At 41.4% G+C, this 70,256-nt stretch overlaps 6 protein-coding genes across 7 annotated transcripts in view; all 6 read right to left on the bottom strand.

The window, feature by feature from the left end:
• Positions 1–6,671: 6,671 nt before the first annotated feature.
• Positions 6,672–7,534, bottom strand: LOC146626502 (uncharacterized). Its single transcript, XM_085360625.1, has 2 exons — positions 7,495–7,534; positions 6,672–7,402 (listed from the first exon to the last, which is right to left on the bottom strand). Exons 1-2 carry the CDS (start codon positions 7,532–7,534, stop codon positions 6,672–6,674), a joined length of 771 nt encoding a protein of 256 aa, XP_085216751.1.
• An 8,172-nt stretch (positions 7,535–15,706) lies between these two features.
• LOC146626501 (uncharacterized) lies at positions 15,707–16,581 on the bottom strand. Its single transcript, XM_085360624.1, has 2 exons — positions 16,542–16,581; positions 15,707–16,449 (listed from the first exon to the last, which is right to left on the bottom strand). The coding sequence occupies exons 1-2, from the start codon at positions 16,579–16,581 to the stop codon at positions 15,707–15,709; spliced, it is 783 nt and encodes a 260-aa protein (XP_085216750.1).
• Positions 16,582–24,749: 8,168 nt separating this feature from the next.
• On the bottom strand, positions 24,750–25,603 carry LOC146626500 (uncharacterized). Its single transcript, XM_085360622.1, has 2 exons — positions 25,564–25,603; positions 24,750–25,471 (listed from the first exon to the last, which is right to left on the bottom strand). Exons 1-2 carry the CDS (start codon positions 25,601–25,603, stop codon positions 24,750–24,752), a joined length of 762 nt encoding a protein of 253 aa, XP_085216748.1.
• A 5,530-nt stretch (positions 25,604–31,133) lies between these two features.
• telo2 (TEL2, telomere maintenance 2, homolog (S. cerevisiae)) lies at positions 31,134–36,945 on the bottom strand. Its single transcript, XM_085360621.1, has 20 exons — positions 36,292–36,945; positions 35,936–36,213; positions 35,765–35,833; positions 35,196–35,343; positions 34,988–35,090; positions 34,844–34,912; positions 34,585–34,726; positions 34,102–34,238; positions 33,903–33,988; positions 33,595–33,696; positions 33,386–33,474; positions 33,200–33,291; positions 32,978–33,094; positions 32,821–32,892; positions 32,557–32,727; positions 32,386–32,477; positions 32,206–32,305; positions 32,065–32,129; positions 31,850–31,965; positions 31,134–31,499 (listed from the first exon to the last, which is right to left on the bottom strand). The coding sequence occupies exons 1-20, from the start codon at positions 36,630–36,632 to the stop codon at positions 31,378–31,380; spliced, it is 2,511 nt and encodes an 836-aa protein (XP_085216747.1). The 5' UTR covers positions 36,633–36,945; the 3' UTR covers positions 31,134–31,377.
• Positions 36,946–39,641: 2,696 nt separating this feature from the next.
• On the bottom strand, positions 39,642–64,691 carry rab11fip3 (RAB11 family interacting protein 3 (class II)). Its single transcript, XM_085361306.1, has 14 exons — positions 62,912–64,691; positions 56,847–56,940; positions 54,183–54,259; positions 50,739–50,911; positions 47,163–47,363; positions 45,172–45,309; positions 44,322–44,357; positions 44,086–44,179; positions 43,667–43,911; positions 43,185–43,266; positions 42,325–42,462; positions 42,010–42,165; positions 41,759–41,899; positions 39,642–41,683 (listed from the first exon to the last, which is right to left on the bottom strand). The coding sequence occupies exons 1-14, from the start codon at positions 64,505–64,507 to the stop codon at positions 41,570–41,572; spliced, it is 3,285 nt and encodes a 1,094-aa protein (XP_085217432.1). The 5' UTR covers positions 64,508–64,691; the 3' UTR covers positions 39,642–41,569.
• A 2,193-nt stretch (positions 64,692–66,884) lies between these two features.
• The window catches only part of decr2 (2,4-dienoyl CoA reductase 2, peroxisomal), a 4,209-nt gene continuing 837 nt past the window's right edge, over positions 66,885–70,256 (bottom strand). The window contains exons 3-10 of one of the 2 annotated variants that reach the window (XM_085360620.1): positions 70,206–70,256; positions 69,247–69,298; positions 69,027–69,162; positions 68,513–68,637; positions 68,231–68,324; positions 68,014–68,118; positions 67,114–67,375; positions 66,885–67,000 (exon numbers count right to left, since the gene is read on the bottom strand). The exon at positions 70,206–70,256 is cut by the window's right edge and continues 18 nt beyond it. In XM_085360620.1, the coding sequence (XP_085216746.1) occupies positions 67,155–67,375; positions 68,014–68,118; positions 68,231–68,324; positions 68,513–68,637; positions 69,027–69,162; positions 69,247–69,298; positions 70,206–70,256 (784 nt within the window). In that variant the 3' untranslated portion in view covers positions 66,885–67,000; positions 67,114–67,154. Of the gene's footprint in view, positions 67,376–68,013; positions 68,119–68,230; positions 68,325–68,512; positions 68,638–69,026; positions 69,163–69,246; positions 69,299–70,205 lie in introns of both variants that reach the window. The other variant, XM_085360619.1, reaches the window with a different exon arrangement.

Raw genomic sequence — 70,256 nt, 5'->3', positions numbered from 1 at the left:
TTCCAGTGCTTAATATTTAACATGTCTTTGTTATAAATTTTATTTGTACAAATCTGTGATGTTGATGTGCACAACGTGGGATTTAGACCTCGGAGGGTTAATCAACAAATCACGAAAAATTAGGTTTAAATTTCTGTTCATGACGGTGCAGATTTCTGACATTTTGTGTACTTGAAGCATTTAACAATTTGATTGTTTTCTAATAAAAACTGTGTGAAACTCAAGTTAGAACTGTGTTTGTAAATGAACCGCCCCATGTTGTGTAGCTTTCTGGATTTTATACTTATTGGGCTACATATTAATTTACTATACAGGCTATACAGTAGATAAAATCTAAACTCACATGTTTTATGTAACTAAAGTGTTTAATCATGTGGGCTACAGACAGTAATCAAGTTATGGACTATATTGATATGAAAAACATGCATACTTAGTGCATTTGAATCATTTTAACCATATGTAACCACCTGCATGTCATGGTCCTGGGACTTCTACCTGGTTTTTTGTGTGTCTTGTATTGTTGTTGTTTGATGTCAGCTTTAGGGTCCCTCGGTTGTTCTGTTAAGATGTTGCTTATTTGATTTCCCCTCGTGACTTTACCCCCTGTGTGCCCCCTCTGTGTATCTGCCAGCCCCCATGCCTCGTTTCTCCTCCTTGTGTTTTATTCCATGTTTTCCCAGCCCGTCTGTGTTCTCTTCCAATCTGGTCTGCGTCTCTGTGTGCTTCCTGTTTTACTTTGATAGTCTCCCGTCAGTGTTGTGTTACTCCTGCCGTGTCTCGTTATGATTATCAGTGTCGCCTGTGTTCCCCGTGTGCTCCCACTTCCCTCGTTAACCCTCTGTGTATTTGTGTCCACGTCTCCTACATTACCTACATAATAGAGCTATAATAAATGTTTGTTTGGGGTTTTTTTAAGTACAGAAATCAGCTGCTAAAATAATTGTTTTGACTTTTTGGGAATGCTTTACGGTCTGTTCTGTAGGAACGCTGAATTAATATATTGACTGTCTGGCCCCTTCTGGCTATTTAATAGTTGCTGAAGGAGATTTTGTTCATCCCCAGCTAATCTCATCCATATTTATATAAAATCTAGCATACTCCACACCACACAAAGTCAGAAGCCAGTTAAAATCTGTATGTGGTACCTGAGGCGGTGCTGCACTGACCAGTTGTTTCTGGCTATTTGCTGGTTCAGCCTGCCTATCACTGCAACTCTTGGCTCTTATTGGTCAGGCTGGTGTGTGTGTGTGTGTGTGTGTGTGTGTGTGTGTGTGTGTGTGTGTGTGTGTGTGTGTGTGTGTGTGTGTGTGTGTGTGTGCGTATTGTAAAGACTTGATTCCCACAGTCCAAGTCAGGGTTTTAAAATGCGTTGCTGTCTCCATCCAGCATCAAAGCTGCATTGAAATTTCCTTCAATGAAATTTTGGCTCAAAGAAAAACAGTGTTGTTACTGTCAATCTCCAGTTAAAATAAAAGTGTAATTAAACCAAACGAAAGTAATGTACTAATGCTGGTCAAGACATTACCTGTAGCTGAGTGACATTTCCTCCAATTTCTGTTGGTGTCTGCAGTTTCCACTGGGGCTTAGTGTCACCTCTACTGCTACCCGACTGCACCACCATCCTCCACATTGCTATGCGTCCATTGGTGGTGCCAGCTGCTAGGATTTCTGAGTGTTGCAGAATTTTTAAAAAAGCAACGAGTTTTTTATTTTTAACCTATGCATTTGCAAACATTCAGGAATATGGTGATGGGAAAGAAAAAGCTTCTTTTCATTTACAATTCTGTGCAAACTTTTGCCTTTGCCTGCACAGTATGAAACACAGTTGATCATCTCTCCCCTCTCATATCCCAGAGTCTCATCAAGAGACAAAACATAGTTATGTAGCACGTAGCATGTAGAGAAGTTTCTTGATGGAGCCCTCCACACTGAGAAGGACACTCGTCTTACAATACTCATCCACACTATGGACTTTACCTATATGCATAAGACATGGGATTAAAGATGAAATAAGTGGAATATCTGACAGCTCAAACCACAAAGTGTTCATATTTATTAAAGATCAGACTGGATTCTGGATCAATAGCATTATAGCTTGTTGTATTTTCCCCTTTCTGGAGACTCCCACAGGATTACTGCTTCACAGAGGCAAAATACACTTTTGATATAATTTTCAACAAGTCTGCTGGATTAATCAGACTTTCTAAAACCATGAATACTTTTCTCATACTGTTCTTCGTAACTGTTCAAAAATAAAGCAAAGTATCATCAATGCAATTTACAGAACAAACAAATAAAATAAACAGCCTTTATACATTGAGGGCTGTGACTGCAGAAGACTGCTGGCCTCAGACAAAATTATACAAGGCAATGAAAAAACAAATTGTGTCTTAAAGAAAGTATGGTCAAATGCATTGAAAATAACAAATGATTTAATTTTCCAAACTCCAACAGGAATCACAAACTCCTACCATCTGCAGTGCAGATAAAGAATCCAAGTCCCTCCTGTGGCCCCATCTTCAGAGGTGCCCCCTTCCAGCTAAACTTGTCCAGCGCACGCTCATCTCCTCTCACAGATGCTCGAGCTAGCATTGCCACATCACTATAATAAAATACAAAAAATAGTATTTGATTAAAAAAATGTCATACTCTTCCACTTGATATGGGACTTCGAAGGCTGCTTACTCTCCAGGTGTGGACGGTCTGAAGATGCAGCAAGTTAAAGGTTTCTTGTATTCATGTTTTACAAGGTGGTTTCCATGAAGTCTCCCTCTCGCATCCACCTTCCATACTGCCAAAGCTCCAGACTGTCAATAACAATAATAACAGTAATAGTTAACAGTTAATTTGCCTAGCACTTTCAAAACAGTTACAAAGTGTGTTAAAGAACACAATAAAATCTTAGTTAAAAACACAAAAGAAAAGTTCAAAGAGTTAAAACACGAAACGGTTTGTTTTCTTTTTGCATTGAGCCAGGCTGCACGGACAGCTAAGAGTGTCTGATGTGCAGAATGCAGGCAGTGACTTGGTTCATAAAAAGTGACCAAATCTGTAACAAGGCTTGTACCCATGTATCGTATACCCAAAAGGTTGTGAGGAGGAGAATGATGATTTATTTCTTTGAATTTGTTATAAGTCTGGCAGCTGAGATTTAAATGAGCTGGAGGTGAAAGATGGACTTCTGGCTGAGATCCCAGTAGAAGGAATTACAATTATTCAAACACAATGAGATAAAAGGATTTAATGGGTGTGATAAATGTGGTTGCACTCACCTGTTCACGGCACCTGATGTTAATGAGCAGAAAGGTAGGGTGAGCATGAGGCGAAACCTTCTGTTGACTGCAGCTTGAGCGCAGCTTGAATCATTTTGATGCATCTTTTGGTTTATGTATACTTCTGCACTAAGTTATGCAATAGGCCAATGTTGAAATTTGGCATAGTAAATGGTGCAGTTATTTGTGCAGTCTGTGCATTTGTTTAATGGTTTGAGCCCGTGTGCCGATTTGTACAGTGGACAGTTGTATGTGGAATAAAAGTAGCAAATAGTACAGAGGTGTATCTCATGTGTTTACTGTTGCACGTCATCTGTGTCCTCATGTTTAGCCTGCCGCGGCCGTTGGTTGGAGGAGCCGCAATAGTTTGGAAAGGAAGGAAGCAGTAAGGTCAGTTTCCATTCTGGGTTTTCAGCATTAATAAAGAAACCTGCAACAAGGTGAGTAATGTTTGAGGTCCAAAAGAAATCAACACAGAGAAATTTTTACAGTGCTTTTCTACTCTACCTGAACATTCAAAGCGCTCTATACAGGTTGCCTCATTCACACCTGTTCATAGAAGCCCTTTTTCTGTGCTTTCTACCTAACATTCACACACATTCATACTCTGATGAATGCATCAGAGAGTGACTTGGGGTTAATGTCTTGCCCAAGGACAGTTAGCATGCAGTCTGGAGCAGCCAGGGATCGACCCAAAAACCATCTGATTAGTAGATGACCTGCTCCACCTCCTGAGCCACAGCCACCCCTTTCAGAGGTAAAGAATGATTTAGAAAGTAAGTACAGTAATTTTTTGAGGTGATTTGATTAAAAAAAATCATTTTTGCTTCTAATTACATAATTAAGGTGTAATTACATCTTCCAACAAATTGATACATAAACGTATCATTTATCTACTAAAAATACATAGGAGCTGGCGTCATGTTGTGGAAGCTGCCATCTTGCCCCACCATCATACACTGGCTGAGATGGGCATCGCTGCGCTGCCTTTTCATGTTTTATGTAAGTGGATTTATACATTACTTTGAATTTAAAGATGTCAAATAGCTCTTTCACACTACATATGACTATTTCACATTTGTACATGTATATTTTGGTGATCTCTTTCTCAGTATGTTTTTCTTCTTATGGAAATAAGCTAATTTTAAACCAGTTAATGTTAGGCTCCAGTGTCCTAAAAAATCACACCTTTCCCCTGATAAACAAATTGATTGGATTCTCACATTGTGTGGGAATTGATTATCAATTACAACTTCAATGAGCCACTTCAAAGAAAGTTTCACCCGCGTGGGCAGCAACAGAAAGTCCAGATGTGGAAACAGAAGGTTTCCACATTAAAATATCGATATTTGAATCATTTTGGGGTAAATTGTAGTTTTTCATTAACAGGAACACAGTGGAAAGAAACTATCATTCAGATTGTCTACATTGGAAAGAACTACTCCCTCTTCCGCCTTTTATAGTCATGTGTGAAATACGGCTGTATAAATGTGTGGCAGCCTGTGGCGTGCGCACTCACAACAATGGCTGAGCGTAACTGGAGTCATGTGCGCACGTATTTTACATCCACAAACAGCCCAGACGTGGTTTGCGATACATGTGGCAAGAAAGTGAGGTGTTGTGGCAACACCACTAACCTTGTCAAACACCTCAAAGTAAATCATATCACAGAATATGACGAGCTTATGTTGAGGCAAACTGAAGAGGAGGAGAAGGACGGGTGCTGCTAGGGTGAGACAGACGTCTCTCAGGGAGTCCTTTAGTGCTGCAGGCAGGCAAGGTGTTCACATAGTGCACAACTTCAGGTTTTTGATTTCTATATGATGAATTCTGCATTATTAAGTGATAAGAACAAGTAATCTGATGTCCTGTAATGATTATGACGCTATAATTTGAGATACAATAAAAGAGTAAAGTTTTTGTACAAAGTATCGGAGCAGTATCGTCGATACCACCCTGAATTTTACGTGGTATGGGATCGGAAAGGAAATCAGTGGTATCACACATCACTAGTGATCAAATGTCAGGCCAAGCTGGAACTGATTCCTGTCTTCTGTAACTTCTACAACACTGTCCAATAGAGACACATGAATGAACTGCAGCGTCATTAAAAACACTGATGATCTTTATTTAAAAATGTAATACATTTACATCTGAATAAACTTTTAGGCATTACGCTGACGGAGGGATGGATGGACCATGAATGCTTTCTCATCCTTCTTGTCATGCACCATGGAAGTGTCTGAGGGGCTTTTCCACTTGGAATGGGGATACTGTGTCCACACTTCAGAGGTGGAGTTTCCAGCATCTCACCTGGGCCTCATCTGCAAACAATCAGCAGGAGGGCTTCTTAAACCAGCGCTGCCTGCTACTCCTCGCCAGTTTGTTCTGCCATCTCCAGTGGTAACTAGGCTTCCCCTCTGCTCCAGTTCTGGCGTGCTCCTTCCCTGTGTTTAACCTTGTTTTCCCTGTGTTTAGGTCTCCTCTGCCAACATACTCATCCTACCCTCAAACTCCCTTACCCGTCCAGCAACTTCTTCTCCCTCTGTTGCAGAATTCCCGTTGGATTGTTCCCATCAGGAGCCAGGTGTTCAGTCTCTCGATAGCTTTTCCTCTGGTTCCTGCTGTCTGCTGACACTCCTAGCTCGAGCCACGTTCTCCATTCCCTCTCTAAAGTCTCATAAATAGTTTAACCATGTGCATTGAATCTGCATTTGGGTCTAAGCTTTCTATGCAGGGAAGAAATCATCACAGTGACATCTATTTAATTTTCAATTCAATTTTATTTAAAGAGCGCCAAATGACAGCAACAGTCACCTGAAGGCGCTTTATATTGTAAGATATACTTACAAAGAAAACCCCAACAATCATATGACCCCCTATGAGCAAGCACTTTGGCGACAGTGGGAAGGAAAAACTCCCTTTTAACAGGAAGAAACCTCCAGCAGAACCAGGCTCAGGGAGGGGCGGCCATCTGCTGCGACCGGTTGGGGAGGGGCAAGGAAAATAGTATAAAGACATGGAACAGAGACAGAGGTTAATAACAAGTACCATTCAGTGCAGAGAGGTCTATTAAACATAGTGGGTGAAGAAGAAACACCCAGTGCATCATGGGAATCCCCCCGCAGCCTAATGCTGGGCATACACTGTGCGATTTTTGGCCCATTTTGAGCCGATTTTTCAGTCGTGCGATCGTTTTGGGGATCGTCCCGAGTTTGGCCTTGATCAAACTTCTCACCCCTGCGAGTCAATCCTACAGTTTGATCAGGAGCCGAATAACGCGACTGAAAAATCGCAGCACAGTGTATGCCCAGCTTATTGCAGCATAGAGGATTCAGGATCACCTGAGTAGGCCATCAGATTACTGAAAGGATACTGAAAAAACCCGTCGAAGTAGTCTTAGTCTTCATTGCTGCTGGTCGACTCAATTGAACACCTCTGAAGTTTGCACACAGGCAAGTATTGCTCTTCTTCCTCAAAATCCTCTCGGGAACGCTTCCTCGAGCCTCCAGTTTCATGTTCAAGCTCTTCGTGCGCATCTTCAAATACTTCAGAGTCATCATCGCTCCATCTCATTCTTTTGTTTGCTCCTAAATCTTCTTCATCCCTCTCTCTAGACCTCTTCCTGGAAACACCTGGCTGAGGGTCCTCTTCTGGGATGTACTGGCGACCATCCATGCGGCCTTCAAATGCCTCCTCATTTTCAATGCCACCAACATTGAAAATGATCACAACCACATCATTGTGATCCCCGTGCTGTTCATCGTTGTCACCATTGGCATTATTGTCCCTCACATGAATATTTTGAACATCGTCGTCGTCGTCGTCGTCGTCGTCGTCATCGTTGCCGTCGCCGTCGCCGCCGTCATCGTCGTCGTCGTCATCGTCGTCGCCGTCATCGTCGTCGCCGTCATCGTCGTTGTCGTCGTCATCGTCGTCGTCGTCGTCGTCGTCGTCGTCGTCATCGTCTTCGTCCCCGTAAAGGTAATTGTCATATTGTGCCAGTACTGAAGCTATTAGCTCATCTAGATAGCAACAATATTCACGGAGAGCGAGATACAGATCGTTCAGGAAGCCATTAGCAGGTTCCTGATCTCCATTTGCCAACATTTGTGGGTTAACCTGTTGGCCTGCAAGATCATTAAATCTTTTAATTAACATCCATAACTATCTGCTGAAAATCTGTTTTTCATCAATTTCAAGACTGAGTACATGTGCTTACCGTTTTGGTTATTTTGTGGTCCGTCTCCACTTGCACTCATTTTGACTACAAGGAACACAAAACAACAATGATCACTAAACCTCAACCCAGAATGTTCAGAGAATTTGCTTTTTTTGTGATGACTTTAGGCTGCGTCCAAACGTACACGGCTATGTTTGAAAACGGACAATTTTCCTTTTTCGTTTAAAAAAAAATAAAAATCCAGTCCACATGTGCAGTTTTGAAAAAATATCTCCTTCCACATCTAAACACTAAAAACAAAGTGAAACGCTGTCAAGAACACGCCAAATCTTAACCGTGTAGAAATGTTGGCCAATCAGAAGTCTAGAAGCCTGGGTGGGAAAACCTCATAAAACCTTACGTACTTCTGAGAAGTTTTTGTCTTTTTCTGGAAAAGCAGCTAATTTTGTGTTACTTTCACGTGCCTTCATCGTTTCAAATGTTAATAACTAAAGACAGACTCACAACTTTGGAATGGACTAAATGCATACAGCATACATAAATGTCATTTTTTAAAATTACATTTCTTCCAAACCGACGTCAGGATTTGGGTTGGGAGAGCGTCTGTGTTGAATGTAGAATCCACGTCTGATGTAAGCGTGTAAAAACTGCAGATACTAAGATTAACAGACACAGTATGTTGTCTACATCTGCCATTGTAGAAATTGATCTCATGTAAACAATAACGTGGCCACAGCGTGACTTCAACAGCGGCGCACACTTTTGACATTGCCTGAGTAAATGTCCGTTTTCCTCGTCCACACCTAAACACAAAAACGTGCTTTTTAAAAATCTCACCTTTCAGTGACTCAATCTGCTGTTTAGGTGTGGACGAAAGGCCCAAATGCAGAGACAAAGCTGCGCTTTCAAAAATAGCCGTGTACATGTGCACGTAGGCTCAGTTTCTCAGAAATTCTAATAGTTTGTTTGAGAACAAAACTTACGTCTTCTCTATTTTCCTAAATGAACAAAATAATCTGAGAAATAATCGTGTTAAAAAGAGCTTCTGTCACTCTAAGATATGATTAAGAACATTTTCTAATTTATGTATCATTTGTCAAATATTACATCAGCTGACAAATAGTTAAGTCTTCATTTGTTTTCCTGAATAATAGATCCACATCATCCTCTCTATGATGGAAAATATAGTCTAGTCTTGCACAATGTAAAGTACATAAATACTGTCCTGGCAAGCAGGGAAATCAGGCTTTATATATTTAAGTAAATGATCTTGAGTTTATAAACTGAAATTTGAGCTTACTTTAGTTCTTGGTAGATTACACAGCAGTTAATCCTCAGGGAAACGTCCAAATGTCACTAAATAGTGGTCTGCTTTCATTCGGTTGCAGTGTCTCTTCCGTTTTGTGTTCATATGCTGATGTTTTCATTCAAACATGCTTAAATGCTGTGATGTCACTTTAGCAGCAAAGACTGCGGAATGTGCAGAGATTCTTTTGACATCAAGTTGTTTGCTCAGATTTTGATATCTTTTAAATGGAGACAAAACAAAACGCTATGGCAACAAAACAACAAGCTGTTTCCAGTGCTTAATATTTAACATGTCTTTGTTATAAATTTGATTTGTACAAATCTGTGATGTTGATGTGCACAACGTGGGATTTAGACCTCGGAGGGTTAATCAACAAATCACGAAAAATTAGGTTTAAATTTCTGTTCATGACGGTGCAGATTTCTGACATTTTGTGTACTTGAAGCATTTAACAATTTGATTGTTTTCTAATAAAAACTGTGTGAAACTCAAGTTAGAACTGTGTTTGTAAATGAACCGCCCCATGTTGTGTAGCTTTCTGGATTTTATACTTATTGGGCTACATATTAATTTACTATACAGGCTATACAGTAGATAAAATCTAAACTCACATGTTTTATGTAACTAAAGTGTTTAATCATGTGGGCTACAGACAGTAATCAAGTTATGGACTGTATTGATATGAAAAACATGCATACTTAGTGCATTTGAATCATTTTAACCATATGTAACCACCTGCATGTCATGGTCCTGGGACTTCTACCTGGTTTTTTGTGTGTCTTGTATTGTTGTTGTTTGATGTCAGCTTTAGGGTCCCTCGGTTGTTCTGTTAAGATGTTGCTTATTTGATTTCCCCTCGTGACTTTACCCCCTGTGTGCCCCCTCTGTGTATCTGCCAGCCCCCATGCCTCGTTTCTCCTCCTTGTGTTTTATTCCATGTTTTCCCAGCCCGCTATGTCTGTGTTCTCTTCCAATCTGGTCTGCGTCTCTGTGTGCTTCCTGTTTTACTTTGATAGTCTCCCGTCAGTGTTGTGTTACTCCTGCCGTGTCTCGTTATGATTATCAGTGTCGCCTGTGTTCCCCGTGTGCTCCCACTTCCCTCGTTAACCCTCTGTGTATTTGTGTCCACGTCTCCTACATTACCTACATAATAGAGCTATAATAAATGTTTGTTTGGGGGTTTTTTTAAGTACAGAAATCAGCTGCTAAAATAATTGTTTTGACTTTTTGGGAATGCTTTACGGTCTGTTCTGTAGGAACGCTGAATTAATATATTGACTGTCTGGCCCCTTCTGGCTATTTAATAGTTGCTGAAGGAGATTTTGTTCATCCCCAGCTAATCTCATCCATATTTATATAAAATCTAGCATACTCCACACCACACAAAGTCAGAAGCCAGTTAAAATCTGTATGTGGTACCTGAGGCGGTGCTGCACTGACCAGTTGTTTCTGGCTATTTGCTGGTTCAGCCTGCCTATCACTGCAACTCTTGGCTCTTATTGGTCAGGCTGGTGTGTGTGTGTGTGTGTGTGTGTGTGTGTGTGTGTGTGTGTGTGTGTGTGTGTGTGTGTGTGTGTGTGTGTGTGCGTATTGTAAAGACTTGATTCCCACAGTCCAAGTCAGGGTTTTAAAATGCGTTGCTGTCTCCATCCAGCATCAAAGCTGCATTGAAATTTCCTTCAATGAAATTTTGGCTCAAAGAAAAACAGTGTTGTTACTGTCAATCTCCAGTTAAAATAAAAGTGTAATTAAACCAAACGAAAGTAATGTACTAATGCTGGTCAAGACATTACCTGTAGCTGAGTGACATTTCCTCCAATTTCTGTTGGTGTCTGCAGTTTCCACTGGGGCTTAGTGTCACCTCTACTGCTACCCGACTGCACCACCATCCTCCACATTGCTATGCGTCCATTGGTGGTGCCAGCTGCTAGGATTTCTGAGTGTTGCAGAATTTTTAAAAAAGCAACGAGTTTTTTTTTTTTAACCTATGCATTTGCAAACATTCAGGAATATGGTGATGGGAAAGAAAAAGCTTCTTTTCATTTACAATTCTGTGCAAACTTTTGCCTTTGCCTGCACAGTATGAAACACAGTTGATCATCTCTCCCCTCTCATATCCCAGAGTCTCATCAAGAGACAAAACATAGTTATGTAGCACGTAGCATGTAGAGAAGTTTCTTGATGGAGCCCTCCACACTGAGAAGGACACTCGTCTTACAATACTCATCCACACTATGGACTTTACCTATATGCATAAGACATGGGATTAAAGATGAAATAAGTGGAATATCTGACAGCTCAAACCACAAAGTGTTCATATTTATTAAAGATCAGACTGGATTCTGGATCAATAGCATTATAGCTTGTTGTATTTTCCCCTTTCTGGAGACTCCCACAGGATTACTGCTTCACAGAGGCAAAATACACTTTTGATATAATTTTCAACAAGTCTGCTGGATTAATCAGACTTTCTAAAACCATGAATACTTTTCTCATACTGTTCTTCGTAACTGTTCAAAAATAAAGCAAAGTATCATCAATGCAATTTACAGAACAAACAAATAAAATAAACAGCCTTTATACATTGAGGGCTGTGACTGCAGAAGACTGCTGGCCTCAGACAAAATTATACAAGGCAATGAAAAAACAAATTGTGTCTTAAAGAAAGTATGGTCAAATGCATTGAAAATAACAAATGATTTAATTTTCCAAACTCCAACAGGAATCACAAACTCCTACCATCTGCAGTGCAGATAAAGAATCCAAGTCCCTCCTGTGGCCCCATCTTCAGAGGTGCCCCCTTCCAGCTAAACTTGTCCAGCGCACGCTCATCTCCTCTCACAGATGCTCGAGCTAGCATTGCCACATCACTATAATAAAATACAAAAAATAGTATTTGATTAAAAAAATGTCATACTCTTCCACTTGATATGGGACTTCGAAGGCTGCTTACTCTCCAGGTGTGGACGGTCTGAAGATGCAGCAAGTTAAAGGTTTCTTGTATTCATGTTTTACAAGGTGGTTTCCATGAAGTCTCCCTCTCGCATCCACCTTCCATACTGCCAAAGCTCCAGACTGTCAATAACAATAATAACAGTAATAGTTAACAGTTAATTTGCCTAGCACTTTCAAAACAGTTACAAAGTGTGTTAAAGAACACAATAAAATCTTAGTTAAAAACACAAAAGAAAAGTTCAAAGAGTTAAAACACGAAACGGTTTGTTTTCTTTTTGCATTGAGCCAGGCTGCACAGACAGCTAAGAGTGTCTGATGTGCAGAATGCAGGCAGTGACTTGGTTCATAAAAAGTGACCAAATCTGTAACAAGGCTTGTACCCATGTATCGTATACCCAAAAGGTTGTGAGGAGGAGAATGATGATTTATTTCTTTGAATTTGTTATAAGTCTGGCAGCTGAGATTTAAATGAGCTGGAGGTGAAAGATGGACTTCTGGCTGAGATCCCAGTAGAAGGAATTACAATTATTCAAACACAATGAGATAAAAGGATTTAATGGGTGTGATAAATGTGGTTGCACTCACCTGTTCACGGCACCTGATGTTAATGAGCAGAAAGGTAGGGTGAGCATGAGGCGAAACCTTCTGTTGACTGCAGCTTGAGCGCAGCTTGAATCATTTTGATGCATCTTTTGGTTTATGTATACTTCTGCACTAAGTTATGCAATAGGCCAATGTTGAAATTTGGCATAGTAAATGGTGCAGTTATTTGTGCAGTCTGTGCATTTGTTTAATGGTTTGAGGCCGTGTGCCGATTTGTACAGTGGACAGTTGTATGTGGAATAAAAGTAGCAAATAGTACAGAGGTGTATCTCATGTGTTTACTGTTGCACGTCATCTGTGTCCTCATGTTTAGCCTGCCGCGGCCGTTGGTTGGAGGAGCCGCAATAGTTTGGAAAGGAAGGAAGCAGTAAGGTCAGTTTCCATTCTGGGTTTTCAGCATTAATAAAGAAACCTGCAACAAGGTGAGTAATGTTTGAGGTCCAAAAGAAATCAACACAGAGAAATTTTTACAGTGCTTTTCTACTCTACCTGAACATTCAAAGCGCTCTATACAGGTTGCCTCATTCACACCTGTTCATAGAAGCCCTTTTTCTGTGCTTTCTACCTAACATTCACACACATTCATACTCTGATGAATGCATCAGAGAGTGACTTGGGGTTAATGTCTTGCCCAAGGACAGTTAGCATGCAGTCTGGAGCAGCCAGGGATCGACCCAAAAACCATCTGATTAGTAGATGACCTGCTCCACCTCCTGAGCCACAGCCACCCCTTTCAGAGGTAAAGAATGATTTAGAAAGTAAGTACAGTAATTTTTTGAGGTGATTTGATTAAAAAAAAAAATCATTTTTGCTTCTAATTACATAATTAAGGTGTAATTACATCTTCCAACAAATTGATACATAAACGTATCATTTATCTACTAAAAATACATAGGAGCTGGCGTCATGTTGTGGAAGCTGCCATCTTGCCCCACCATCATACACTGGCTGAGATGGGCATCGCTGCGCCGCCTTTTCATGTTTTATGTAAGTGGATTTATACATTACTTTGAATTTAAAGATGTCAAATAGCTCTTTCACACTACATATGACTATTTCACATTTGTACATGTATATTTTGGTGATCTCTTTCTCAGTATGTTTTTCTTCTTATGGAAATAAGCTAATTTTAAACCAGTTAATGTTAGGCTCCAGTGTCCTAAGAAATCACACCTTTCCCCTGATAAACAAATTGATTGGATTCTCTCATTGTGTGGGAATTGATTATCAATTACAACTTCAATGAGCCACTTCAAAGAAAGTTTCACCCGCGTGGGCAGCAACAGAAAGTCCAGATGTGGAAACAGAAGGTTTCCACATTAAAATATCGATATTTGAATCATTTTGGGGTAAATTGTAGTTTTTCATTAACAGGAACACAGTGGAAAGAAACTATCATTCAGATTGTCTACATTGGAAAGAACTACTCCCTCTTCCGCCTTTTATAGTCATGTGTGAAATACGGCTGTATAAATGTGTGGCAGCCTGTGGCGTGCGCACTCACAACAATGGCTGAGCGTAACTGGAGTCATGTGTGCACGTATTTTACATCCACAAACAGCCCAGACGTGGTTTGCGATACATGTGGCAAGAAAGTGAGGTGTTGTGGCAACACCACTAACCTTGTCAAACACCTCAAAGTAAATCATATCACAGAATATGACGAGCTTATGTTGAGGCAAACTGAAGAGGAGGAGAAGGACGGGTGCTGCTAGGGTGAGACAGACGTCTCTCAGGGAGTCCTTTAGTGCTGCAGGCAGGCAAGGTGTTCACATAGTGCACAACTTCAGGTTTTTGATTTCTATATGATGAATTCTGCATTATTAAGTGATAAGAACAAGTAATCTGATGTCCTGTAATGATTATGACGCTATAATTTGAGATACAATAAAAGAGTAAAGTTTTTGTACAAAGTATCGGAGCAGTATCGTCGATACCACCCTGAATTTTACTTGGTATGGGATCGGAAAGGAAATCAGTGGTATCACACATCACTAGTGATCAAATGTCAGGCCAAGCTGGAACTGATTCCTGTCTTCTGTAACTTCTACAACACTGTCCAATAGAGACACATGAATGAACTGCAGCGTCATTAAAAACACTGATGATCTTTATTTAAAAATGTAATACATTTACATCTGAATAAACTTTTAGGCATTACGCTGACGGAGGGATGGATGGACCATGAATGCTTTCTCATCCTTCTTGTCATGCACCATGGAAGTGTCTGAGGGGCTTTTCCACTTGGAATGGGGATACTGTGTCCACACTTCAGAGGTGGAGTTTCCAGCATCTCACCTGGGCCTCATCTGCAAACAATCAGCAGGAGGGCTTCTTAAACCAGCGCTGCCTGCTACTCCTCGCCAGTTTGTTCTGCCATCTCCAGTGGTAACTAGGCTTCCCCTCTGCTCCAGTTCTGGCGTGCTCCTTCCCTGTGTTTAACCTTGTTTTCCCTGTGTTTAGGTCTCCTCTGCCAACATACTCATCCTACCCTCAAACTCCCTTACCCGTCCAGCAACTTCTTCTCCCTCTGTTGCAGAATTCCCGTTGGATTGTTCCCATCAGGAGCCAGGTGTTCAGTCTCTCGATAGCTTTTCCTCTGGTTCCTGCTGTCTGCTGACACTCCTAGCTCGAGCCACGTTCTCCATTCCCTCTCTAAAGTCTCATAAATAGTTTAACCATGTGCATTGAATCTGCATTTGGGTCTAAGCTTTCTATGCAGGGAAGAAATCATCACAGTGACATCTATTTAATTTTCAATTCAATTTTATTTAAAGAGCGCCAAATGACAGCAACAGTCACCTGAAGGCGCTTTATATTGTAAGATATACTTACAAAGAAAACCCCAACAATCATATGACCCCCTATGAGCAAGCACTTTGGCGACAGTGGGAAGGAAAAACTCCCTTTTAACAGGAAGAAACCTCCAGCAGAACCAGGCTCAGGGAGGGGCGGCCATCTGCTGCGACCGGTTGGGGAGGGCCAAGGAAAATAGTATAAAGACATGGAACAGAGACAGAGGTTAATAACAAGTACCATTCAGTGCAGAGAGGTCTATTAAACATAGTGGGTGAAGAAGAAACACCCAGTGCATCATGGGAATCCCCCCGCAGCCTAATGCTGGGCATACACTGTGCGATTTTTGGCCCATTTTGAGCCGATTTTTCAGTCGTGCGATCGTTTTGGGGATCGTCCCGAGTTTGGCCTTGATCAAACTTCTCACCCCTGCGAGTCAATCCTACAGTTTGATCAGGAGCCGAATAACGCGACTGAAAAATCGCAGCACAGTGTATGCCCAGCTTATTGCAGCATAGAGGATTCAGGATCACCTGAGTAGGCCATCAGATTACTGAAAGGATACTGAAAAAACCCGTCGAAGTAGTCTTAGTCTTCATTGCTGCTGGTCGACTCAATTGAACACCTCTGAAGTTTGCACACAGGCAAGTATTCCTCTTCTTGCTCAAAATCCTCTCGGGAACGCTTCCTCGAGCCTCCAGTTTCATGTTCAAGCTCTTCGTGCGCATCTTCAAATACTTCAGAGTCATCATCGCTCCATCTCATTCTTTTGTTTGCTCCTAAATCTTCTTCATCCCTCTCTCTAGACCTCTTCCTGGAAACACCTGGCTGAGGGTCCTCTTCTGGGATGTACTGGCGACCATCCATGCGGCCTTCAAATGCCTCCTCATTTTCAATGCCACCAACATTGAAAATGATCACAACCACATCATTGTGATCCCCGTGCTGTTCATCGTTGTCACCATTGGCATTATTGTCCCTCACATGAATATTTTGAACATCGTCGTCGTCGTCGTCGTCGTCATCGTCATCGTTGCCGTCGCCGTCGCCGCCGTCATCGTCGTCGTCGTCATCGTTGTCGCCGTCATCGTCGTCGCCGTCATCGTCGTTGTCGTCGTCATCGTCGTCGTCGTCATCGTCGTCGTCGTCATCGTCGTCGTCGTCATCGTCTTCGTCCCCGTAAAGGTAATTGTCATATTGTGCCAGTACTGAAGCTATTAGCTCATCTAGATAGCAACAATATTCACGGAGAGCGAGATACAGATTGTTCAGGAAGCCATTAGCAGGTTCCTGATCTCCATTTGCCAACATTCGTGGGTTAACCTGTTGGCCTGCAAGATCATTAAATCTTTTAATTAACATCCATAACTATCTGCTGAAAATCTGTTTTTCATCAATTTCAAGACTGAGTACATGTGCTTACCGTTTTGGTTATTTTGTGGTCCGTCTCCACTTGCACTCATTTTGACTACAAGGAACACAAAACAACAATGATCACTAAACCTCAACCCAGAATGTTCAGAGAATTTGCTTTTTTTGTGATGACTTTAGGCTGCGTCCAAACGTACACGGCTATGTTTGAAAACGGACGTTTTTCCTTTTTCGTTTAAAAAAAAAATCCAGTCCACATGTGCAGTTTTGAAAAAATATCTCCTTCCACATCTAAACACTAAAAACAAAGTGAAACGCTGTCAAGAACACGCCAAATCTTAACCGTGTAGAAATGTTGGCCAATCAGAAGTCTAGAAGCCTGGGTGGGAAAACCTCATAAAACCTTACGTACTTCTGAGAAGTTTTTGTCTTTTTCTGGAAAAGCAGCTAATTTTGTGTTACTTTCACGTGCCTTCATCGTTTCAAATGTTAATAACTAAAGACAGACTCACAACTTTGGAATGGACTAAATGCATACAGCATACATAAATGTCATTTTTTAAAATTACATTTCTTCCAAACCGACGTCAGGATTTGGGTTGGGAGAGCGTCTGTGTTGAATGTAGAATCCACGTCTGATGTAAGCGTGTAAAAACTGCAGATACTAAGATTAACAGACACAGTATGTTGTCTACATCTGCCATTGTAGAAATTGATCTCATGTAAACAATAACGTGGCCACAGCGTGACTTCAACAGCGGCGCACACTTTTGACATTGCCTGAGTAAATGTCCGTTTTCCTCGTCCACACCTGAACACAAAAACGTGCTTTTTAAAAATCTCACCTTTCAGTGACTCAATCTGCTGTTTAGGTGTGGACGAAAGGCCCAAATGCAGAGACAAAGCTGCGCTTTCAAAAATAGCCGTGTACATGTGCACGTAGGCTCAGTTTCTCAGAAATTCTAATAGTTTGTTTGAGAACAAAACTTACGTCTTCTCTATTTTCCTAAATGAACAAAATAATCTGAGAAATAATCGTGTTAAAAAGAGCTTCTGTCACTCTAAGATATGATTAAGAACATTTTCTAATTTATGTATCATTTGTCAAATATTACATCAGCTGACAAATAGTTAAGTCTTCATTTGTTTTCCTGAATAATAGATCCACATCATCCTCTCTATGATGGAAAATATAGTCTAGTCTTGCACAATGTAAAGTACATAAATACTGTCCTGGCAAGCAGGGAAATCAGGCTTTATATATTTAAGTAAATGATCTTGAGTTTATAAACTGAAATTTGAGCTTACTTTAGTTCTTGGTAGATTACACAGCAGTTAATCCTCAGGGAAACGTCCAAATGTCACTAAATAGTGGTCTGCTTTCATTCGGTTGCAGTGTCTCTTCAGTTTTGTGTTCATATGCTGATGTTTTCATTCAAACATGCTTAAATGCTGTGATGTCACTTTAGCAGCAAAGACTGCGGAATGTGCAGAGATTCTTTTGACATCAAGTTGTTTGCTCAGATTTTGATATCTTTTAAATGGAGACAAAACAAAACGCTATGGCAACAAAACAACAAGCTGTTTCCAGTGCTTAATATTTAACATGTCTTTGTTATAAATTTGATTTGTACAAATCTGTGATGTTGATGTGCACAACGTGGGATTTAGACCTCGGAGGGTTAATCAACAAATCACGAAAAATTAGGTTTAAATTTCTGTTCATGACGGTGCAGATTTCTGACATTTTGTGTACTTGAAGCATTTAACAATTTGATTGTTTTCTAATAAAAACTGTGTGAAACTCAAGTTAGAACTGTGTTTGTAAATGAACCGCCCCATGTTGTGTAGCTTTCTGGATTTTATACTTATTGGGCTACATATTAATTTACTATACAGGCTATACAGTAGATAAAATCTAAACTCACATGTTTTATGTAACTAAAGTGTTTAATCATGTGGGCTACAGACAGTAATCAAGTTATGGACTATATTGATATGAAAAACATGCATACTTAGTGCATTTGAATCATTTTAACCATATGTAACCACCTGCATGTCATGGTCCTGGGACTTCTACCTGGTTTTTTGTGTGTCTTGTATTGTTGTTGTTTGATGTCAGCTTTAGGGTCCCTCGGTTGTTCTGTTAAGATGTTGCTTATTTGATTTCCCCTCGTGACTTTACCCCCTGTGTGCCCCCTCTGTGTATCTGCCAGCCCCCATGCCTCGTTTCTCCTCCTTGTGTTTTATTCCATGTTTTCCCAGCCCGCTATGTCTGTGTTCTCTTCCAATCTGGTCTGCGTCTCTGTGTGCTTCCTGTTTTACTTTGATAGTCTCCCGTCAGTGTTGTGTTACTCCTGCCGTGTCTCGTTATGATTATCAGTGTCGCCTGTGTTCCCCGTGTGCTCCCACTTCCCTCGTTAACCCTCTGTGTATTTGTGTCCACGTCTCCTACATTACCTACATAATAGAGCTATAATAAATGTTTGTTTGGGGTTTTTTTAAGTACAGAAATCAGCTGCTAAAATAATTGTTTTGACTTTTTGGGAATGCTTTACGGTCTGTTCTGTAGGAACGCTGAATTAATATATTGACTGTCTGGCCCCTTCTGGCTATTTAATAGTTGCTGAAGGAGATTTTGTTCATCCCCAGCTAATCTCATCCATATTTATATAAAATCTAGCATACTCCACACCACACAAAGTCAGAAGCCAGTTAAAATCTGTATGTGGTACCTGAGGCGGTGCTGCACTGACCAGTTGTTTCTGGCTATTTGCTGGTTCAGCCTGCCTATCACTGCAACTCTTGGCTCTTATTGGTCAGGCTGGTGTGTGTGTGTGTGTGTGTGTGTGTGTGTGTGTGTGTGTGTGTGTGTGTGTGTGTGTGTGTGTGTGTGTGTGTGTGTGTATTGTAAAGACTTGATTCCCACAGTCCAAGTCAGGGTTTTAAAATGCGTTGCTGTCTCCATCCAGCATCAAAGCTGCATTGAAATTTCCTTCAATGAAATTTTGGCTCAAAGAAAAACAGTGTTGTTACTGTCAATCTCCAGTTAAAATAAAAGTGTAATTAAACCAAACGAAAGTAATGTACTAATGCTGGTCAAGACATTACCTGTAGCTGAGTGACATTTCCTCCAATTTCTGTTGGTGTCTGCAGTTTCCACTGGGGCTTAGTGTCTACTGCTACCCGACTGCACCACCATCCTCCACATTGCTATGCGTCCATTGGTGGTGCCAGCTGCTAGGATTTCTGAGTGTTGCAGAATTTTTAAAAAAGCAACGAGTTTTTTTTTTTTAACCTATGCATTTGCAAACATTCAGGAATATGGTGATGGGAAAGAAAAAGCTTCTTTTCATTTACAATTCTGTGCAAACTTTTGCCTTTGCCTGCACAGTATGAAACACAGTTGATCATCTCTCCCCTCTCATATCCCAGAGTCTCATCAAGAGACAAAACATAGTTATGTAGCACGTAGCATGTAGAGAAGTTTCTTGATGGAGCCCTCCACACTGAGAAGGACACTCGTCTTACAATACTCATCCACACTATGGACTTTACCTATATGCATAAGACATGGGATTAAAGATGAAATAAGTGGAATATCTGACAGCTCAAACCACAAAGTGTTCATATTTATTAAAGATCAGACTGGATTCTGGATCAATAGCATTATAGCTTGTTGTATTTTCCCCTTTCTGGAGACTCCCACAGGATTACTGCTTCACAGAGGCAAAATACACTTTTGATATAATTTTCAACAAGTCTGCTGGATTAATCAGACTTTCTAAAACCATGAATACTTTTCTCATACTGTTCTTCGTAACTGTTCAAAAATAAAGCAAAGTATCATCAATGCAATTTACAGAACAAACAAATAAAATAAACAGCCTTTATACATTGAGGGCTGTGACTGCAGAAGACTGCTGGCCTCAGACAAAATTATACAAGGCAATGAAAAAACAAATTGTGTCTTAAAGAAAGTATGGTCAAATGCATTGGAAATAACAAATGATTTAATTTTCCAAACTCCAACAGGAATCACAAACTCCTACCATCTGCAGTGCAGATAAAGAATCCAAGTCCCTCCTGTGGCCCCATCTTCAGAGGTGCCCCCTTCCAGCTAAACTTGTCCAGCGCACGCTCATCTCCTCTCACAGATGCTCGAGCTAGCATTGCCACATCACTATAATAAAATACAAAAAATAGTATTTGATTAAAAAAATGTCATACTCTTCCACTTGATATGGGACTTCGAAGGCTGCTTACTCTCCAGGTGTGGACGGTCTGAAGATGCAGCAAGTTAAAGGTTTCTTGTATTCATGTTTTACAAGGTGGTTTCCATGAAGTCTCCCTCTCGCATCCACCTTCCATACTGCCAAAGCTCCAGACTGTCAATAACAATAATAACAGTAATAGTTAACAGTTAATTTGCCTAGCACTTTCAAAACAGTTACAAAGTGTGTTAAAGAACACAATAAAATCTTAGTTAAAAACACAAAAGAAAAGTTCAAAGAGTTAAAACACGAAACGGTTTGTTTTCTTTTTGCATTGAGCCAGGCTGCACAGACAGCTAAGAGTGTCTGATGTGCAGAATGCAGGCAGTGACTTGGTTCATAAAAAGTGACCAAATCTGTAACAAGGCTTGTACCCATGTATCGTATACCCAAAAGGTTGTGAGGAGGAGAATGATGATTTATTTCTTTGAATTTGTTATAAGTCTGGCAGCTGAGATTTAAATGAGCTGGAGGTGAAAGATGGACTTCTGGCTGAGATCCCAGTAGAAGGAATTACAATTATTCAAACACAATGAGATAAAAGGATTTAATGGGTGTGATAAATGTGGTTGCACTCACCTGTTCACGGCACCTGATGTTAATGAGCAGAAAGGTAGGGTGAGCATGAGGCGAAACCTTCTGTTGACTGCAGCTTGAGCGCAGCTTGAATCATTTTGATGCATCTTTTGGTTTATGTATACTTCTGCACTAAGTTATGCAATAGGCCAATGTTGAAATTTGGCATAGTAAATGGTGCAGTTATTTGTGCAGTCTGTGCATTTGTTTAATGGTTTGAGCCCGTGTGCCGATTTGTACAGTGGACAGTTGTATGTGGAATAAAAGTAGCAAATAGTACAGAGGTGTATCTCATGTGTTTACTGTTGCACGTCATCTGTGTCCTCATGTTTAGCCTGCCGCGGCCGTTGGTTGGAGGAGCCGCAATAGTTTGGAAAGGAAGGAAGCAGTAAGGTCAGTTTCCATTCTGGGTTTTCAGCATTAATAAAGAAACCTGCAACAAGGTGAGTAATGTTTGAGGTCCAAAAGAAATCAACACAGAGAAATTTTTACAGTGCTTTTCTACTCTACCTGAACATTCAAAGCGCTCTATACAGGTTGCCTCATTCACACCTGTTCATAGAAGCCCTTTTTCTGTGCTTTCTACCTAACATTCACACACATTCATACTCTGATGAATGCATCAGAGAGTGACTTGGGGTTAATGTCTTGCCCAAGGACAGTTAGCATGCACTCTGGAGCAGCCAGGGATCGATCCAAAAACCATCTGATTAGTAGATGACCTGCTCCACCTCCTGAGCCACAGCCACCCCTTTCAGAGGTAAAGAATGATTTAGAAAGTAAGTACAGTAATTTTTTGAGGTGATTTGATTTTTAAAAAAATCATTTTTGCTTCTAATTACATAATTAAGGTGTAATTACATCTTCCAACAAATTGATACATAAACGTATCATTTATCTACTAAAAATACATAGGAGCTGGCGTCATGTTGTGGAAGCTGCCATCTTGCCCCACCATCATACACTGGCTGAGATGGGCATCGCTGCGCCGCCTTTTCATGTTTTATGTAAGTGGATTTATACATTACTTTGAATTTAAAGATGTCAAATAGCTCTTTCACACTACATATGACTATTTCACATTTGTACATGTATATTTTGGTGATCTCTTTCTCAGTATGTTTTTCTTCTTATGGAAATAAGCTAATTTTAAACCAGTTAATGTTAGGCTCCAGTGTCCTAAGAAATCACACCTTTCCCCTGATAAACAAATTGATTGGATTCTCACATTGTGTGGGAATTGATTATCAATTACAACTTCAATGAGCCACTTCAAAGAAAGTTTCACCCGCGTGGGCAGCAACAGAAAGTCCAGATGTGGAAACAGAAGGTTTCCACATTAAAATATCGATATTTGAATCATTTTGGGGTAAATTGTAGTTTTTCATTAACAGGAACACAGTGGAAAGAAACTATCATTCAGATTGTCTACATTGGAAAGAACTACTCCCTCTTCCGCCTTTTATAGTCATGTGTGAAATACGGCTGTATAAATGTGTGGCAGCCTGTGGCGTGCGCACTCACAACAATGGCTGAGCGTAACTGGAGTCATGTGTGCACGTATTTTACATCCACAAACAGCCCAGACGTGGTTTGCGATACATGTGGCAAGAAAGTGAGGTGTTGTGGCAACACCACTAACCTTGTCAAACACCTCAAAGTAAATCATATCACAGAATATGACGAGCTTATGTTGAGGCAAACTGAAGAGGAGGAGAAGGACGGGTGCTGCTAGGGTGAGACAGACGTCTCTCAGGGAGTCCTTTAGTGCTGCAGGCAGGCAAGGTGTTCACATAGTGCACAACTTCAGGTTTTTGATTTCTATATGATGAATTCTGCATTATTAAGTGATAAGAACAAGTAATCTGATGTCCTGTAATGATTATGACGCTATAATTTGAGATACAATAAAAGAGTAAAGTTTTTGTACAAAGTATCGGAGCAGTATCGTCGATACCACCCTGAATTTTACGTGGTATGGGATCGGAAAGGAAATCAGTGGTATCACACATCACTAGTGATCAAATGTCAGGCCAAGCTGGAACTGATTCCTGTCTTCTGTAACTTCTACAACACTGTCCAATAGAGACACATGAATGAACTGCAGCGTCATTAAAAACACTGATGATCTTTATTTAAAAATGTAATACATTTACATCTGAATAAACTTTTAGGCATTACGCTGACGGAGGGATGGATGGACCATGAATGCTTTCTCATCCTTCTTGTCATGCACCATGGAAGTGTCTGAGGGGCTTTTCCACTTGGAATGGGGATACTGTGTCCACACTTCAGAGGTGGAGTTTCCAGCATCTCACCTGGGCCTCATCTGCAAACAATCAGCAGGAGGGCTTCTTAAACCAGCGCTGCCTGCTACTCCTCGCCAGTTTGTTCTGCCATCTCCAGTGGTAACTAGGCTTCCCCTCTGCTCCAGTTCTGGCGTGCTCCTTCCCTGTGTTTAACCTTGTTTTCCCTGTGTTTAGGTCTCCTCTGCCAACGTACTCATCCTACCCTCAAACTCCCTTACCCGTCCAGCAACTTCTTCTCCCTCTGTTGCAGAATTCCCGTTGGATTGTTCCCATCAGGAGCCAGGTGTTCAGTCTCTCGATAGCTTTTCCTCTGGTTCCTGCTGTCTGCTGACACTCCTAGCTCGAGCCACGTTCTCCATTCCCTCTCTTTAAACAAAGTCTTATAAATAGTTTAACCATGTGCATTGAATCTGCATTTGGGTCTAAGCTTTCTATGCAGGGAAGAAATCATCACAGTGACATCTATTTAATTTTCAATTCAATTTTATTTAAAGAGCGCCAAATGACAGCAACAGTCACCTGAAGGCGCTTTATATTGTAAGATATACTTACAAAGAAAACCCCAACAATCATATGACCCCCTATGAGCAAGCACTTTGGCGACAGTGGGAAGGAAAAACTCCCTTTTAACAGGAAGAAACCTCCAGCAGAACCAGGCTCAGGGAGGGGCGGCCATCTGCTGCGACCGGTTGGGGAGGGGCAAGGAAAATAGTATAAAGACATGGAACAGAGACAGAGGTTAATAACAAGTACCATTCAGTGCAGAGAGGTCTATTAAACATAGTGGGTGAAGAAGAAACACCCAGTGCATCATGGGAATCCCCCCGCAGCCTAATGCTGGGCATACACTGTGCGATTTTTGGCCCATTTTGAGCCGATTTTTCAGTCGTGCGATCGTTTTGGGGATCGTCCCGAGTTTGGCCTTGATCAAACTTCTCACCCCTGCGAGTCAATCCTACAGTTTGATCAGGAGCCGAATAACGCGACTGAAAAATCGCAGCACAGTGTATGCCCAGCTTATTGCAGCATAGAGGATTCAGGATCACCTGAGTAGGCCATCAGATTACTGAAAGGATACTGAAAAAACCCGTCGAAGTAGTCTTAGTCTTCATTGCTGCTGGTCGACTCAATTGAACACCTCTGAAGTTTGCACACAGGCAAGTATTGCTCTTCTTCCTCAAAATCCTCTCGGGAACGCTTCCTCGAGCCTCCAGTTTCGTGTTCAAGCTCTTCGTGCGCATCTTCAAATACTTCAGAGTCATCATCGCTCCATCTCATTCTTTTGTTTGCTCCTAAATCTTCTTCATCCCTCTCTCTAGACCTCTTCCTGGAAACACCTGGCTGAGGGTCCTCTTCTGGGATGTACTGGCGACCATCCATGCGGCCTTCAAATGCCTCCTCATTTTCAATGCCACCAACATTGAAAATGATCACAACCACAGCATCCCCGTGCTGTTCATCGTTGTCACCATTGGCATTATTGTCCCTCACATGAATATTTTGAACATCGTCGTCGTCGTCGTCGTCGTCATCGTCATCGTTGCCGTCGCCGTCGCCGCCGTCATCGTCGTCGTCGTCATCGTTGTCGCCGTCATCGTCGTCGCCGTCATCGTCGTTGTCGTCGTCATCGTCGTCGTCGTCGTCGTCGTCGTCGTCATCGTCTTCGTCCCCGTAAAGGTAATTGTCATATTGTGCCAGTACTGAAGCTATTAGCTCATCTAGATAGCAACAATATTCACGGAGAGCGAGATACAGATTGTTCAGGAAGCCATTAGCAGGTTCCTGATCTCCATTTGCCAACATTTGTGGGTTAACCTGTTGGCCTGCAAGATCATTAAATCTTTTAATTAACATCCATAACTATCTGCTGAAAATCTGTTTTTCATCAATTTCAAGACTGAGTACATGTGCTTACCGTTTTGGTTATTTTGTGGTCCGTCTCCACTTGCACTCATTTTGACTACAAGGAACACAAAACAACAATGATCACTAAACCTCAACCCAGAATGTTCAGAGAATTTGCTTTTTTTGTGATGACTTTAGGCTGCGTCCAAACGTACACGGCTATGTTTGAAAACAGACGTTTTTCCTTTTTCGTTTAAAAAAAAAAAAATCCAGTCCACATGTGCAGTTTTGAAAAAATATCTCCTTCCACATCTAAACACTAAAAACAAAGTGAAACGCTGTCAAGAACACGCCAAATCTTAACCGTGTAGAAATGTTGGCCAATCAGAAGTCTAGAAGCCTGGGTGGGAAAACCTCATAAAACCTTACGTACTTCTGAGAAGTTTTTGTCTTTTTCTGGAAAAGCAGCTAATTTTGTGTTACTTTCACGTGCCTTCATCGTTTCAAATGTTAATAACTAAAGACAGACTCACAACTTTGGAATGGACTAAATGCATACAGCATACATAAATGTCATTTTTTAAAATTACATTTCTTCCAAACCGACGTCAGGATTTGGGTTGGGAGAGCGTCTGTGTTGAATGTAGAATCCACGTCTGATGTAAGCGTGTAAAAACTGCAGATACTAAGATTAACAGACACAGTATGTTGTCTACATCTGCCATTGTAGAAATTGATCTCATGTAAACAATAACGTGGCCACAGCGTGACTTCAACAGCGGCGCACACTTTTGACATTGCCTGAGTAAATGTCCGTTTTCCTCGTCCACACCTGAACACAAAAACGTGCTTTTTAAAAATCTCACCTTTCAGTGACTCAATCTGCTGTTTAGGTGTGGACGAAAGGCCCAAATGCAGAGACAAAGCTGCGCTTTCAAAAATAGCCGTGTACATGTGCACGTAGGCTCAGTTTCTCAGAAATTCTAATAGTTTGTTTGAGAACAAAACTTACGTCTTCTCTATTTTCCTAAATGAACAAAATAATCTGAGAAATAATCGTGTTAAAAAGAGCTTCTGTCACTCTAAGATATGATTTAGAACATTTTCTAATTTATGTATCATTTGTCAAATATTACATCAGCTGACAAATAGTTAAGTCTTCATTTGTTTTCCTGAATAATAGATCCACATCATCCTCTCTATGATGGAAAATATAGTCTAGTCTTGCACAATGTAAAGTACATAAATACTGTCCTGGCAAGCAGGGAAATCAGGCTTTATATATTTAAGTAAATGATCTTGAGTTTATAAACTGAAATTTGAGCTTACTTTAGTTCTTGGTAGATTACACAGCAGTTAATCCTCAGGGAAACGTCCAAATGTCACTAAATAGTGGTCTGCTTTCATTCGGTTGCAGTGTCTCTTCAGTTTTGTGTTCATATGCTGATGTTTTCATTCAAACATGCTTAAATGCTGTGATGTCACTTTAGCAGCAAAGACTGCGGAATGTGCAGAGATTCTTTTGACATCAAGTTGTTTGCTCAGATTTTGATATCTTTTAAATGGAGACAAAACAAAACGCTATGGCAACAAAACAACAAGCTGTTTCCAGTGCTTAATATTTAACATGTCTTTGTTATAAATTTTATTTGTACAAATCTGTGATGTTGATGTGCACAACGTGGGATTTAGACCTCGGAGGGTTAATCAACAAATCACGAAAAATTAGGTTTAAATTTCTGTTCATGACGGTGCAGATTTCTGACATTTTGTGTACTTGAAGCATTTAACAATTTGATTGTTTTCTAATAAAAACTGTGTGAAACTCAAGTTAGAACTGTGTTTGTAAATGAACCGCCCCATGTTGTGTAGCTTTCTGGATTTTATACTTATTGGGCTACATATTAATTTACTATACAGGCTATACAGTAGATAAAATCTAAACTCACATGTTTTATGTAACTAAAGTGTTTAATCATGTGGGCTACAGACAGTAATCAAGTTATGGACTATATTGATATGAAAAACATGCATACTTAGTGCATTTGAATCATTTTAACCATATGTAACCACCTGCATGTCATGGTCCTGGGACTTCTACCTGGTTTTTTGTGTGTCTTGTATTGTTGTTGTTTGATGTCAGCTTTAGGGTCCCTCGGTTGTTCTGTTAAGATGTTGCTTATTTGATTTCCCCTCGTGACTTTACCCCCTGTGTGCCCCCTCTGTGTATCTGCCAGCCCCCATGCCTCGTTTCTCCTCCTTGTGTTTTATTCCATGTTTTCCCAGCCCGCTATGTCTGTGTTCTCTTCCAATCTGGTCTGCGTCTCTGTGTGCTTCCTGTTTTACTTTGATAGTCTCCCGTCAGTGTTGTGTTACTCCTGCCGTGTCTCGTTATGATTATCAGTGTCGCCTGTGTTCCCCGTGTGCTCCCACTTCCCTCGTTAACCCTCTGTGTATTTGTGTCCACGTCTCCTACATTACCTACATAATAGAGCTATAATAAATGTTTGTTTGGGGTTTTTTTAAGTACAGAAATCAGCTGCTAAAATAATTGTTTTGACTTTTTGGGAATGCTTTACGGTCTGTTCTGTAGGAACGCTGAATTAATATATTGACTGTCTGGCCCCTTCTGGCTATTTAATAGTTGCTGAAGGAGATTTTGTTCATCCCCAGCTAATCTCATCCATATTTATATAAAATCTAGCATACTCCACACCACACAAAGTCAGAAGCCAGTTAAAATCTGTATGTGGTACCTGAGGCGGTGCTGCACTGACCAGTTGTTTCTGGCTATTTGCTGGTTCAGCCTGCCTATCACTGCAACTCTTGGCTCTTATTGGTCAGGCTGATGGCACGCTCACTCAGCACAATATGAAATAGAAGAGGACAACAATAGAAACATTAGTGCTGTTAGTCTGCTCCATTATAGCTACAGCGGTATGAAAACTGCCTTTTCATTGTCACTCACTCACTAGTTTTCACCTTCCCAGTTTATCACCCTCTATTTTCAGCATACCCCCTATGTAGCACTATATGGTGTGTGTGTGTGTGTGTGTGTGTGTGTGTGTGTGTGTGTGTGTGTGTGTGTGTGCGCGTGTGTGTGTGTGTGTGCGCGTGTGTGTGTGTGTGTGCGTGTGTGTGTGTGTGTGTGTGTGTGTGTACAGAGAGGCAGCCAGGTTCATAATGGATATGAGGAAGTGTTTTCTTTCTTCTTTTTTTTTTAAAGTAGCCACATTCAGGTAAAAGTGTGAAATCAAATGATCCATCAATAAAGGATAATGTTGGATCAGTGTTTCAATATTTATGTCCTTTATTAGATGTACATGTGGTTTGGTTATTTGCCTTTTGGTTAAAAGGAAACTGAGAGAGGACTTTTTTTATTAGTGATCTTAATAGTATTTTTTAATCTAATTGAATACAATCTATTTGTGTATGATAGTCAGTCAAAAGAGGGAGAGAGGAAAGAGGAGAACATGAGGAGAAAGTACAAGGTCAGGAAGAACCAGGTAAGAAAACAGACAGGGAGTACTAACAGGCACAACACAAACTGTTAAACTGGCAAAGAAAAAAACCAACTAATTTTACTCGTACAATCTGGAAGTTGTGTTCTGCTGTACAGAATCTGCAAAACAAAGTGGGTTGTCAGCCCTGGCCTGGCACTGCATTACCATGTTGAACTTCAGTCAGAGGAAGTCACAGTTGCCAAAAACTTTTTGAAGCTCAAGAGTGAGGCTGGTGCCATTCCAGATATGTTAACATTGTACAATCTTCTGGATAATCAGATCTTCCCCACACTGAAAACTGTTATTCAGGTTGCCCTAACAAACCCAGTTAGCAGCTGTAGCTGTGAGAGGTCTTTTAGCGACTTGAGTCAGCTCCATACCTGGCTGAGAAGGACCATGGGTCAAAGCAGACTCCAGCACCTGGCTGTGATGTCAGTTGAGAAAGAGATGCTTGAGAGACTTGACCACCAAAATGTGATAGACGGATTTACCAACCTCAAGGTGAGGCGACATAGGATAAAAGAAAAGAACAAATCTGCAGAGCCATAGTAGTATCTGCAGTAAACATCTTTTCATACATTGTACCAAAGGCCAAGGTGTCTCCATTTTTGTAATTTTTTAAATAATATTTTGTACAGTTTGGAGTGTTTTTTATGTATCTGTATTATATTAAACACACACTTTAAAAGTGAATCTCTGTCCAAAAAATGCACTCAGTTTACTTTTTACTCACTATGAGCATCATTCATTATTCTCCCGCAGTAATTAAGGTTAGGATATGTTGTTTTGTTTTTTTAAATTTCCAATCCATTCTTCTTTAGCAGCATTTAAATAACCTTTATCACATTTGATGGTTTTCTTACATCTTTTCAAAAAATGTGGGATTAAATTGTTAAAATGTACAAAACAGTGATGTCATGTTTTGTGACGAGGACCCAGGCACAGAGAGACTTGATGAATTTAAGAATCTTATGATTTAATAAAGAAATTTGCAGACTTGCACAGAGATGGTAAAATTATGACTGATAATGGAGATGAATACAACAGACGACGAGGACAGGGAGGAACAGGGGTTTAAATGCACCAAGGAGACAGTCAGAGGGAACTCGGGACATCTGGAGACATTTAAGGATGCAGGGACCGACAGAGACAGGGAAGAAGTCTCATCGTGACGAGTACAGTTTACCTTGCCTGGATGGGCAGCTCTCTGGGTGCTCAGCACCCCCAAAGCTCTGATCTCAACTTAACAGAGCTGCTTTTTAGTTGCTGAAGACAAAACTGAGAGAGTAACCCACAAATAAGCAGCAGCTGTTTGGCAATGGAATCGGGGAAAGGATTTTCATCCAAGTATTAAAAACAGTCCTTAAATCTTAAATCGTTAGTTTGTCTGGTTACTTATATAAAAGCCAGCTAATGTCATATTCATTTGAATTAAAGCTGAAAGTCTGCACTTCAGTCATATAGTTTGAATTGAATCTACTGAGTAGTGGCGTGCACAGGTAAACCCACAAAATAACAAATGCCTCTATTCAAAAACTTAAAGACCAAACTACATATTGTTAGTTTTTGTCAAAACCTAGGCATATTTAATTTTTATTTCCTTGTTTAGCACTAGTATATTTATACATGGCAAAACACTGAAATCCCAATCATTTCCCATCGTCATCAGATTTAATTATTTGAAAAAAACAAAACAAAACCCTACACTTTCTCTCAATAAAAATAAATTTAGAATCTTTTTAATGTACAAAACTGTCAGTGTAACCTTTAGATAGAACAAGGAATACAGTTGTCTGAATTATAAAACATTTTAACTTTTTAACAATGAAAATAATTAATGTAATTAACCATATGAATTCAAACAGACTAATAAAAAAGACGTTGTAGTTTCATTTTATCAGACAATGCAGTGGTGGACTTTCCTCTGACCATGACAACAGGAAGTACTAATAGTATTTCCATTATTTGTCAGAGTGATATTCATGTGAATGTTCACAGGATGTCCTCTGCAAACAAACAACCAAAGTACAGAGAGTACCCATACAGGAAAGAAGCAGAGAAAGGATATCCTCATAGCAAAATATTTTAATACATTTTAAACATTTTTTTTATTTAAGGAAAACTTCATCTTCCATCTAATATTTCATTTGGTTTGTAAACCGGACACTGAATACACAAACCAGCGTATGTGCCATTAGTGCATGTGTGAGAAGATGTTTTCTGGTTGGCACTATGCTGCAGGATATTTTTTTAAAAAAGCAGCACCTGCAGTAAGTAGGATTCATGCCTGAGCTAAAGGAACATCTACATTAAAGACGCATTTCTCTTCATGTGTGGGTTTTCACACACCCAGAATGTCATTGTGCATTGCTGACGTTGTGTCACGTCTCCACAGTCGGCGCTTGTGGATCCTGTAGCTGCTTCTTCAAGCTCTTATCCAGCAGCACCAGGCTCTGCACCGCCAGACTCCTGCAATCTGCATCCGGGTCTCCTTCAGCAACATCTGTGGACAGTAACATTATTATTATTAGTAGTAGTATTGACAATTTGCAACCTGTAAAACGGAAGTTGTGACCCCTCTGACCTGTATCACTCAGCTCTGAGTTTTATTCCCATTGGGATAAAAAAAAAAAGAAAAAAAGAAAAGCCAATCAAATCACGGACACCCCTGTATTACAGGACATCCTGGTTCCTCATCAGCTTCCCAGAAATGTCCAGTCCAGCTGTGAATGACTGTGCACTATCTTTTTGTGTGTTTGTAAAGACAGATTGCTGACAGTTATCAGGTGCAGGTGTGGCATCGGGCTTTTTTTTTTCTGTCATTAAAATGTCACACCACATTTTTTTTAATACCTGCCAGCCAAGACCTGGTCTCAAACAGCTGATCACTGATGTCCACCAGCAGGTTCTGACTGGGCATGCTCAGAAACACAGAGCAAACAGCGAAGAGGACGCCTCGTCTCACCATCCTTTAACACACAGAATTCAGGTTAGATGACAACAAAGGTCCACAGATATTATTCTGTGTTACACTACAGAGACAAACAGAGATAATGAATCACACATACTGGTCAGCATGGTACCGCACTGCCCACACAAAGTCCAGCAAAGCGCAGCCCATCTGTGCGGCTATCTGAAGCAAAATAACAGAGGCATTGTAAAACAAATACAGCATCTATAATAGGCCAGAGAAGGAGAAATTCATGTACCGGTGCATTGACTGCTAGATGCATAAAGAGGCCCAAAGTGTGGATCAGCCTGCCCAGTACCAGGTGGTCACTGCCCAACAGGTCAAAGGTCACCTGAGGCCTAGCAGGAAGGTATCATGTATTAAACAAATGTTCTCTTACAGCTGAGTTCATGGATTTGAAAACAAGGATCATGCTTACTTGTCATAGTTTTTAAGCAGAGGGAAAAAGAAGTGCCCGGCAACAGGGGCGTAGCGGTTTGGTGTTGCCTTAGTAACAGGTTGGTTGACTTTCTGTGGCAAAAACACACAAAATTACTTTTCAGAGTGAGCTTGCACTCAAATTCCAAATCACAAGAGAGACTGGAAGTACCTTAGTGAGGCGTTTTGTCTTGCTTTGGATTCGCTTTTCTACCACCTGTTGCCAGTGAACAGGGTTGTCACCGAGGTATGGAGTCGACTCAGCTGTTGTAGCAGAGCTTATGGATGCAGCTTTCTTTTCAGTGACTGGTTTAGAGAGCTCCTGAGCTGCTAAGGCAAGAACCTGTGATATCAAATAATGGAGGCCATAATTACATGATATGTAGCAATGATCAAAGACCATCACGCAGATAACCACTATGACCTCTCGTTTTACCTCCAAGATATCAAGTCTCTGGCGCAGACTGTAGTTCAAGGAGTAAAACTCTGTGGTTAAATAGTGAGCCACCTACCAAAGGACACAGAAATACAGTTTGGTTATGAGTGAAAGTTTGTGGAGCTGTGTGTAGTTTGTTAAGAGAAGGCAAACATACAGGAATACAGTCAGTGACAGTGAGAGCCACCATCGTCGCCTGCCTGAGGTACAGGAAGCCGTTAATGTTGTATTTGTCGTCCATATGAAGGAGGACTTTGGACATCTGGACACTGATCTGAAAACAAGAATGAAAACACCTACATTATAACATCAATTCATTTTACCCCTATCTTCCAGAGGAAATATTCAAATCTTAGAGCCTCTCTTATTCCCGTCGTACCTCTCTGGCTGCAAAACTGTTCTTCCGCACCAAACTCTCAGCAGCTTTCAAAGCAAGCTCCACGCGCACTGGGTCCTCAGAGGATATTAAAACTAGATAAGTTTGAAACATGAGGACATGCTGGAGTGAGAATACGACACAGGTGATCACATAAGGCAAACAGGGATGAGATGGGTGAAGTCATACTTTCCAGGCAGTCTCGTAGGTAGCGAGGCGGGGACGCCTTACTGATCTCCTGATCTCCAGACATATCGTACGGAGTGAGCTCATCGTCACTGGAGTGATAAAAGGTTAATCGTGCACTTTTATATATGCTCTAAACATGTAAAAGTTGGGTTTTTAAAAAAAAAAAAAAATCTTTAAAGGATGTCATTCTTACTGAATGCTTGACATACCTATCGAGATCAGAGTCTGGATCCGTTTTTAATGCCTGAGCTCCTGATGTAGTTTGCGATGCATTCTGAGCTGACTCAGCTGTCTCTTGAGGACCGTCAGCTCTGGAGATGACAGATGACACAATATTTTTGTATTTGTATTTAATACATATTGCATACATTTAAGATGAATCAGATCATTTTTAAAATTTTAGGTAAAACATTTCAGGATCCTTAAAAAATAATATTCTCATCACTTAGCAAGTCAGCTGATTGGCAGTTTCATCTTTTTACATCTTTAAGCAGAAGTGACAGGGAGTACGACCTACCTATTTACGGGCTCAGCCTCTGGTTCGTCACAGGCGCCGGGAGCCAACAGAGACAGCAGCTCACGAGTCTCTTCGTCCTGATCGTACTAGAACACGACACAGCATCACCTCGCACACGAGCCTCACAGTCCAGTACAAACAATGACAGGCTGCCTCGTGGTGGCTTGTTATATTTGCTCCTGCTATAAATGAACCGTACCTCAAATTTAAGCTTGGTTCCATTGATATCCATGCGGGAGCTCAGGTACTCTCCAATCACCATCCCCATATGCCTGATCCGCACCACGTTGCTGTCAAGGTGGGTCTGCATGCCGCCAAGCATACACTGAAGTAACTCTGAGAGAGACGGATTCAACCGGTCAGTGTAACTGACTTCAGTTTAATCAAGTATTTTATTACTTCAGTAGCTGTTTTGTAGTATCTGATTAGTATCAGTAGTAATTTTACTGCTGAAAACTCTGACTGATTTTTATTTAATGTGCACAAATATGAAGATGTAAAAATATATAACTAATAAATCATCTAGTAAGGGTCATGCAGAAGCTCCAGAATAGTTAATAATGGAGTTTGAAGTGATCTTATGCTCCGTGAGGTCTTTCTTAATTAAAAAACAAACAAAAACAGACCAACAGTCAGGGTTTATTTCATCCTCAGGGGCACAAAGCAGAAGGCTTTGTTATACCTGAGCGCAGCTCCTGTATCTCAGAGTCTTTCAGCAGGCTCACACTCAGCAGGAGGGCTTTGCTGACGTATAACTGCTGCTCCAGAGGCGTGTGTTTCACTGCGCTGGAGTTAGCCCAGGCCTGGGACACAGACCGTAAAACCTGAAAACACCAAAATCATTAACTAACACATTAGCACAGCTGAGTGAGGGTGTGAAGTGGTTATTTATATTCTAATATGTTTATAATATTAGGCTGCTTAACTTCACGTCCACCCACCTGGATAAGAAGAGGTCTGCGATCCCTGTCTGCTGCGAGGTAACCAAGAATAATTCTCAGAACACGAGTCTAGGAAAAGAGCCGCAGATTAAAGCACGATATTCATAACACATATAACTGTCAGGGAGGAAGTTACTGTAGTACCTCATACTTATATTGCAGTAACAGAAGTTTATGAGTGATGACAAACTGAGCCTTTTTATTTGTCAGCACTAGGTTTCCGATGATCCTGCCCAGTGCGTCCGGCCTGAAGAAACAAAAACACAACAAACGTGCGCCATTAAACACAGATCTGACAGCTGGATAAAATAAAAAGACTTTCCCAGATTCTCTGAATCTGCAACAGTCTCACCCACTAACAGCCTGCACCAGCCCAGTGAGCACGCTCTCCATCCATCGCTGGGGAACGTTTTCCAGCAGCTTCCAGCAAACCCTCTGCCACACCATGTCTGAGCGCGTGCACGCGGACAGACGAGGAGCCATCACAGCCAAGACCGAACCTGCAGCAGGACAAAAGTGAAGAAAAAAAAATGAGAATGGTCTGAATTTATACAAGTTCTGATGGCAAAAGAGAGCAAAGCTAGTAGTAGCAAAGTGCATTTAATAAAGTAGCTGGGGAGTATAAGTAATAACAGGATGTTCTGACAGCAAAAGACATGCAGGAGGTTGTGGCACAATGGGAGGACACACTGCAGAGGTTTGCAAAGTGTGGGGAGCAGAGCCACTGGAAAACTAGGTGAAAAATAAACTGATATTTTTATTTTAGGAAAAATAAGTTTTCTAATGCGCTGATCTTTATTTAATTTAGCGTGAGTATGAATTTTTTTCAGGTTCTGAAGGCTGGCTTTCAACCTGAAAAAGCTTAAGGACTCCTGCAGTACAGAGACAAACAACTATAACCAAATACATCCTTAAACTCACCGCCGTGCCCCTGGATACACACTTTTCCAAGTGTTTGAGCCACAAAAGTCAAATTACAGTCCGTTCCAGCTACAAATTACAAACACACAGAATGAGAGATTACGATGTCTCCTGGCACACACTGTAGTATTCCTAATAATGTGTCATCATTGCTTTACAGATGCCCTTCACCTCTGAGTGCCTGGCAGGTGTGCTCCAGGGCAGTGAGCATTTCTGTGGCCAGCAGTGGGTAGTACTGCTGAGGACGGAAAAGAGCTCTGTTGTTTAGCTGTAGCTTGTTCGCGGTAATGTCTGGCAACGCGCTAATACGCCCCAGCAGCGTCTCTCTGAGCTGCTGCGAGTCAGAGGGCGCTGCCTCCAGACAGTAGGACCAGAGCAGCTCAGCCAGGCGACCACGCTGAAGGAACTTCTCAGTGATGCTGACCACGTGGTCCAGATTTGAGGTGGGTCTGCAGGGGCGAGACACAGGCATTAAGGTTATTAAAGAAGATGATGATGATAAGCACGTCACACCCAGCACCACCCACCTCAGCTCTCCTATTGCATCCATCAGCACCAGGAGCGCCTGCTCTGGAGGTCCTGCGAGGAAGAGGCCGTCCCACAGCTCTGCGCGCTGGGCTGCTGTCAGCTGGTGTAACCAGTCAGCCTGAATGTTGCTGACCAGCAGCTGCAGAGCGGAAGAGTAGTGAGCTCTCCTGAACTCTGCACGCTCAGCTGAGGTGGCTGTGCTGTCCGGTCCTTCATCCAAGTAGGAGTGGAGTGTCCGAAGAGCCGTAATGATGTCTGAGCTGTCCGTGGATGACTTGAGTGTGCGGAAACACCGGGTCACCGTTAGTCGCACGTCAGTATTTGTAGTTAGCGACTCCATTTTTTTATAACGGTATTATAACGACAAGCAGCAGTGTTTCTACCAAGGTCTAGCCTCCAACTTACTAAGAAAAGTAGAGAAATAAAAACTTGTGCTACAAAGTATGAAGTCTAGTAGAGTCCCATATGTTGAATGGGTTAGCTTCAGCTGTTAGCCTGTCAAGCTGATGTGCAGCCGCACATTTTTATAACGACACGAGCTTTCATGAGCACGATTTACACTCACAGTAAAATGAGGACTTTATTTTCAGGGGAAATTATCCGTCCCCACGGACAGCTGTGGATTCAGCGAGAGAATCATGCCGCCGTAGCTGTTTGCGATTCCGAGAGTGCAGCACCAAAATACGCTCGTGGTGAGCAGGATAGAATTGGTTCCGGGTATAATCGGTCCGATGTGGCGTTCAAGAAACCTACGATTTATTTAATCTATTTTGGTAACGTTGCAGATTGTCTAATCAGTGGATAACCTCCCTCATATCGATTAACAACACACTTGTATACGCATAACTTATTGTAAATATAACAAGAAATAAAATAATGACTTCGTGCCTTAATGCCAACATCAAAAGGCGAAGATATAAAAGTACATTTCAACATTACTGACGTTTCAGCAGCTGGTAACCGGAGTATCTGATCAGAGATAAATAGTGTAGCAAACTGACGAATCTTCACGTACTTTATTTAGGTAAAAGTCTTTATGCTACATAAGTAATAGTACACAAGTATTGAAAACTGCAAAAGATTTGTGGTCAGCAAACGAGTTTTAAATTGTATCTGTAGTTAAACCAAGCATCTGGACTTTCAGTTGATCATTACGGTTCATCACATCTTCAGAAATGGTCTCAAGAAGCCTGGAGAACCATTTCTGAAGACTACTTAAAGAAACGACAAATTAAGCTAAGAGTGACCTTTCGCTGTGCAGAAGAGTAAAGGTGGTCATGTCAAATACAGACTCATTAGAACTGGACAATTTTATGTTTGTACAGGTCTCTTTGTTGGTGTCTTGGTCGCTACTCGGGGGAATAAGGAGACAGCCGCTCCAATTTTGGTGTGTTCTGGGAAATGCCGACAGAAATGGTGTTGGGGTGTCAGCACAGGACATTGGCACCTCATACCACCTACATGGAGTTTAACTGATTTATGCTGTACTGTGGTGATCAAGTACTCCTCTAATATTTCTGAGCAGTGTAAAATACAATAAAACAGACACACTGAGTTTGGGCAGTTTGTAAACACTGAGCATGAGAGATTTGTGTTGTTTTGAGCATAACCAGCAGATGGTGCTGAATGGCCGGTTGGAGGCGTCTGTGGTTTGTTGATCAGACAAGGCATCGAGTCCGCGAACAAAATGAGCCAATACCACACAGATCATTTTATTCCTTTATTTTCTAATCTTACTTTCACCTTTACCTTTAAATTTTCTCTGTTTACAATGACTGAATTATAGCTCCCCAAGAACAATTAGGATTAGATCATTTTGGGGATCTCAGAAAAAAAAAATACAGCTGTAACCAATACTGTTATAATTTATACATTTATCTTCGAAAATAGTTTTACAGTTTATTTTTTTCCTCTACAATATTCTCTTTTAATCTTCCCATGTCACATAATGGTAAGCCATGCACTACTCCAGTAGTGACGTTTGTGCCTTGAGCAAACTTTCTTTGGACACTGGAAGTGAGCGTGAGATGAAAGAAACAAAAACAAAAGAAATCCACAAAAAAAAAAGGAGAAAAAAAAAGACAATTCATATTTACAGTTTAGATTTCATCATTATAATTTAACAAACTGACAGTCACGTGGTCAGTGCTTTCCCCAGGGCTCATGATCAGGTTAGTTTAGAGGAGTTTGAGACAGAGGCACAGTGTTTAGACTAGCAGGCCAGTTTCTTCTTCTTTCCTTTCCAAGCCGAAAGCGTGTTTTTATCTTTTACTAGAACAGGAGAAGTGTTAATAAAAGTGAATCCTAATGGATAACTTGATCCGTCAATGTTTAAATATGTCTTTGGTCATTTTTAAAAGGCAGGAGTAAAATGAAGAGAGATCTGGTTAAAGTGCAATCACCTTCAGCTCTGCTGAAAGAAAAGATTTTGTCAGCTCTGTGGCTTCACCGACTAATCAAACTGTCGCCAGTCATCAAACCGTCTGTCAGAAAGACAAAACACCAATCGAGTGTCATGTATCCCACTGTGCGCAGGTGTCGTCCTGTTTCTACATTATAGCATAATAATGGTTCAGTATTATAAAGAATCTGTCGTGGAAACCCCCCCCCCCCAAAGAACCCCCAGAACCACAGAAAAAAAGAAAAAAGAAAAAAAAAGAAAAAAAAGGGCAGGAAGCTGAACATAGAGCCTGGATACGAGGTTTTGTGTGTCACATCGAGGTCTCAACCTACAGCTCTGCCGTCCGATGTTTCAGCGTATGATTCTTCAGTGAGAACAAGTCAAACAAGTAAAATATACATTAAGAAATCTGTGTTTCCATGCAGTACCTGACTCCATCTGGGAAGACGACATTAGAAAACTGCAGACTCAGCCGTATCTAAATCACAACACCCAAGAGGTCAGAGCAGCATCAGCACAATGGAAGAGAGCCCAGACCTCAACAGATCACCGCACTGAGCAGGTCACATTCAAGCTTTGTTTTGTGTTTGCTGACTGCCCCAAACATTATATAACTTTGCTTTAAACTCTCAGAATTCGGTAAATTCACCCATAGATTCATTCACTGTGAATTAATCACCTCCCCTCATGAATTCAAAAATGTACAAATATATTTTCAGCAGAACAGATCACAGATCAGAGTGTAAGTCGAATAAATATCTGCATGTGATTTAAAATGAGAGAAAAGAGAAACCCAAACGATACTGTACACGCTACATGCTAGAGAAGAGTACAGGCAGCCGTCTCTCAGCATAAGACGAAAAGAAACGCTCTTATTTTTTTTTTCTCCTGACTATAAAAATACCTAGAATCTAGAATGAGTGTAGAAAAAACTTTACATGTACAAGTCATTTACATCCAAGGCCATTTTTCATGGAGTGGCAGGTGAAGAAGAGGAGCGGTGAGATAGACTTCAGAGGTGAACGTATGAAAAACAGGAATTCATTTTAGCGTGTGTGTGTGTGCGGAACGCCATGCTGTTTGGACAAAAATACCCCCCTCCCCCCAGTCTTCATGATACGAGTCCAACAAGATGCCTGGCATGTAAATCCAACTTAAACATCCACTTTCAGGTCAGAGGGGGAAAAAAATGTCCATGTGTTTGAAGATGGCTGCAGAGTACCGATGAGCACAGAATCAGTCCTTGTTCCTTCTTGCCGTCCTCAATTACAGCAATAAGGAGAAACGTTTTAAGCAGAGGAAATGGAGAGCAGCTTTTCTTTAACCTGTCCCTTCAACCCACCCATCAATGTCCACTTCATGGGCCAGCATTATTGCTACCAAGGTCTGCCACTTCTCCTCAATGTTATATGCAGATTAGGTCTGGCTGACAGTCAGCAGAAAGCTCATCTGAGCTCTCAATGACAAACTAATCTGAAGTCATGGCTGCAGGATTTTTTTCCTAAATAAACTCAATTTGATGTAATTATATTAGAGCAATGTAACACCCTCCCCCAATACAGCATGAGTGGGATTCCTTCAGGAACAAATCCCACACTTGACAATCTTCATTTATGATTTCATCCCTTTACAATAAACATTTTTTTCTATTCCATCAACAAAAACAATATTTAAATCAAAATGTAGTGCAAAAGACAAAGTCTGGATTCTTCTCAGTTGTCATTTGTAAGCGTTTCAGTCACAACGACATTTCCACTGACAACAAATCGCTCGTGAAGGAAAAACAAAAACTGATAAGCTTCCCTGTCGCTTTCACTCAGCAAGAGAACGCAGAGGTCAGGTGGGCTGGACTTCACTGAAGCCAAACTACAGTTTCCACCATCACTCGCCAGCTTCCCTTCAAGTTCAGTTCAAGTGTCTGGAGAGTTAAAGTCAGTATACCCAGCCTATACTTTGTGCAATAAATGGGAGATATCTAAATGTTTGTGCCAGTGAGTGATGGGAAGCGTAGTGTTTCCAGCCCACCTGAAGACCTGCAGGACCCTGTTTCATTGTAAAAATAAATGATATAAAGCACACAGATCACTTGAAGGTTTCAAGAATGTTTTCCACTCCTAGTGTTGCCAAGCTTCTTCCAAAACCAGAGCAAAAAAGGGGAATGTTGAACACATCAAAAACACCCCCCCCCCTTGAGGCATTCCTTGTCTGCGACCCAGCAGAAGTTCCCTGGAAAAGACGGCTGAGCTCTGTTAAAGGAGAGAAGCGCGCGGTGCTACGTAGCACTGCAAACTTTTAAAATGTTAAGGACAGATTCTACTCGGCTCCTGAGCGGCGCTTCATACGGCTTTTGTTTAAAAACACGATTCAGCGCGGCTCAGATGATCTGAGCCATCATGCTGCCACCATCCCAGCAAGCCTTCGCTGACTGAACTGAGGCATGTGTAGCATAACTAATGAAGACTGATCACCTTTTACTTAAGGCCTTTAGGTACAACTGATCAGGTTTTAGCTCTAGCATCGTTTGGAAAAGGGGTTTCTACTTTGTAGGATATTTCCCTCTCACACACATTTACACATTCATTCACTCAAACGGGGAATCTTGGGTCCCTCTAGCCACCAACATGGACGTCATCAGAACCCAAGTGTTATCAGGAAGGCCGACACAGACGCTCACACAAAGCACAGACTCGATGGGTACTTAACCAAAAATAAACTAGCTTATTTGTCAACGACAGCCATGAACTGTTTGTTAAATCCTCTCTGATGGGGGGAGTTGGGCGTTACTGTTTATTTTCTCCTTCCAGAATATTTTTATATCCTCTATTAGAAATATCTCCAATTTTCTTAATTGCAATCCGTAGAGTCCCTCTGGCTGTTTATTTGACCTCGAGGATGGAGGGGTTGGACTCCATGATGGCCACGATGATTTTGTCAATATAGTCCTGGAGCCTGTAGTTGATCTCCTCCTGCTTGTGAATGGCCTCCATCAGCTGGAAACAGAGAGAAGCAGAAGTGAGGGAAAAGCCGACAGCGAATGCGGTTCACGACTTCTTTCCTCAACCTACCTCTGTGCGAGACACAGAGTTGATCTCTGCAGCCAGGGAGTCAGAGAAGGATGCAGACATCAAATTCTTTGCTCCTTGGATGCTCAGGTTGATAATCTGGCCGTTTAATTCGTCATTCTGCTCCTTAAGAGTACGGTTGTCCTGCAGAGATTAAGTCAGACACTGAATCCATGCAGCTGCTAAATTATTCCCCTCTCCATCTCAAAACCGCAAAGACAACAAAAACAGCAGAATGAGGATTCTTTTGGTACCTGTTTGAGTCGTTTTATTTCCTGCTCCAGCTCGGCTTCACGGGTGCGGGTCTGGTACTCCTGCAGCCCTGCTCCAGGTGAACGTCCTCTCTTTGCCTCAGCCTCCAATTTGTACAGCTGTAGGTGCTCAAGCTGTTTTCGCAGATCTTCAATCAGCTGTGGCACAAACAGATCAAGGATGTGAGGAAAAATCATGTTAATGACAAAAAACGAGATGATGTAAAATTTTAATATGATGGGATCTAGCTGTATTCTGTTTTTTATATTTTTGTGCTACGCATTTCAAACGGAGAAAAGAAACAAAACATGTCTGACCTCCTGCGTGGACTCTTTCTCCTTCTGGTTCTGGTGGCGCTCATGGCTCAGCTTGTCGGCCATCTTCCTGCGAGACTCTGTCTCCTCCATCAGCCTGTCGGCCATGGCTTCAGCCTCATCTTGCAGCTTCCGCTTCTCCTGGAGAAGGAAATAAAATAAAAAATAAAGACGTGGGGAAGTGTTAGCAAGAAGAGACAAAAACAATTATAAAATGATTCCTTGCAAGTGTCACAGAAATGGCTTCTGCATAAAAGAGGTTAATGGTTCGTTCCAGCAGTTAAAATGTTTTTGCTTGTAAATTTCTGTGGAACATATTGTGAAGGTGTGTTTTATCTGGTGTATGAGATGATTTCGTCTTGGCACAAAGAACAATTTTTATGTTGCACCGCTATTATCACGAGGTTTGGGTGTGATGGCTGTGAGGCCTGTGTTTGATAATCACACAAAGGATTTTAGTGAGCCATCTGCAGAAGTCTGGTTTGTGTACTAGCTGTACAAGGTATTTGTTGTAAGTGTAATATTGTGCAAATTTGTAATGTATGGTGTTCTAATTATTTAATTTAGAATGCACAAGACTATAAGGTTATTCGTCTAGGACCTCTGAAGTGACAGGCGGCCACAAGGTAATTTTTGTTAAAGCACATGTGTTACTTTTAAGTGACTGAAATGCCTACAGCTTTTGTGTTTTATGTTTATAGTTTTCACGGCGTTCAATAAATAGAAGCAAAGCGCCCGTCTTGAGGAAGCCGTGCCTGTGTTGTCATTTCGGAGCTACAGTCCCTACAAGTGAATGCAAGGGAGATATTATGATAGGACCACAAAAGAGAAAAGACAAAGCAACGTGACAATGATGTCATCACCTCCTCTAGTCTCTCGATGTTTGCTCGAAGACAAGGAACGCAGGACCTCAGCTCACTGTTCTCCTCGTCCAGCTGCTGAAGCCTGAGGAACAAGCACAGATCTGTCAAAAGTACACACCAAAACCAAAAACTCCACAACAGCTCAGTTGATTAATATTTAACAATCTGACTGCACAAGGGGAAGAGAAAAAAAAAAAAATAGCATCAGTGGAAGATTATTGCCATATGGTGGCAGTGCAGAGCCATGAGTCCTCCAATAAAAAAAAACAACAACCTCTTCTCACAATGAGCAAGGCTGTTATAAAACACCATTAAATATAAACGACGCAAAAACCCATCTGTTGCAGGCACAAGGGATCAAAGTGCATTTATAATTATAATTACAAGCAGTAAATTAAATACAGTAAAAATCTATATTTTGATATTTCGTGGAGCCACAAAGGTGTAAAAACACCCATTTCCCCCCCTCGCAGTCTCCTCACCTCGCCTGCATGTTTTCGATCTCCAACCCTCTCTCTCTCTCCAGCTTGCTGAGGGCCTCCTTGTGACGCCGGGTTTCCTGCTGCAGTTCCTCGTCAGCTTGGAGCTCCTGCTCCTTAAGCTGCTCCTCAAAGGCATTGGCCCGATGCACCAGCTGAAGGTTCTCCTGGCGAAAGCGTGCGTGCTGCTCCCCTGAAGCCTCGGACTCCTTCTCCAGCTCTGCCACTCGGCGCTCAAGGAGGAGCACCTGGACAGTATACACATTTCACAGTTATTAAAAATAAAAAAAAACACTTGTTTTGACTTATTAACAATTATACCGATCGATCTGGCTGCCAATAAATGTTTTCCTCCTTTCTTTCACAACAACTGTAACAGGTGAAAACTGTTGCAGCTCACTCGGCGTAACCACAACTGTCACCTTGTCTGTGATGTCGTTGTCAGCCAGCTCCAGGATGTCCCGCGTCAAGTCGCTCATGGTGTCCAGAGTCATTGAGCTGTTCTGGAGGAGGTGTCTGCATGTAAAGAGCAAAAACATCACTCCATCTTATCCACTCATATTTGATAAACAACTGCTTCCAAAAACAACCATTAATTACAATAATACTAGAAAAGGGAGCTGATATCTACAGAATACAGAGCTAAAGTTTGGCTTACCTCGCCACTTTCTTGCTGGATAGCCGCTTGCCAGCGCTGGATGGGGAGACAGAACAGGAAAAATGGTCAGGAAGAGAAAACGATGAAAAGGAAAGAGACACCGCAGCTTGGTATCCCTATCCAACCCCTCATCCCTCTGTCTACTAGCAGATCTACTAGCAAAACAAAACATGTTGATGAATAATAACTAAAGCTACAAGGGATTCACACACCACAGCACTCTGAACACCAACAAACCAGCATGTATCAATCGTACCCAACAGGTGCTGATGTAGGATCAAACAGATTAACACACACCCATGTGAGTATTACAGAAACCTTTAAAATAAAATAGCAATTTCAGCACTTGGCAAAAATGAATTACATACTTGTGAATTTACAGTTTGTAAATAAACCAAGTTTGGGAATTACTGGGTGTCTGTAATATGGATCCGAGTAAGTCGGAATAAAAGCAGGATCCTTCACTTGACTAGCAGAAGGATTCAGTCAAAGTCAAATGAAGCATGAAGTCAATGATGTGAGGAACGAAAAGAAACTCAGACACCACTCAGCTGTGATTATTTCATACTGCTAATGTCTCAAATGAATGAAACGTGAAAATCAGACTATGATGCTTATTTTCAAATGAGCATTCTTTAAGACTCACAAATCATTTGTTAAGATGGCAACGATGGGAAAAAAAGAAAATCAGCAATGTTATTCTATTAATATATACTACATGCTAACGCTGCTATCCATCATGCCAATGTCATGCAATCATCATGACAACATGCGTGACACTGCATCTAATCGGCACTGCACACACAGTCACACAGCTTATACCCAGAGGAGGTTGTGAATGACGTGTTACCTAGTCATCTCTAGGAAACTGAGGCGAGTGGAGAGGTCCTCGAGACGACTTATTTGTTTGTGACACTGGCTACAGAAAAAGTCCAGCGCCTCCTCCCTGAGGAAGCTCTGAAAGCAGCCAGGGGGAGAAGTGGGTGCACTGGAAAGAGGAAACAAGAAGGAAGAAAAGGAAAGGGAGGATGTGGTGAGTGCTGGACAAGTAAGGGGGTGAACACAGGTGGGAAGGGACACCACTGGTGTATCAGAGAAATCCACAGAAGAGTTTGAAAAGAGTGACAAGTGAAGGCTGCAGTGCTGAGAGGAGACGTGAGACAGACGGCAGTGTGGCTGTGACTCGTGCTCTGGATAGTGTAAGGAAACAAAACATCTCTTAGATAAAGACTGTGCTTATCTTTATTGAGTGATTAGACCCATTTCCATTAATTTGCCTGCCTGAATCTTATTTCCTTGCTGCTCTCTGCACATCACGTCTACCAGCTGCTGTTTATTCAGGGAGAGTCAGACCTGAATTACCTAATAAACTGGCACCCGTTTCGGTTCCTGGAGGCAGAGAGGCTGCGTTACACGACAGACTGAGAGTCACTCGATGGCCATATGCAGCATCATACTGAGCAATTTTATCCTGACAGCGTGTTAAACGATGCCCACAGCGATGTGTGTTTGTGCAGAACAGGACTAACCCGACAGAGTGTGCACATGTACTCAGTACGGTAATATGTAGATAAATGTGGGGGCGTGTGTGTGTGTAGGCAGCAGTGATACATGCGCCAACAATGAGCATGATTTGCTCAAAACACGGTGACGCATTCACACCGAGTGGGTGAAGCTTGTGGGATGCGGTTATTTTCTGTGTATGAGATTCGAGTCTATCCACTAAACAGATTTTTACTCAACTTGTATGGGAAAAGATGCACTTTCTGTTTAAAAATATTACATAAGTATATAAGCTCTAAAGAAATATTAACAAAAATCTAAGAATTATAATACATCTATAGTGATGTAGCCTTCCTCTAATGTTAACAAAGGCTTTACTAAAACAGCAGGAACTGAGTGAGGCTGTACTTGACGTCTTTAATAGTGATAACTGAAATGGTATTATTAGTGCCAATCCAGTTACCCCATCATATTTCTGCATTGTCAGTAGGCTACAACAACTAGGCAGTTAGCTGTTAAGAGCTTCCTGGCAAGTCAAGTCACTGAAATATCACCCAAGCGGATATTACACATTATCCGGCTTAGAGTCTCTGATGAGAAAAAGAGGAGGGGGGAAGGGAACAAATGAGCGGGAAAAGGCTAAAACAGGAGCTTTATTCAACATAAAGGTGCAGAGCGTGAATACGTTTGTGTCTCGTGCCGTTTCTGTTTTTAAATGGGCACTTTACACAGCTGGAGCCTCTTAAAGACGTCTAAACTCAGTGCAACAAAAACATCCATCTTTGTCTGACCTGCACTAACAGATGCCACCTTTAAGACACACTGACTGAAAACACATTTAGTCCAAGGATACCAAGAAGCATCCAAAAGAGAAATAAATCCACATTTTCAGTTTTGTTACAACAAGCAGAGTTAAACCAGAATGAACTTTGTGTTCAGGCCATCTTATCTTTCCCTTGGCAAGAAAAGAAGGCAGACAGTGGTGGCAAGGATGTCTCCAGATATGTCTTATCAATGCTTGACCTCAGTGTCTTTGTTAAAAGAGAAACATTTTCTCTGAAGAATGTAAAGATACGCATCAGGGCCTGGACAGCACATCTGAGAATGTGACAGTCTCACACCTCTTATCAGGAAGGGCTGATAAAAATAAAGCCATGATTTCACAGCCTAAATTCTCATAGATTCATGTCGTTTAGAAATAACCTTTGTGCAGGTTACACTTATTAATGGCTTCTCAGATCTACAGACTTTGGGTTAAAATTTGAAATAACTTGCACTACAAATAACTTAAATTTCGGGAAGCCTGAGTTGAGTTGTGTAGGGAAGACAAGCTCATACCTGGGGGAGCGCAATGCTGAGCCATTGACTTGCTCAGGCGTCTGTGTGAGATGGGAGTCACCCTCTCCCTCGGGCCCTTCTGTGGTGCTCTCCAGCAGCAACTCTGAAGTGTTACTTTCCCCAAAGTCCTCAAAGTGCTCCTCCTCTCCACCAATGACCGTCACCAGGGAGTGGTTATGGAGCTCTGAGTTCAGGGAAAACCTGAAACACACAGTGGAAGAGTTGCTGAGCGTGCCCACAGGCGTAAACAACAACACTGTTAATGTCAAGTCCGAGTTAAAAAAAGAAAAGAGGAAAAAAAAAAAAAAGTGCCAGGTTAAGACAGAAGTAACATCTGTCTGAGCATAAATAGCCACACTTCCATAAACTTAACAAACCTTAATCTCTAAAGCTCAGAATCTTGGATCTAACCAGATCAAAACAAGCACAATTAATCTTTCCCCGAGAAGAGCAACAGTCTGGACAAGTTCGATCGCTTGTCTTCAAAGGTAATCTGTTAATTCACATTAATCCCGAGGCCTGCTTTTGGCTGAAACAACATGTCTTGTACTCTGTTAATGCAAAACCTCAAGGGCAACACCTGAGACATGTGACTGGAGTCTTTGTGGTGTTTAATGTGGGTCAAGCTTACTGAAAAACCTGAGACTTTCACCCACATGACTGCTCTGGCTGTTGTGTGCAGCAAAACATAATTCAGGTGGAGGGCTGGTCTTAAGGACTTTATAGTAAATTTGAGTTACAAAACAAGATTTACTTTCATGTACCAGGAAAGGTTCAGAGAAGAGCTTTCCTGTAGTCCAGCAGGATGTTGGAGGTCTTAAATGTGCACAAACACACTCTTACAGGAAGAGGATGCCTAAATCAGCAGAAATCTCTGCTTTTTCAGCGCATTGTGACATGATTTGTTTTGCTTATTGTCTAATTCAAAGCCAACACTCCTAAGCACTCTTAAGAAGTAATAATTCAGTTTTAGCGAAAAAACACCAAAACAAAAACGCATCGAGCTGAACGGATTAAATTGAACAAAACCAATGTTATTGTTACTCACCCTTTATTCAGGCTCTTGCTACTTGGCCCCATATTGAGGTCCCTCGCACAGAGAGACGGTGACGAGAGAGAACGCATTTTTAAGCGCCCTCCGCTGCCCTGGCGTGAAAGCCTCGGAGCAACTGGAGTTAAAACCCCTGACAACCAGAGTGGAATCCTGAATTTTCACAGTTTACCTCAATCTAAAAACAAAAACCACCACTCTCCAGTGTGGAGAAAACAAATCCTGCGGAGCTGCAAGTTGCCAGCGCTACATGACGGATGCTGCTGCCGCAAAGACTTAAGGCCGTGTACTGGTAAAGGCTGACTGTGAGTGATTTAATCAGATTTGAAGCTAAGCAATGTCCAACAGACAGCCCTGCTGACTGTCCAAGGGCCAAATGTGTGTGGGGGACACAGGGGTAGGACAGAGAAGGGAGGAGGTGGCTAATCCTGTTAGATTCTTAATCCCCACTTCAGTGCATATACTCCTATCCTAAAATCTCTTTTGAATGCAGACTCGAGCTAGGGTTCGCTCAGCTAACCATGCTACATGGCAAAACCTCAGCTGACGTAGCGTCCACTTAGTTTCATTTCATCAGTAATGCTCACAGTAAGCCAAAGATTGTATTTGACAAGGAAGCTGTATTAAAAAAAAAAAAAAAAAAAAAAAAAAAAAACTTATATAGACAGTGTTGGACAGTAATAACATTTTAAATAGGACCTAATCTCCTTTCACAGGATTGATGATATCACTGGTATTACGGAAGGGTCCTTTTTTTTGGCAATTAATGCATTTCCAGTTTTTAGTAAGCAGGTGAGTAAATATAAACACTTTAAAATGTAACTTTGAGTCAGACTTAGAGGTGTGGGTGATGACTTGAGTAAATGGAGAGGCAGAATCAGATTAGCCTTGCAAAAAAAAAAAAAAAGGGGGGAAACAACACAAAAAAAGAGCCAACTCAACACTTCCTGGAATTCAAGGTTCACACATGGAATGGGAAGTCCAAACACATCCATGTCAGGCAGTCCACTCCGATCCGTCACCAAGCCGGACAGACAGGTCACACAGTCAGCAGATGAAGCCACATAGCTGTGCACTTCCTCTCTCGTGTTTACCCTAAAAACTGTATCAACAAGAACGCTTGCATGCTGACATAAATCTCATCTGCCACAGCAACCGGCACTGTTATTTATGTGGGCCGTCATTTGAAGTGTCCGACTGTTTGAGAAAAAAAAAAGATCTTACAGTCTTTAATTCGATTAAACGAGGACTACTGACGAAAATATTAATGTGAGAATCAGACACCAACCCTCACCTCCCGCTAGTCTGTAGCTCTGGAATGCAGACTTTACTAATTTTGTCAACTGTGAGTGGGCTGCACTGGTGCTGAGATAACTGAACGCTTTACAGAGCACAACCTCAAATTTAACAGTAAAACCAATTAAAAGAAAGTCCAGAGCAAAACAATTAAACCCACATTCACCATGAATGGATTTTTAAAAAAAACAAAAACAAAAAAAAAACAACTATTTTTGAAAACACACAATGACCAATTTTAGCAAAAGAGAACTTTTAAAACAACTCACCTGCTGTTATTAGAAACAGCTTTACTAAATAACCAAAGAAGATGAGTAGATCTCAGCCTCTTTTCAGGTCAGTAAAAAGACTCCTTCACTCCGACCACCGTAGGTAAAGAATAGTAGAAGGGCTTTCTGTGTTCAAGGTTTCTTGTGCTTACACTGTGCAGATTCCAAGTTATCTCTGAATAAGCTTTCCGGTTCAGTCATACTAAAAACACTAACAGTGAATGTTCTCACTGATTATGAACCTTCGCCCCAAATACTCTATAGCATGTATGATTTCACTAAGAAAAATAAAAGTAAGAAAGAAAAAAGCTAAAGAACATTACTGATGTTCTGCCGGCGAAGTTTTGAGGCAATACTGAAGCTTAGAACAACAATTTGGCCAAAACAACAAAAGTCTTTATTACAGAGAGTTACTAACTAACCTTTTGTCTCCTGTATGGATGAAACCATTTTTGAAATTTACCAGCACATAATTTAAGTGATAGCAGGTAAATCAACCACTGACATCTATACTTAGATATGAAATACAGGTGTCTCCATTAAGGACAACACAGTAACGCATGGATGACCTCAGGGGAACTGAAGGCATTAAGTTAGTCTATTGCCTCTCTTTAATCTGCCTGTCTGCTGACCCACATAGAACCCAAGTGATCCAGTGTCACACACGAAAGACCCATAAACCACATGATCTGTGTAAAAGGGCAGTGCAGGGCAGCTCCAGGGCTAACCCTCAGCTAGAGATTTAACACACATTTTTGGGGGAGATTTCTGTACCTAGGAGCCATTACAAACATGATTTCTGCATCTCATGACAAGTGGAATAAAGGGATGATGTATGACTCAAGACACTGAAGTTTACAATCCAATTTTCTCAGCCTTGAACAAACACACAAGTTCTTTTTTTTCCCCCAGGAAATAAAGGCATAGCAGCCAACACTGACATGAAATTTATATACCAACCTGTTGCTGCCATCTTCAGGGTCGTGTAGCGTGGCCTCGATGCCGCTGTCCGTCTCCACATCCTCGTGCATCTCAGGAGGTACAAGGGCCCCCGTGTCCTCATCAGTGAAGGTCTCGCACTCACTGTAAGTGCTCTCGGAGCCCAGGTATGCACTGTCTGTCACCTCATTTTGCTGCAGTCACAAAAACAGAATAAGGTTGCATTACAGGAAAGCACTCAGGCGGTAAACTTCCACATCCATCACAATTTTAATAATTTACTGGAGTACTAGCTGGGCATATTTATGGGTGGAATTTAATATGTGCAAATATTATTTTAGTTGGCCGAATGTAAGTATTAACATCGAGCAAACACTGCCCCAATACAAAGTACTCACAGTGCTCTACACATTTCTTATGATTATGAATTTGAATGAGACTAACCACCATGGTGCTTTGGTTGTTTTGGGGAAGATAAATAAGATTGTCAGTTGTTGTTTATTTGACACACACACAAACTACAGCTGTCAACAAGGCAGTCATTTCAAAGATGAGCTAATCTTGAATATTCCTGTCTAGCCAGCAGGTACTGATGCCAATTAAAGCAGCGAGCAAATAAATCTCAGCACATAAACAGACTTCAGAGACTGCTTCTGATGGCAGTTCCAAGCAAAACCTGCTGCATCAACACCTCTAAGCAACATGTTCAAACAAAATGCTTTGCAAACAACAAATACCAACTGCTTAAAACTGATACACGCCAGAAAATAGACATCTGAAGTGATCAGCAACCAGAGACTCATCAGGTGTCAGAGCTGTGAAGCGATAATAAGGCAAAGGTGAGTCATGTTGGAAAATTTAACATACCAGTCTACATGGAGTATCAGAAGATGAGGGACCCTGAGGGGTATCCACCATGCCAAAAACCATTTTTCCTGCCCAGGCTCACTCACGGAAAAGCTGGCCTGCCATAAGAGCCCACTTATAACTCCTACTATTCCTTCCTCACCTTCACTCTCAGAGAGAGTGCAGAGAGCGTCAGGGAAGGGAAAAAAATAATAATACTGTTGCACACTGGGTGGTCAGAGGGGTGGAGACAGTGACAAAGTCCAAAGAGCAACAGAAGTCAGCTGTAATGCTCAATCAGCTGCTAACAGCTCTGAGTGAAAATGCCACACAATCAGCTAACAGTTAAGATTAACAATTTAATCATTCCCGGCTCGCCCCTCAGAACTTCACTTAGTGCCACAGTGTTAACGTTTAAATGATCACGCCACGTTCTGCATGTCTAAGACTGTACAGCGAACGAGGTCTCCACGTTACAACCACCTAAATTAAACAGTCTGTGTGCAAACACTGAGGGGGCAGTGTTTAACAAAGTTTCAGCTCAACAACACCTGTCATTGTCCCTGTAAAGCAATTAAAGCTGAGGTGGAAATGTGAACATCAGCAAGGGCAGAAGTTATTTAATAAAGGAAAAATGTGGTGGACTGGGTGTTGCATTTCTCTCTCATGCCAGGCTCGAGCTGAACAGCCTCACCTTGCTTGTTTTGAAAGCAAACAGGGACAGAACAGCACGGCCATTGACAGAGAGCGAGAGCAAGGGGAACTTTTTCCTGCCAGAAACTCGAGGGAAAAAAGAAGGCCACGGACACAGGTGTGGCGTCGCCTTCAAACATTCACAGAATAAACCCCCGGACTCTGCTTATGGGTTCCAAAAACTTGCAGCCAAAGCGGCTGGGATATTTTAAGTAGAAAAAATATTATAGATAATTGCATCAAGGATAAAAACAAGGAACCAAAGTCTAAAGAGAATAAAACAAAAACAGTTAACACTGCGTGGACTGCTACAGCTAGGGTATATTCACCTCGGTGATGATAATTTACAGTTACTTTCAAATAGCCGCATCTATTGGTAGTAATTAGTAGTAATTAGGTAGTAAGTAATTCAAATGGCTATTTTTTGGAAAATAATAAAAAGAAATCACCCATAAACATCCAAGGAATCAACAGATATGACAAGACAAAAACACTGAGAAATAATACAATTCATAACAGGCTTTGTCCCTGTTAAAAAAGTACTTTGAAGCTTGATAAGACTTCTGTTGGAAATCTATGTCATAACTAATGTAGCAACCAGAAACTCCTCTTATCCTTACACTGCAACCTTTTACTCAAGTTGTTCTGGTATACGTCGACCCGACGTGTAGTTGCATTTCTCAGGATGTGCACATCAGGTTTAGAGAAGGTTGTGGTGTGGGATTAAAATGCGGTTCTGGTTATGGCTTAAGTCACAGTGTAGACCTGATGCAGAAGTATGATTCCCATGCAAGTATGTCATCTACCCAGTTTATGTGCACTCATTTCCTTAAAGAATATAACAAGTTGCTTTCTTAACTACAACTAAAAGCTTTCCAACAAGTGTGAATCCATCTAGACTCACAGATGGCCAGACAATAAAACACTGCTCCCACCAGCAGTATCTCTTATCTTTTCCCCCCCTCTCTTTGCAAACATGTAGAGCCCTCTCGCTTCCTTCCCTTTGACTGGCTGGCATGTCTTGTCATCTATAGAGAAGTCTCACATCTACGAAAAGCAAGACCTCATCTGAAAATAAACCTTAAGCAACTCAGGTGAAAACCAAGCTTTCACATGTAAAGCCCTTACTGTGCAGAGCAACTTGTCAACCTAGTGGATTCATTTAATGCATTTAAATTTAGTTTGCAACAAGGCCATGACTGTAATTTTAAGCCTCAGCTGTCAATCAAGTGAAGCTCTATAACAGTTATTGTGCTCAAATTAGATTAGCCAAAATAAAAAGTACACAAAGATCAATTCTGTTTTTATTATTTATTTTTATATCCTAGTATTTGTGAAGAATGCTTAAATATTTATTCAATCAGTCTCTCACATACGTGACTGCACTTCTACACAACATCAAGAGAGGGCGCCGATACCATGCATTGTAAAGCCACTAAAACAACAGTCGTCCTCCAGCACAGCTCGAGGCACACATAATAGCAGAAACCTTTCAATTCTGCAGAGGCCAGCAAAAATGATTGTTAAATATACAAGTTTCATACACCAGAGAAGACAGGAATTCTAGATATGCTGCCCACAACAGTAAAGAAAAAAAAAGAAGAAAAAAAAGTCCAGAGACATGAAAACAAGCTCACATTCCAGCTAATTCAATATTTGTCAAAGAATACTCAAAAGCCTCGCCTGCCAGATGCTATTTAGTGTCAGCCAAACCAGGGTGTTCAACCCGTGGAGCATTCATAGAGCAGTAATGATAGCTCTGCAAGCCACTCGGTGAATTACAGTGGGAAGAGTGAGAGTACACAGGGAGTTCAGCCTGCAAGCTTCACACTGTGCTGCTGCATGCACCACCAGGAACTGACAGCACAACAGCTGGACCGCATGCACAACTTGAGAGCGACTAAGCCTCCCTGTATGGCTCCTCACCTCATCGTACTCCTCTTGACAGCCGACAGCTCCATCCCCTGGACTGTAGTTTACACTGTATAGCTGTGGCTCCGGGCCTGCAGATGTGACAGGAGGAAGACAGGTTTAATGTGTACAGAACAAACAAAGCCAAACAGAAAAGAAGGCTCAACAAACACGAGACTGGTCTGCACAGTACAATGTCCATGAGAAAGCAGAGAGCCAGGATGCAGGATTATGTCTCTGCAGGTGAATGAAACAACTGAAGGAAAATACAATTAAAGAAAAAAAAAAAAAAAAGACACCTGCAAGTGTGCAGGTAAATTATCACCAATGGATTCAGGTGTTTATGTAAATGTTGTGCACAATTTGGGATTAAAATTGAAGAGCCTGTCAGCTTTTGTTTCCCCTTACATGCACAGCACAATAACAAAACTGCATTTATTTAATCTATTCGTGCCTTACTTTGGTTCTATTAAAATGTCAGTCTTCGGTTTACATTAACATTTCTCTATTTTTTTTTTTTTATAAATAAACCATGAAACCTGCTTCTCCCTACAGTGGTAAAAAGAACAAACCTCCATTTAATTAAATTATTAGCCTCAATTTGCAAATGAGTAAAGGTGTCACCGTTAACAAAGATTCATTTTAAATGTTGACTTTTAGAGGGGGGAGAAAAACAGACTTAAGCATTTTAATCAGCACATTTCAGAGTCTACACCTGAGCTGCCCTACTTGTATATTTACAGTCAGCAATCTAAGAGTGATTTGACAGCAAACATTATGTAACTTTTACAGACGTTTGAGGGGCTACAGAATGTCAAGCGACTGGTACAATAAAACTGTAAAAAGGGCAACAAGCAACCATATCCACTTTATATTTGTCAATAAAACCCTCCACTGAAAGCACCAACAGTGCAACCTGAGACGGACCAACGACAGTCCCATCAGCCATTGCGGCTCCGTATCTAGTAAACAGAGGAATGAATAGCGCCCTGCTGGGAGAACAGAACACAAACAGTGTCCTGGCAGTAGACCCAAGGGTTTTTATGCAACCCTTTGCTCTTGGAGACTCAGACATTGTGGGCTATTGAAGCGAAAGGAGTGCACAAAGAATGGGCCTGAGAAGCAGGCTGCCCACCTGTAGTCTCTTGGCATCATGTAAAAATTTCAGAGCACAAATATTTCTAGGCAATGTTTTGTTGTTCCAGACATGCCACAGCCACTATGGGATACAAGGCATTTCCATAGCCTGCAGACTTCCCTTTATTAAAAAGGTACAATTTTCCGTGAGGAGTGATCCAAAAATGGAAACAAAAGAAGAAAGTTGAGTGAAGCTTATGATGAACGTATACGCCAGGCTGGGACCCGAGGGAGCAGATTTTGGCCTCCGTTTACAACAAGAGGAGGTCACTGCTGGGGTAATGAATACGACATGGATGCAGTGGCTCTAAATAGGAATAGTTTAGCTGAAAAGTGACAAGCACACTGTGATTTTGTTAGCAGTGTGTGAGCAACTTGGGAAGTTAGATCTTCACACACCAATGAGAAACTTTCTCCTAGGAGGAAAAAACTGATTCATTAACCACAGAGCTAGACGCACCTAAAGTAATGGAGAGGCAGTAAGGGAAACACAGGACAATACTAGTGGCCAGTTTCAACAATATCATCCTTGTTCCTTGAATACGGTATGTGCACTAATCAAACAAAAACACCAAAACAAACCAGAACGACTCTGCTCAAATGACAGGAGCACAAAAACTGCCTATTAAACCAGTTACTTGAGACTGCTTGAGCAGTGAAATAAGAGCATCTAGTAAGAAAATGTACACAAAAGCAGAGTTTACGTTGAGATATTTATCCTTGGATGCAAATATAGGCAGTATCTGTCCTTTCTTTGTGTTTTCATCACTGTACTCTGCATCAACAGTAGTGACTAGTGGGAGAAAAATATAGTGGGGAAAACTGAGAGGACAGGGCAGAGAGAGAAGACTGTAAATAATTAAGATGAACAGGACGCTCTGCCCAAACCTCATCTCTCCCTCTGCCAATCCCGCTCTGAAACCTCACCAGTCAGCCCATGTGTCTGTGCATCTAACACTTTCCAGTGCATGACTTATTAATGGTTTGAGAAACTGGATATATGCAACCTAGAAAGCCTTGGGAATGAGTTCTTCAAATCAATAGTCCGGGCAGATTGAGGCATCAGTTTCACTGCTGCAATGACATCACCACACACCCAGCACTCTCTCTTTGAACTAATGTCCACTTTTGAGCAAATGTGAACGTTAATTCAATATTTGGATAAGATTTGATTTTGATGTTATAACAAACCCACAAAAAGGATTAGGAGTTGTGTCTGATCTGAATGAGAAACTCAGGATGCAACATGCCATCTCTAATGATGTGTGCTCAGGTATGAAGCAGGGTTTTTTTTTAATGCTTGAATAATTCATAGATTATTGTTAAGTGGCTTCACACATACACACAAAATAAAGGTCAGACTGGACTGAAATGGACAAGTCTGGCTCTTTGGAAACAAAATGTAAAGAAATTGGGGCAAGGGGTAGCTCAAGAGATTTTTTGTACAAGTGTCTGAAACAAGCAGACGTAGTGGGTCCACAAAAAGAGGGTACTAAGGAACAAGTTTACAAGGAAAACAAAAGGAGATGCGCGATGACTCACCTCCATTGCTAATGGCAGAGATTCCACGGTGGAAATCTTCAAAGCTGATGACACCGAGCCCACTTGGATCCAAAAACTTTGTCAGATCCTTCACCTAAAGAGGGACACAAACAAGAAAGATTTCACTACACTGACATCATAAAAGCTCCCTTTCATAAACCTACCATATGTTCAGCATGGATGCTTCAGGGAGATGTAATGACTGACATAAGGGGAAACTACTTAGCTGCAATGTTTGCATACTGACTTCGGGGGGGGGGGGGGGGGGGGGGGGGGGGGGAGCACACTGCATTCAAAATTGCTTTGGGCTTCATAAAACTGTTAAGAAGTCATACTCAGGATCATTCAACTCATTTGACAGTTTAACTGCACAATTACACAAGCTCCATTTTTGATTACAGGAGCAGAAAGTCACCAATAAAACACTTTAGAGCTTGAGAAGAAAAATCAACTTTTGCAGATGTAAAGAGTTTCACTTTATTGAATTCTGGACAAGTTTATAAGGATGTTAGCTTTATAGCTTCTTTTTTTTTTTAATAAATCTTTTTAATTTACCAAGAGGGCTTGTTTGGATAGGTTATCTGGCTTCCAGAGATTTAACTTGGGAACTAGCTATCAGCAAAAGTACCTCACCCTCTGAGCATAAAATGTCACACATGGGGGAAAAAAAAGACTAACACATGATTGCAGCATACTTTCAAGCATGTAACAGAATTAGAGCAGCTGGGTGGGAGCACCAGCGACGTGAGGTTTCTGTGGTTTGGGATCACTTCTTCTCTGAGAACGTCAGCACAGTGTGAACATGTTAAAGGGATTGCTGTTCTGTGCGTGGCGTCTCTGGAACATTTTTTATATCAGTTACACATAAAAATAACTTGATCTTCTTAGCAATACTGAGCTCCTACTCAAGAGGCTGAGAAGGTTGAAACTACTCAAACTGACTCTGTCAAGCCTGTGGCTTATGATCTGGGTTTGATTAATTAAATCCAGCTGTACTGGGTGAGAGAAGGGGAGTGAGTGGTATCGCTAAATAAGAGTTCATGCAGCAATGTTGAGTTCAAGCATCCAGCAAGCTTGTCTGCAATGGTGAACCCTTTTTCTTACAGCAGATTTGATACGCTCACCATTTTCTAGGTTTAAAAAGAGCACAGATGAAGACAGTTTTTTGTATTGAACCCTAGCAACTAGGAATCATTAGGTTTTCCCCCCTTACATTTTTTTTTTTTTTTAAATAAAGTTTTGGGGTTTTTTTTGTTTTGTTTAATCATCCGTGCCTCTTTGGTTCTCATGCACTAAAAAGTTATTGGACAATAACAACAAAAAAAACAGAAGGATAGATTACCAACTAAATGCTCTGTTCAAACAAGACAAACATGCAAAGGGTACTACAGCTCGCTTCTAAAATAAACAAAAACTACATCCAGCAAAAAATACTGGGTATAGCTAGCATAACACATGTGTGCTACAACTATGCAGTCACATGAAAGCAGGGCCAATCCTCACTAAATACAGCAAAGTATTTTTTGTCAGAAATGTTGATCAATAGTAGGACCCCAAGGGCCGAAGCATAAGTGTGAAAAACTGCCGTTCCTTAAATGACCAAAAGTCAATCCACACAGACTCTCTTCACTGCACCCTGCACAGTTAATGAATACAGCTTGCTAACCACGACTGCTAGAGATAGCTGATAGCTTAGCAACCTTTCATCCATATATAGTAACGTCTATGCGCTACAACAGCTAAAATGCTAACATTGACACTTCAAAATGTAGAATCCAAAACCTCAGGCACAGTGGCTTTGTGCATTTAAAAAAAACAAAACAACATGGACAAAGTACCTACAATGCATGAGATTAACTTTCCCCATCTCTACAGCATAAATAACCAGCCTGCTGCTTTTAGGTTCCATAGGTTATTACTCCTTTCATAAGGGTGAACTTGTTTAATAACTTCATCCATTTACATTGTATCCATTTACACATTTTACAGTAGTGACTGCTTTAACTGACAGAAAGGCTGTAGGTTGTAATGCCCGCTGGTTGTTCTAACAGACCATGCAAAAATACTCCTTTGATGGTAGAAATTCTAGCATTTTATTTGCATGCTATCGGGCTTAAATTAGAAGTTATCTGAATCACCTGATAAATTGACACTCTACACACTCTCGAACACTTCTAACTAAACAAAACCAAGACGGTGACAGGTGTAGTGTAAAAACTGGGGCTTCAAAACACAACCACAAAACAGCAAGTGATTTCATGTATGCAAGTCCACGGAAGAAGAAAAACAAAGTGTGCTTTAGGTCAGCGTAAGGTGTTTTACTGAAGCTTTTTCCACATCCCAACATCACAGAACATCACAGCTCAGAGGAAACGCTTTTATTCCACGCAGCTCTTCACAAACACCTCTTTCTGGGCAAGGCGAGAAAACTGAGGTGTGAGCGGGGAGTTAACGAGCATCAGTGGTTTCAGTGACGTTTTTGTGCACGTCTGATATAAAAAGCAAAGAACAGCTTTTGGGTATCGTTTCTGTGGCATTAGAAGAAAAAAAAAAAATGCACCACTGAGCCGAGTAGGATACGCTACTGTAAAAACCTCCAGTGCCAAAGCTCCCAGATCAGTTTTAAGCTACTATCCTGTGGAAAGTGTCCATGGCCTACATTTCAGCTGTACAGCAGTGCCAGGCCCCTCAGGTCTTGTTAGTGGAGCCTGCTGGCTATTCCTAGGTCTAACCTAAAAACTGAAAGGTGAATGTGATTTCATTTTTGCATCAACCTATTAACCGGGCAAAGAAATCAGATTATCCTCTTCTAAGACTCACATAACTTTTATCATTGTCCTTGTTTTGACTGTTGCTGTTCTCTATATGACCTGTTTTTCTATTTTAAGCCTGATACAATAACATATTAAACAATAACATAGTTTATTTACATGGAACAAGTATTTCATACAACTTGATAAATCTATTTAATACAAAATCTCTGAAAAGTAATTTCTTTAAACACTTATTTTCCAGAAAGATTTTATATTAAATAGATTTAAGCACTTTTCATGTTTATTTGTGTCTGTGTTAATCCTTTCTTCCATTTCTAAAAGGTAACTTACATTTTTAGCTTTTACAGTGTCTTTTTTTAGACAGATGTACAGCCCTGAGACCTAGAGGAAAGACTGAGATAAAAAGTCAGATGCAGCTCAACGGTTCCACTGCTCAGCGGAGCAAAGCACTGTGGTTTTTCGCTTTCCTCCATTTGTGTCTAATCAGTGCCGGGGCACGCCTGACCGCCTCCACACAGACCACTTTTGTGCATAACCCCGATGAGAAGAATACCCTTTGGTGAGAGTGTTTCCTAAAGGGCATTTCGCAATAGTCAGTTGCCAAACGAAACTTTGATAGCCATAATCATAAGTTTGGCAGGTTCGGATGAAAATAAATAAGTAGTCTTTGTAAATAAAACACAGATGAAAACAAAAGGGAACTAAAGAGAGGGGATGTTTCAGGGCTTGGGGCATTCCATTGAGGATTAGAGGGGTGGTGCATAACAGCAGTGGGTGATGGGAGGGAGGCTGACCAAAGTAGGTTTGGTGATGTCGACTCAGAAGAGAGTCCCAAACTCAATGAAGTTCAGTGTGGCTTTTGTGCAGAATCAGGGTCAAAACCAGAGAGTGAGTGGGAGTTAGAAAGTCTTTTCAATAGCGCCATACTAAGACCTGCCAGACAGGACATTTATTTTTAATTTTTTTAAATAGTCAAAAAGGTTTCATAGAGTGGATTCACTACTGCAGAGAGACATTTGGTGCTCAGTGTTTCCCTGCCATGTTATTCGCAATACACTACATTTGTGTGCGGTTATAGTCGGTATCACATCCTGGAATAATTCTAGAGGAAACATTTGCATGCTTAGCATACGAACGCCATCTGAACATTCATGCAAATGTCTTATGAATACCTTCCTGGTGTTTATCAGGTGTTGGGGGTATTTGCAAAGAGAAACCCAAGTTACAGTCCTAGCTGCCAGCTAAACTATGACATAACAAACATGACACGATGAGCTTATCATAAATTCTCAATGGGCATTTTTTTATGGATCTGTATTACTTTTTGCCTTGTGGTTTTTGAACCAACATATTTAAACACTTGTGTTACCACCAAGGCCCAGGTCATAATTTCCCCATTTGGACTCGGTCAGGCATAGAGCTTATTCAAACTGCTTTTATCTCCAGATAGCTGAAATACAATGACATATCAGGGAACGGCTTAGTCAAATATCAAAAGCACATTTATATGTGGTTCGCACTGATATGGGAGGAGAAAAACACTTTCAACACTCAGCAAAGAAACAATTATAAAGTGAATATGTTTGCCCTGTTGAAGCAGAGCTGACTTTTCTACAGATCCTTGTGTGAGCTACTGAATGATGAACTCACCTAAAGGTAACATGCTTAAAACATTCCACAAATTCTATAGATAAGTCTGTCTGCTGACTGCTCGACAACTGCAAATGAAAAAAATAAGGTTAGAAATAACAAGCGCGCCTAAACGTTTGTCTCCTTGGTCTCAGGAAAGGACAGAAATCTGAGAGGAGCCTCCTCTGAGGGCACATTTAGCTCATGGAGCTCTTGCAAACCAGATATTGGATAGCTAACACAATGAAAAACAAACAAACAAACAAGTAAGCCACCTGCACAATCTGGATAGCACCTTTTGGCAGGAAATAACAGTCAAACAGACCACACCTCTGGGAAAAAAAAATAACTCTCAGTGTCATAGATGTGTCAACTTTAGCACTCTCTCAATCAGCAGGTGCAACTTATTTTAATTACACCAAACATGAGACGTTGTGCTCCTGTGTCACTCGAAACAAGGTCATCGGCAGCTGGTGAACTGCACGCAAAGCACGAAGTCCCTCCGACTCAGGAAAATACATTTAATTCTTAATCCTTCACAATTCCCTGCCTGGAGAGCTGCAGATGCCTATGGCTAGACACGGGACAGAGCAGCAGCAATAGAGGTGCTTTGAACTGAGAAAGAAGAGATTAAAAAGCATTAGTGAGCACGCATTACGTTTTGTGTGTGTGTGTGTGAGTGAGTGTGTGTGTACCAAAGGTTCACAGTGTTAAAAACAAGCTGGTTAAAGTAGCGGAAATTAACTTATTGCCCAAATTTTTTGACCTACATCTTTTGAGCTGGCTAGTTTCATGCTGATATATACATATCAAAAACTGCTAAAGAAGATCATGTTAAAATTCTAATATTAATGTATACTCACTTAGGTACCCCTGACAGACAGGCCTATTTTTGTGGAAATAAAACTGAATACCTGATGTAAAGGGGAAGATAACATCAAACCAGTGAGGCTAATGGGTACAGAGACACACAGCAGCTATACCACAAGGGGTAATCCCCTAGCCACAGAGTGTACAAATGAAGAAGTGAGCATTCTGTCATTTGACATATGGAGTTTCAGGCCTGACATAACTCATTACAGACAGCATGTTTAACAGATTTATCAGAGAGAAAAACAAGTCCTGGCCTTTCAACACTCACTGAAGATAGATGACAAACTAATCCAGGCATGGTTTTCATAATAAGTTGCACTTTCAGTATTGTCTGTTACACTAAGCATTGGAAACTGCAGAGAAACATACCAGCACCTCAGCAGGGGTTAAGTTACCACTCCATTACGTGACACTGTAACATCACCTGAGTCAGCTTTCATGTCTGTATGAAGGTTTTAAACATTCACCCAAAAACCTATCAGATAAATGACCACATTTTGACAGTTGACTTGTTTTATCTGAAATAAATCTGGATCATACACATTCTAAAACACAGACATGAGACGTAGATGGATTTTAGTTTATTTAATTACCAGTGTTTTACAGGAAGCACTCCAAGTTCCTGCTAAAAATCAATACTAAAGATTTTACACATATGGAGCAGTTTATTGTGTTACACTGAATCTTACCCAACATACGGTACAAAGAAGCTGCCTGCTCAAAAATGGCAAGACTAAAAAAAAAAAATTAAAAAAAAAAACCTAAAAAACAAAAAACCAAGCTTCTCACCTGATCGGCCCCATAGGCAGTGGCGAACTCCATGAACTCCTCAATGCGGACGAAGCCATCACCATCTTGGTCTAAAGCATCGAACACAGCTTTCAGAGGGGAGACTTCTTCCTCCCCAGCACTCACAGCTGAGACCATCGGCAGTGAGTCATCTACCACCATGTTGGAGAGGGAGACCGTCTCCACGGCCTGCTCACTAGTCCACTCAGGCTCAGAAGAAGTTGTATTTAAATCCTGAACTGAAAAATCAAAAGAGGCCACTTCATCACAGCCTGAACCCTGGAGCTGTGTAGTGTCGGCCGGCCTCTCCTCAGCTGCTGGACTGTTTTCATTCCGCACTCCCTCCTGGGGTTTCAAGTCCCAAGATTCGTCATCGTGGACCTCTTCAACAGTCAAGCACGGATCCAAAGCCATTGCCTCATTTCCCTGATTTTTGACTTCAGAACAGATGTTGTCTTCCATCAAATCCTTAGGCGTGTTTTCCACAGAGGAACTCTGACTGCTGAGATCACCCTGGATGAGGGCATCTTCAACCAGAGGCAGTGTCAGTGATGAAGGTTCGTTTAATAAACCCAGAGCAAGCAGGTCGTTCTCACCTTGTTGCTCCAAAGTAAGATTCCTAATAACAGCAGCTTCTTCATGTACCACTTCTGACTCCTCTGATGATACATCTAATGGAGTTCCTGTGTAGATAACAGAGGCAGCACTGGCAGGCCACAGGCTTAGGCTGCTGTCAAAATCTGGAACGTCTAAATCCAACAAAGGCACAGATCCTTCAAAACACTCCAGCGGTGTGCTGTGTGTGTTATGAAGGAGGCAGTTCTCAGGTAAACCTTGTAGGGTAGCGCTACTGGTTACAGGTAGATCGGTCACTTGATCAGGGAATAAACCTTTGTCTCCAATTTCAGGTGACAAAGTCTCCCTGCTCTGTAAGGGAGGGAGGTCGACCTGCTCCTTACATGGCACCTTTACCAGCTCCTCACTGACACCCTGTGGGTTTAACTCGCCTGAAGACTCTGAGTTGGGAGCAGGATGTTCATTGGAGAGATCTACTAGCAAAAATGGATCCCCTGTATCGGTCTTCACTGGAGATGATGGCACGCTGAGGGTTATTAGCGCAACCCGACTACTGAGGACTTCTAAGTCCTCCAGAGGGGAATCCCGTTTAAGAGTCAGCTCCTTTTGAGCAGAGTTTTTTCCAATCACATCAGCGAAGTTGGGAGAAAATAGCCAGGACAATGTGCAGTCACTAATTTCATCAAGTCCCTCTGTTTTTTCTGTGCAAGACAAATCCTTAATGTGAGTACTGTGGAGAAAAGTTTGGGAGATAGTGGTGTGATCTCCCTCAAACTGCAAATCTCCAAAAGAAAGATTTGAGACATTCAGGTGGTTGTCCACTAAATCCTTTTCCTTCTGAGTCTGTTGGGATATGTTGTTCTGGTCGCCATTCCTGAAGTCCAAACCCGTCTGTTCACTCTTGTTTTGACAGGGCACACCTGCATTGTCTGAATCCAGTGTCTCAAATCCAAGAGGAAATGGCTGCTCTGGCTCCCACTGCGTGTGCCCCAAAGGGCCAGACACAACTGTCGGCTCCATTTATGCTGGCTGTTCACCTTTGGAAACCTATGAAAGCTGCTGATTTGTATCTATTTATTTTTATCTCACTACTGTCAAGATCCAATCCTTCAATTTTAATGCCATGCTTCTATATGGCACAGCACATCTCTAGTGAAATTGTGAGTCAAGTGTGGAGAGCCCCCACAAGCGCTCTCCACCGCTATCATTTAAAAGATGCTATCAGATATTGTGATTTTACGAAGTACAAACTACAATAGTTTTAAGAAGATATGCAGGTTTAGAAAAAACGCCTAAGACTCTATTTCTGACTTTTAATTCAGTGGTTGCCCCCCACATCTCGAGAACAGCATTACCTAAATCTAGAAATCATACTGATTTCCTGGCCATACTGAATATGGTGCTGATGGAAATGCGTCTGGACTCACTATATCCCTTTCTGCCATGACAGGTCCGCTCCTGGTAGTTGTCAGATGTTCCAGCTTCAGCATGCTTCACTTGCGGCCTGAAAGTTGCTCAATAACGTCTCGAAACTGAACCGACAAGCACACGACTTTACAGCATCTCTGACAGCGAGGTGATATGAAACACTAGAGTTACGAATTAACGCGTTAGGTCAAGAGTGTTTGTCAACATTAGCCTTATTAGCCGATTATCTAATCTTATCAATCGCCTCGGAGGGAAGCGACGTAAGCAGCGTTACTCGAAGCTGAATTAACACCAAGCTGTAAAACGTTAACGCCAAATCTGTTGTTGCAAAGCGGCTTCCCACATGTGTCACCGACCGTCTTTCCTTCGAATGAATTTAAGCCAGCAACTACCGTTAACTCCTCCTTCGAGCATCCCACTTCTCCCGTGCCATTGGTCGGGGAAGCTGCTAACAGGCTTGCTAACGAAATTAGCCTATTAGCTGGCTAACACACCAAAAAAACCCTCAAGCTTAACTTTCGTCCTCTCTTGATAAAACAATACCAAAATGCTAGCTTCGGGGTTCAAAGGGTAATTACGTGAAGTATCGTCCTCTTCGCAGTAAAATATCACTGCCTAATTTTGATGCCGTTTTCCAGCGGCGGTCCACCTGTGTCCCTCAGAAGCCAGGCCAGACGAGTGACGAGACGAAACCGTTTTCTTTCCCTCATCAAATCCCTCCGCTGTCCTCAAAAGCACACCTGCGCTAGCGTCCCCCGCTGATGACCACAGTGAAACCAACAGGGTGTCAAATGAGGCCAAGAAACTCCATCGTTTTGGCAGTCAGGCCACCGATGTTGATTACAGACGCCGAAAGCTCTCGCATCAGCATCAGCAGTGTCCCATCCTCCTCCTCCAGCCGCATACACACCACTGACGTTTCACGCACGCGTACTAAACACCCCGCAGTATCACTGGCATCATGAGCAGCCACCAACTGGGATTTATTTATCTGTCTTCTCGTTGCTTGGAAAGCCCACAGACAATTTTCAAAACACTGGTCCGCACTCATGTTTATTTACACAGAGGTCAAAGTTAAGGTTCAGCAGAGGAGCTTCCACATTATACAGAGATCAGAGTGCCGTGATCAGCGAGAGTCAGCAGGCTGCACGGTTGTCTGGGTAAAACAAATATTCCTCATATAACATATTAACCCATATAATTATGTTTATAAATTACAAACGATTGTGGAGAATTGTTTATTGGATGTAAAGTAATGTTTTGGCGCCCCCATCTGACTCTCAGCGGTACTGTGAATCCCTGTCGAACTGGTTGTTAAATTTGTGTATGAAATATACATTCACGCACACACACTAATAACGTCCCAGAGCTGGTATGGTGCATTTGTCAGGCCTTGATGAAGACTTTAAGTCACTACACATTGGTCAGTTTTACTTGCAGAATTGCTCCAGCAATAATAATAACATTAATAATAATAATAATAAATAAAAAAATCTTACTAAACAGAGTGCTTCAGAAACTTTCCCCACCTACTGACCTTGTGTTCACTCTTGCGTTGGGCACCTGTTGGATAAGCCTTTAGAGCCATGTAAGACTTTAAAAAATAAAAATCATTGTATGAGCATAGTTTTTTTTCCCCCCCCCTTGAATCAGCCACGAAGACCCAAACTTAAACAGTTGTAACTTAAAATTAAAAGTTTGCTCCATGCTGCAGGCACAATCTGACAGAGTGAAACAGTTACCTGATTTTTGACCACAAATACAAACAGCACCCTTAGATATTAGGTAAATATTTTATTTAACATGATTTCATTAAATGCACACTTACAGCAGTGGAATGGAGAGAAACAAAGTTGGTTATTTGTAATAAAGTATTTCTTTAATTTCTAAGACTGTAAACTACTATAGTACAGCAAATATAGTACATTAGTGTTCAACTCCATGAGTCTCAATACTGACTTAAGGCACCAGTAGATTACATGAACTACAAATACTGTACACGTGGCATTTCAGTACTACAGATGGCTGCAATATTTCTTTGTTTCAGCAATTACTTGTCTCTTTTGTGTTCAGCTGACCAATAACCTGAAAGACAATAACATACACATCAATTATTACAGGTTTCACTGCATTCCTGCAACATAAAACAGCACAATCACATTCCTAGTTGTACTCTTTCTTCACCTCCTCCCACACACCTGGGGAGGGAGGCGTCAGGAGGAGGAAAGGAGAGCCCCGTTCAGAGTCTAGCAGATTTAGAGGAAGCTATACCCAACAGCATGGAGACATCGTTGGCTGAGGTCAGCCAGGCCCCACCATCCGCCACCAGGATGGCTCCAGTCGTGTAAGACGACGCCCGGCTGGCCAGGAAGAGAGCGCAGTGGGCCATTTCTGTCTTGTTGCCAGCTCGCTGCAAAGGAATGGACTGGAAAGCACCAGCAGCTTCCACTCTAAGACCACCTGAAAGTTTTAAGAAGAAACGAGCATCCTCAGATGATGTAAGCTACACGTATACACCATGATTACAGTATTTTTGACCCAACAGCCCTTAGGTGACTTCAAGAGCTCATGCTTTTAAATAATTTTGTAAAGATTGATATCATCATCATCATGAGGTAGTGATTTCTTTAAAGAATTCTAAGATAAAATGTGTTATAAAAATGTGCCTGAACATGCTTTACCTAATTGGCAATTTCTGACACTTCCTAGAATTCCTTTAACTGGATACAGCAAACATAGCATCACACCATAATAAACATCATACTCCCTTAACCAAAAATTAAATTTATCATGCTGATGCACGTGATTCACAGAGTGTTTCTAGCCAAATGACATTCTTCAGGGCTTTTAATCTGAAGTACCCATGAGAATCAATGCTGTAGATTTAACACTGCAGAGGCAGCTCATCCCAAACAGTGGCTTTGTACAAAAACTTTCTATATTGGAAAATTGACAAAATCAGGAATAAATGCTCGTTTCCAGCAGAAGCCTGCACAGTGGCAACAGTATCAATGCTTTGCCTGAAGTTGTTTTAGACTTTATAAGATCAAATACAGATCCCTTAAACTGACGGATCATTATTTAAGCTCAGTGTTTACCCAGCCTGCGGTAGCCCTCTGTCCCAGAGATGGGACCTGGAGCCACAGCATTGACTCTCACTCCACTGGGCCCCCACTCCACAGCCAGGTGCTTGGTCATGGCATCTGGGTACAAGAAAGACAGCATGGAGATATTAGATTTGCATTTTAATATCACAACACACACACACACACACACACACACACACACACACACACACACACACACACACCTCACCATTTGCTGCTTTGGCAGAGCCAGCGTGCACCTGCAGGGCCTGTCCTCTGTATCCAAGCGTTGCAGAGATGTTGACTATGCTGCCACCATGATCCTGAGTGAATCGTAATGCAATAAGTAATTTAATGTGCACTGCCCTCTTCTGGTGACTAGCATGTATTGCAGGAAAACAATCTTATTGAAGACTGATGTTGTGGCAGATAAAGCATTAACAACTGTACTTGTGGCTCTTTCAGCACAGCTCAGAAACACTGCATCACACAAACAGAACGAGCGCCGTACCTTGAACCACTTCTCATAAACCACCTTGCTGGTGTTGAATGTACCCAACGTGTCTATATCCAGAACGGTCTTGAAGGCATTGAAGGAGAGTGCGGTAGCAGGGCAGAGGAAGTTCCCAGCAGCATCTGTGATTGAAACCAGCACAGTAATTATGACAACTCCAAGGCAAAGAACTCTGCAGTGCCTAATTGCTGACATAAAGATCAGTTTGCACAGATGACCTGTATCTAACACTTAATCATGCTACAGTGATGCAACAGGGTAAAAATACAAGATAAAAAGATGAAGTATCAGGAAGGTTGATGATTAAACCAAAACCTTTCACACTTGACCTTTGAACAGAGTACATTTGCACTTATTTTGGCTTTAAAAATCATTTGGACCTTCAGTGGTTGGATTGCAAAGGTCAGGAATTGTTTGTGGCGGGGTGCCCCGCCTTTTTTTTTTGTTTGTTTTTTTCCATAAGATGCATGAGATATATAAAGCTGGTCTTTGTGCACGAGGCATCACATACTGTTAACAAGGATGTCCACACGGCCAAACTCTTTCAGGATCTCATCCACAGCAGCCATGATGCTGTCGGGCTGCCTCACGTCGATACACAGTGGAAGACAGCGCCGCCCTGACACAGCTGACAGCTTTTTAGCAGCCTAGGGATAAATATTCATTAACACTGGCATCTTCGTGTTATATAATGATCTTCTATGATTGCGGAAAGAGTGGGAAGAGTGAACCTCATTGAGCTTGTCTAAGTTCCTGCTGGCAATCACTGTGTCACAGCCATGCCTGGAAGACAGAGAAAATGTATAACACTGCAGAGAGAACACATGCTGCATTGTGCTGATCAGAACCGGAAAAGATCATCAACCCATAAATAAAGAAGGTAGATATGAGGCAGGCAGGATGGAAAGTAAGGTAACAAAGGGTAGAACAGCACAAGGTTAGGCAAATGTAGCTTCATCATGGAGTGAGCCTCACTTGAGCCCTCTCTCATTTCTGTGTATTTTGCTATGAAAATGCACCTGATTTTCAGTCTAATTCTTGTGTAATCAGGAATACCTTGGCGTTTTCACCCAGTTGCCCTTCCTTATAAATGGTTTCTTGAAAGTCACCCTTTCACTGAGACCACTGAACCTTCAACTGAGGCTAAAGTAAACAGTAGAAGAATGAAATGAAGGGTCATCTCTCTGGTCCTTTGTCAGTTCTTTGCTGGATTTTTAGATACCGTTCATCTGCTGTAGACAGGGTTTTTGTCTACCACTTCATCCTTAAAGATGCAATTTAAAGTTGCTTCTTTGCAAAGTTTTATGTTATGTATAAACAACTTTCATTGCTTTAGTCTGAATCATTAAAGTAAAAAAAACAAAAAACAAACAAACATCACCACCTTTGGTTAGTGTTAAGTGGCTTAAACACTTAAAAACATCCTTCAGAAAATGGTCTGGTGCGAGAAGTGAACTGAAAATGAGTGAGACAGGAGCCAATGTCCAAAGAAAACCTTTCAAAGACCTTCAGAAAGCCCAGAGAACTGTGATTAAACTAAGTAAAATATAACAAATTGAGGGTTTGCGCGAGACCTCGGCACATTACCATGCACAGATCAATAATTAAAATGTTGTTAGAGTTCAATGTGATATTTTACTGACTGCAACAGGATTGGCTGTTACGGAGATGAGCAGGCAGATCTTCTCACCTCATGAAGATTTCAGCTATGCGCAGACCGATTCCAGATCCTCCACCTGTG

Source organism: Diplotaxodon limnothrissa, linkage group LG8 (assembly GCF_057381915.1).
Source record: "Diplotaxodon limnothrissa isolate DT_005_m linkage group LG8, D_limnothrissa_male_GT1.1, whole genome shotgun sequence".
In the NCBI taxonomy this organism is placed as follows: domain Eukaryota; kingdom Metazoa; phylum Chordata; class Actinopteri; order Cichliformes; family Cichlidae; genus Diplotaxodon; species Diplotaxodon limnothrissa.
Note: the sequence above shows the minus strand (reverse complement) of the source record. Positions and strands in the feature narration are given on the sequence as shown.

Coding starts and splice junctions, on each gene's coding strand:
- telo2 (XM_085360621.1), bottom strand. CDS start 36,632: ATGGAGTCGCTAACTACAAATACTGACGTGCGACTAACGGTGACCCGG. Junction 32,728..32,820: donor AGAGACTTGATATCTTGGAG/GTAAAACGAGAG, acceptor TTGATATCACAG/GTTCTTGCCTTAGCAGCTCA. Junction 31,966..32,064: donor GTGCGGTACCATGCTGACCA/GTATGTGTGATT, acceptor TGTGTGTTAAAG/GATGGTGAGACGAGGCGTCC.
- LOC146626502 (XM_085360625.1), bottom strand. CDS start 7,534: ATGAGTGCAAGTGGAGACGGACCACAAAATAACCAAAACG. Junction 7,403..7,494: donor ACCACAAAATAACCAAAACG/GTAAGCACATGT, acceptor ATGATCTTGCAG/GCCAACAGGTTAACCCACAA.
- LOC146626501 (XM_085360624.1), bottom strand. CDS start 16,581: ATGAGTGCAAGTGGAGACGGACCACAAAATAACCAAAACG. Junction 16,450..16,541: donor ACCACAAAATAACCAAAACG/GTAAGCACATGT, acceptor ATGATCTTGCAG/GCCAACAGGTTAACCCACGA.
- LOC146626500 (XM_085360622.1), bottom strand. CDS start 25,603: ATGAGTGCAAGTGGAGACGGACCACAAAATAACCAAAACG. Junction 25,472..25,563: donor ACCACAAAATAACCAAAACG/GTAAGCACATGT, acceptor ATGATCTTGCAG/GCCAACAGGTTAACCCACAA.
- rab11fip3 (XM_085361306.1), bottom strand. CDS start 64,507: ATGGAGCCGACAGTTGTGTCTGGCCCTTTGGGGCACACGCAGTGGGAG. Junction 42,463..43,184: donor ACATCGAGAGACTAGAGGAG/GTGATGACATCA, acceptor TTCCTTCTCCAG/GAGAAGCGGAAGCTGCAAGA. Junction 41,684..41,758: donor ACTCTGTGTCTCGCACAGAG/GTAGGTTGAGGA, acceptor CTCTGTTTCCAG/CTGATGGAGGCCATTCACAA.